Source organism: Corylus avellana, chromosome 9 (assembly GCF_965113065.1).
Source record: "Corylus avellana chromosome 9, dhCorAvel1.hap1.2, whole genome shotgun sequence".
In the NCBI taxonomy this organism is placed as follows: domain Eukaryota; kingdom Viridiplantae; phylum Streptophyta; class Magnoliopsida; order Fagales; family Betulaceae; genus Corylus; species Corylus avellana.
Window position 1 is genome coordinate 15,291,487 of NC_142498.1, and position 71,302 is coordinate 15,362,788.

Genomic DNA, 71,302 nt, shown 5'->3' on the forward strand with positions numbered 1-71,302 from the left:
TTGGGGTGGCCGAAACCACTCCCAAGCCCTTGTGGGTGGTCCGGCCACCCCCAAAACCCAAACATATATATATAGCTTTTGGCCTTTTAAGGGTGGCCGGACCACCCCCTGGCCATGGGAGCCACCCCTTTGATTTTTCCTTTTTATTTTTTTTTTTAGTTTCTTAATAGTTTTAGGTTTTAAATATTTTTATTTTTTAATTATTAATCTTTTAATATTTAATAAATTTTATATTAATCCGTTAAAAAAATATTTTTTTTATTGCCCAAAACGGACTACAGCATCATGCGATAGTTTTGAACTACTGCATGTAAGCCTGGTTTTATCGTTTTATACTGATGCCTCGGTATGACTCAAATTTGACACGGGAACTTGAGGGTTTTTTCTTTTTCTTTTTTTATTCTTAATAAAGGAAAGGCAAAGAAAAACAAAGAAACAAGGTGAAGGCAAAGTTGACTAAAAAAGTTACCCACTTAAGAATGTCTGGGGCAGAAAGAGAAAAAAGGAAATGGCAATGAGTGATAAAGAAAGGGAAGCGCAGCCCGGAAGTGTTGGGCGGGAGACCACATGAAGAGAGGAGGGGATGATGTGTTTTCTCTCTTTGCGTTGCTTCCTTTTTTTAACATCTAACACTCACTCCCACAATTTACTTTTATGTTTCTTTTGTCTTCTTCTCCACTCCCTTCCAACCATATCCAACCATTTCGGTTACTAGTCAACGTCATTCCCATCTGTATATCCCTCTTTACGGGTCTAGATTTTCAGCAATTTTACATTTTAGAATTTTTACGAGAATTACCTGTTCGAACAAGTTTAGATAACTTGTTTAATTTACCCATCAGACAAGCATGCAGTATTAAAATTTTTTCACATATACTGTTCACCTGTTTTGCTGATGGGACAGGTGTGCGGTATTAAAATTTTATCATATTTACTGTCTAAATTGTTAACGATATAGACGTACAGCAAATAACTGGAAATCCGAATCCCCACATTACCCCTACCTTCACACTCAAATTCGTTCCCTTCTCTCTCTATCTTATATGTGTCTCTCTTTCAGCACCCCTCATCATCATCACCCTCTCAATTGCCTCAGCACGCCTTCTCTCATCCTCTCTCTCTCTCTCTCACAAATAACCTAGTTACACACACCGCCATTAAAGGGCACCTAGGAAAATTGTCTCCGAATTAACTATAGTACTTGCCTTCTTTTCCTCGGGTGGCAAATGGGTCTTGAAATTTTAGAAGAGTTCCGGCCAGTTACGCCGATACGAACGATTTCAATAACTCGAAGCTCCGGCCATGCTACGGAGCTATCTGATCCGGAAGAAACAAAGGAAGTAGTGTTGGAAGATGATGTAGAGTGTCACACACCCAGGTCGCCGGTTCACACCTTGAAGTCTCCCTTAGTTTGCCCGCCGGCGCCCAAGAAACCTCGACCGGCGAGGAGAAAACTAAGCCCGCCTCCACAAAGGATTTTCCAAGTTCCCCACGATCTTGCGTCGGTATTTATGTCTCTCACCAAGCCTTCCAAGAAGATCAGAGCCAGTTAGAGGCAATATCCATGTAGTATATATATATATATATTCGTTTTCTGTATTGTTCTTTATATTTTTGAGGCCAGGATAACGAGTGTAAATTGTAAAAATTATCTCATGAAATTATTATCGTTAATTATATATATATTATATATATGTTTTGAGGGTATAGCTTTGGTTCCTCTTGGTTAATGTTGTTTTAGATTCTCGCAGGTTGTGCTTGGAACATGGTAGAAAGATTTTTGTGCTTTTTTTGTTTGCATACAAGAATAAGATCCAAAAAGTCTTTTATCTCATTTTCTCCCCTCTCATTTCAATTTCTAAGGATTCTTTCATGTGAAAGTATTCACTTTTCTACCTAATTTTTTTAAATTTTTGGCCAGACCTGATTAATTCTACTCAAGATATAACATGCAAGTTTCTTTTTAGGTTGTGAAATTTGGACATATCCTGGTTTGTCCTATAGAGTTAGATGGGGACCTGGGGAAGTAATTGGTCTATGCTCCATAGCCCTACTTTATTAGATGGGGGGACCTGGGGAAGATATTTGGTCCATAGCTTATCATTTATTAAACCAACGGCCTACTTCTCCTCTTGTGTGAATTCAGATGCTTTTTGAGTAAGTGAGATGTTTACTTCTAAAAACTTAAATCTCTAATATATATACAACTGTAACGCTCTTGAAATTAATTAACTAATTATTATCATTGTAACTTTCCCAAAGCTTATTTACTAAGGAAATAAGTCAAAGACTTACTAGCTAGGAATTGAAGCCCCAATCAAAGGGAAATGTTGACTTACTAGGAAGCCCTAATTATTAGGGGAGGGGAGGGATGTAATACTCTGGACACACATGTGGTAATTTACAACAAAAAAAAATCTAATAACACAAATAAAAAGAAGGAAAAATACTAATTCCTGAAAATGATATTTGTAAGCAAAGAAATTTATTAATTAAAAAAGCTTATTAACTTAAAAGGGGAAGCAATCTGTAGAACCCCTAAAATAAGTAAAGACTTAGAAAACGTTTAAAACTATCAATAGTAGTGAGGTGCACTGTTCAAACAACTCATGAAACATTCGAACGATGCCACGTCAGATCGTGGGAAACCTCTGTCCATCGTTCTAATGGTCCATATCAACAATCTTATCTAAATCTACTGTAATAACGGTACATGAACCGTTCGCATGGTAACTGGTTGCATGGAAAATAATATTGTCAAACACTTGGAAAACAAGAGAGCTTTACCATAAAAGCATTTAGAAACCCTAGTAGCCTCATTCTTTAGAGAGAGAGAAGAGGAAGAGAGGTGCCTTTGTTTCATGCTACTTAAGTTTACTTTTCGTTAATAAGGTGTTTAGCATGTTAGAAGTGTAGATCAAGCTAGAAAATGGGTCTTTCACTGAGAAAGTTTGTGACTTTCGAGCCACACAAAATTTTAGAGCAAGATAACTTGTTTTCTGGACTAATTATGGCAGTGGAATATCATGGACACTCAACTATTTTGTAGTCATTTGTTGTTAAAGAGTGGAAATGGATAAAAAAGTTAACAACTTTAATTAAGGATTTTGAGGTTAAAGTTGGGATTTTTATGGTCCACACAAACTCAAGGCTTGTAAAGTATGTGACTTTAAGACTCTATGACACATATATTGGAAAGAAGTAAGTTGTAAAATGTTTGGAGCTTTAACATAGAGACCTAAAAAATGGTTTCTGGACAATCACTAAGGCCGTGTTTGTTAAACCCCACCCCATTCCCCCACATTCTACCACACTATTCACTTCAGTTTTTTTTCAAAAAAAAAAATTCTTACTTTTATATCAAATCATTCACCTTTTATATCACATCATTTACTTTTTATTACTATTTAAATAAAAAAATCACTACAAAACAAAATTTTTCACTTTTCAATACCACTTTTTCATTTTCCCATATTAATCATTATTTTTTTATTTTCTACAAATGAACAGTGCCGTGGTGGGGGGTGTTGTTTAACAAACACCCCCTAATAGAATGGTACTGTTATAACAATTTCTTTGTGTCGATTGGTAGAGGTTAGAACATAAGATTTAGGGTTTTAAGAGATAACTAGGGTTTTGCTACTCAGGAACTTGACTAATGATAAAGTAAAAATGTAGATTAAGGAGCTAGATCTCTAGTAGAATTCATAATTGGAATTTGCGTGCTAGATAAGTAATCACCCATAAGAACACCTAAACAATTTATTTGCTAAGCATGATTATTTAGTGAGCACTTCATTAGCGTGCTTTTCTGCCTTTAACTGTTGTGCGATTTTTCAAATACAATACCTTAAATTGTTTGCTAAATATATTGTTCTTAGTTGACAAAGGTTATCGTGATATTTCTCTTAAATACAACTTGTCCATGAATGCATGTTTTTATCCATAATTTTGTCTCTGCCAACAACTTCTCAGAATATTTTGCTACACACAATTATACATTTGACTTTATTACCAATGCAAATTATGCTCATTGCATGAGCCAAGTTTCGTTGGCGATTTACTCACTACTAAGTCGTGGATTTACATGTTTTTCACTTGTAAAACAATATAGATAGAAGGTTAAAAGTATTCACAGGATTTCAGGATTTCGAGATTGCAGTGAGAGGTCTCATTTCAAGTGTATTGTTTATTGATGTAATTCTTGTAAATTGAGAGATAAGGGCAAATTACGAGGGACGATATATTATATAGAAGCTCTTGGAGTACAATGATAGAAGAAAAATTAAGGAAAAGCCAGAAAACACACACACACACACACTTATGATAGAATAATGCTACACACTCCCATTCTTTCGGAATAGGATCCTCTCCTGTCCATAATGGATTGGAGAATATCTAATTCATGGCTAGAATTTCTTCTTAGAAATTCTACAGTCACAAGTAGAACACCTGCTCCACTACAAAAAAAATAATATTTCAGATTAAAAAAAATAATAAATAAATTAATAAAAAAATAAAAGGTGGCTAGCCACCCCATCTTGGTCATAGGAGGTGGCCGGACCACCCCATTTTAGCTAGGGGTGGCTTGAGAGCCACCCCAATGGCCGGCCAGAGGTGGCCAGACCACCCCATGGCACTTGGGGGTGATCTGGCCACCCCCTAAACCCAAACTATATATATATATATATATATATGGTTTGGCCCTTGGGGTTTGGCTAGACCACCCCCAAGGGCCATGGGGTGGCTTCGGGCCTAGGCGGACCAAGCCACCCAAGGGCCAATCTAGGGTGGCCGAAGCCACCCCCAACCCCAACTTGGGTGGTTCGGCCACCTCCAATAGGTGGCGAGCCACTCCTTAATTTTTTATAATTTTTTTAAAAATATATAATATTTTATTATTTTTTTAATTAATGGGACATATGTTCTATTTATGGCTTCATGATCTCTTTAAAGAGATCCTGACCATTAACTAAATATTCTCCAGTCTATTTTAGACTGGAGAGGATCTTGTTCCCATTCTTTCACTCCCACTCTCACACGCTCTTAGATGGCTTCGTGGAAATTACCTCAATTCCAATAGTGAGAGTAGGTGCCAATCTAATTGTTCAACATAAAATCTTTGTAGGAACATACAAGGGTAGGTCGGTTTGAGAACTAGGAGCAAATGGTCATTGTTGTCTGCATCTTCTCCCAGTCTTGGACAATAGAGCTAATGGTTGCTGAATACGAAATTTGATTGGTAGACAACATGAATGAGATATGTCTATTGTGTTGGTGAAATTTTTGTGATTATCTGGTTGCCTCCTACCTCTTTAAAGCATGAAAGATTCACCACCAGTTAATCACTAAGTTGGGCAAGTTTTCAATGAGAAAACAATAATGATAGATTTTTTGGTGAGGAACAAATCATATAAAAACCTAAGTTATTACTAATGGATTAAACAAAGAGGGGTGTGGAATAATATAAAATCAATTTTATATTTCGATAGCAATCAAAAAATAAAATTAAAATTAAAAAACGTACAAATAGAACAAGTACACTTCCAAAACACATGTCATATCCAAGGCGCAAGGAAAGAAACGAGCTAAACAAAAGTAGTCATCGTGGAGAGAGAGAGAGAGAACATCCAGAGTATATTTCAGTTTGTAAAATAGATTTTGCTTAAACGTCAACTGTGATTACACTAATACATGTGAAAGCAATGAGTTGAGTTGAGTTATATATTTCTGTTTTTTTTTTTTTTTAGGGGGGGGGGGGGGGGGGGGGGGGGTGTTAATAATATCACTATTCACCAAAACAAAAAACGATAAAAATGTCTATCTACAGGTAAATGTAAAAATGATCTGTTTTTTTCCTTGGGTGTGCGAAAGGAAAACATAAAATTAGCTGCTTACACTGAACAGCGCTCTATTTTGGCGTACATATGTGGATAATCTTACGCAGACAGTGGTCTTGACTTGAAAATCATCTCAAAGATGGTAGAGCAAACCTCAGGAAGAAAGATGAGCATAACCGACTCAAGAAACTTCAGGTGACGCGAATTAGAAGCACGACCATGATGAAAATACATGTCATTATAAAGATCACTAGCCATTGGAAGCAAGTAGTCCTAGAACTCTCCGAGTATATCTTCATGGCCCGTACATTGGCGTGCCCTGTGCTTGCCAAGCTTTGCTCAACAGCCTTCTCAGTAGAATCAAGTATCTGCACTCAACCATAATTGAGTTATGTGAGACTACTTGCTTACCAGTTAAACACAAGGCATGAAAAAGACAAAAGTAAAAGCTATTTAACAATATTAAGAATCCAATCATTACTGATAAAATTACTAGGCTAAGAAAGTAATTTTCCACGACCTCACCTTCCATCCTATTTTTATGCCGGCAGGATGTTATATTTGAGTTTCATTAGTGGAAACAAAGGTGTTTAGGATGGTCTATATAGCTATTGTTTTAGTAGTGTTGTGCAGTGGTGGCAATTACTGTAGTGACTGTAAGTGAGTGGAGGCAATGGTTGAAGTTCTACCGAGGCCAAGGCAATAATATCCAATATTAATGGAGAGTACCATTCATAAGCTTGACATAGTTGTTTTGGAAATGGTGGAATTGATGGTTTTGGTTGCCATGATGCATGATCTAATGCAGCCATATTGTTAGCTTATGCATAGTGATGGCGATATGGCAGAATTGATGAAGTGAAATAGGTGTGAAGTTATGGGGGCAAGAAGTTAACCGAGGGGCATAAATACAGAGCAGAACAGTTGTGGTCATAAAAGTGATACTTTATGTAAACAAATTAAAAGTTTCAACAATAGTATGCACTGCAAATCACTATATGAGAGTTTAATTACTAGTGTGTAATAAATTGATTTCCTGGACAGTATTCTACATTACACCATCATTTCTTCTGAGTAATATAACATAACTATGAAGAGAAAAGGTATTCTTTCTTATCATAGTAATGGAGAAATGTCTTATACTTTTACTAGACCAATATTGAAAGTAGAACTTTAGCGTCAACCAACTTCTACAAGGATCACCATATCATCATGCTATAAACCTTTCATCAGAAATGTGATGTAATTATGGGGTGGCATTGGGGATGAGGTAAAACTACACTTAGTGAATTGGAAGAGGATTTGTACTCCGATAGAGTTAGGTGGGTTAGGAGTTCAAAACTTGACAATTGAGTTCTCTTGGGAAAATGGTTGTAGTTGTATGCTATAGAGAGAGAGGCTTTACGGAGATTGGTGATTGCAGCTATATATGAGAGTACAAGGGGTGGTTGGAGTTCAAAAGAGGTATTGGGAACTTTTGGAGTGGGCGTGTGGAAACATATTAGAAGGGGATGGGATAAGTTTTCCAATTTTGTTCACTTTGAGGTGGGGAGTGGGTCTGGTCCAAAGTTTTTGACATGACACTTGGTGTGGGGACAGCACATTGAAGCTATGCTATCCGGCTTTATTGAGTATTGCTCGGCATAAAGAAGCGTGGGTGGTGGATAACATGCACATTCAAGATGGAGTTATAATGTGGAACGCCATCTTTACGTGTTTAGTCCAGGATTGAGAGATGGAAATGATTCTATCCTTTTTCGAGAGGTTGTATTCTTCCTAGGTTCGACATGTGGAGGAGGACAGGTTGATTTGGAGTCTTTCCAAGAGGGTCAATTTGAAGTAAAGTTGTTCTATAAAGCGTTAAGGCTGGACATTTATTTCCATGGAAGAGTATATGGCGTGTAAAGGCTCCGTCGATGGTGGCTTTTTTTGTGTAGACAGCAGCCTTAGGGAAAATTTTGACACATGATAATTTGAGTAAAAGGAATATTGTGGTAGTTGAATGGTGCTGTATGTGTAAGAAGAATGGGGAGTCCATTGACCATCCTTTACTTCATTGTGAAGTCGCACGAGAATTATGAAGTAGCGTTCTTTCTCTGTTTGGGGTAGAGTGGGTTATGCCGAGACGGATGCTGGATTTATTGATTAGCTGGGGCGTTGTGCATGGAGGTGGTCCAGCCAAGGAACTTTGGAGGATGGTTCCGTTGTGTCTAATGTGGTGTATTTGGAATGAAAGGAATGCTCGGCATTTTGAAGACGTAGAGACCTCGACGTTCGAATTGAAGAAGCTTCTGCTTAACACAATATATATGTAGATCACGGCTCATCATAGCTTGCCTTTTTTCACTTATGCAGATTTTCAAAATTTATGTATTTCTTTTTCTTATTAGGGGTTCTCTTGTATACTTCTTGTGTACTAGGGTTGCGCCCCTCTGCGCTTTATTAATGATATGACATTACTTATCAAAAAAAAAAAATCATGATGAGAAGGGTACTTGTTGTGTGGTTTGATTCCTGAAGGAATAACTGCTATCCAAACCTCTGGTTGCTGAAGTCACTGGTAAAGTGTGCTTCAGACATGTACAAGATAGTAACTGAATTAATTCCAAGTAGGATCAAACCATTCGTGCATTAGAATCAGTGCTCTCAATCAATATGACCTCCAAACAGTGTGGTCATAACATAGTAATCACAAGAAAATGCTCAAATGCTTTTCTTGGGCAAGAAAACAAAAATGCTAAATTACTTAAAATGGAAGAAAAAGGAAGTGTTAATGTAGATTATTTTAGATAAGCTTATCTTATTGTGAAAGTGATCTTTATCTTTAGGTAGTCGTTAGATTGATTCATCTTGTGAATTGTTTTCTTTATTTTTTTCTACAATTTATAATAAAGAGAAATCTCAGTGAGCAGAGAACTTTGAACTCCCGCTATTTCTTTTCTCCAATTTTCTATTTTCAACGTAACATAGTATCAAAAGCTTACTAAACACTTTCTTAATCCTTAGTTCTTTCCCTATTCTCAGAATTTCTCTTCTACTGATTTTTCTTTACTGAGCCCCTAATAATTATCTGGTCATTCGTCCTCGTGAATATCTCTCTACGGAGTGTTTGACGCTCTCGGTTGACGAATCATGAAGTTCATGACGCGCACTGTCATCCCTATGGGGGTTAAAGTCGATATGTCTCGCTACTCTGGTTGTTAGTGTTGATATGTGTGGTGATTAGATCTCTCTATCCATAATGTCAATGTGTACTATGGTCATCAACTTTCAATGTACATCTGTGGCAACTTTTGATGTACACAATGACTTTAGTGGTAGAGTTGTAATAACATTATGTTTATAAAGTATGAATTTAATTAAATGCTCGGGTACATTGTGATTTGAGGTGAGTTTGTGGTTTCTAAAAGAAAATAAATATTTCATACTTTATATATCAGCTGCAAGTATTTCATTTATGTAGTAATGTCACGTGGGAATTCAGATAATTCTATTTACGGCTTGTATTTAAAGCCAGGGCGCTACAAGTGTGGTTAGCCTTTATCGAAAGACGCCTAGCATTTAAAAGGATCTCCAAGAAAGTGGATTATCATATAAAGCTAACAACGGCTTGCATGTTAAAGGATATACAAATGCAGATTGGCTGGTTCACCCTCAAATAGAAGGCTTACCATTGGATATTACATACTCTAGGGTAGTAATTTAGTAACGTGGAAAAGTATGAAACAAGTTGTCGCCAAGTCTGGTACGGAAACAGAATATCAAGCTTGTAATGACCCAAGGAAAACGTTAGCAACATCTGTGTTATTACTCCAAAATGACTAGTCAAGTAGCAATTAGAGCTCCCTAAAATCATTTGTAAAGGTCAATCTCACCTAGTAAGGAACTAATGTACAAATCTCTGTGGGCTATTCATTTCCCAATGTAGAATTGGGGTGTTACAATCTTCGTCCTTTCCTTTAAATCCCTAACATTCATCATGCCATGTCTCATGGCATGATGTTACTAGTTAGGTTGCTTTGATACCATTTTGTAACAACCCAAAGAAAGAGTTAGCCATATCTACGTATCACTCCAAAAGAACTAGTCAAATTGCAAATGGAGCTCTCTAAAATCACTTACAAAGCCCAATCTCACCTATTAAGGAATCAATGTAGGACTTAGCACTCATGAGTGCTCTGTGGGCTATTCATCTTCCCAATGTGGAATTGAGGTGTTACATATGTCCCACACATCCTGACAAGAAGATTACTTTGTAATCATGAAGCAATTGAGTACTCTACACTGCAGAAGGGTCACAGACCAGAGTGAACTTTTTTCAGTCTCTAATTTTCACATAGAATTGCATGACAAAGGCCTTGTTTGTTAAACAACATGGACAACAAGACACTGTTCATTCATTTTAAATAATAAAAAAATAATAATGATTGGTATAGAAAAGTAAAAAAGTAGTATTAAAAAGTGAAAAAATTTTGTTTTGTAGTGATTTTTTTATTTGAATAGTAATAAAAAGTAAATGATGTGATATAAAAAGTGAATAATGTTGAAGGGAGTGGTAGTGTGGAAAGCCATTAAGACATCAAGGAACCACCACCTACTTGTTATCTATTCTTTTACCGATAATTTACAGGTATTGTTAGAGGCAACAACAATTTGAGCCAACTGAAGAAAGATGTCACGACATCTTAGTGAAAAAACTTTTATCACAATGAATCCAAAAGTTATGTCTATGTACCCAGAAAGCTAGAGCTACAATTTATTCACCTTCTCTAATAAATTCCTATTACCAAAGATTAACCCTTCTCCACTCAATATTGTTATAAGCAAACAACGAAAATGACTATGGACGCCATCTTAACTCTCTCTGTTCCAAACTGAGAGTCCCACTTGTGAAATCCAACTTTTTGCAGTAACACACATTTAAAGCATGTTTGTTTAGAGAAAAAGTGATGAACTACCAAAACTGACCTTCGAAAGTTAAATTTTTTTTTATAAAGTTGTCTAATATTTCAAATTCTTCCTTCTAAAGGGTAATTTAAGAAACTAAAAAGCTTTTGACTTTTAAATGGGTCATAAATTTTGAGACACCATTAAATGGAATAAGGGACTCTCAATTGAGATGAAAGAAGTATGCCTTATTGACATAAATATGAGTTCCCTTCTCAACTGAGGCATAGCACGTCATATCTCCCAAAAATCTAGACATGCTAACAATGCATAAGATTACTTTAAAAAGTGAACAATTGTCGGGCTTCACATCAACTTGCAATTTAGTTTCTGGGGATATTAGTAACATTGCCCACGTTGTCCACACGTGAACAATGAATTACCAGCCCACCCCCTCCTACAGAACATGCAAGATCAATTCTTCCAAAATTCTCCTTAAACAAGTATATTATTTATAAAACTATGCATCTCATGTAGTTCAACTATAAATATTCAACGTGATGCAAGACTTTGACATAAAATATGGATTCTTACCTTTTCAGTGTTTTGCAGGGACTGGCTTATCATCAGACTATGCTCCTTAAGTTGCTGTGCCAACCCAACCATGTCATCAGTCAAGTCCTCTTGAAGGTTTCTGTGGCAGGAGAGAAATTAAAAAAGATATAAAACAGAAAAATATGTGGAATAATAGATATTACTGACATCAAATATTTTTCAGCTCTACTCCAAAGCATTTCTCAAATTTCATCAAGCAATAGTAGTAAATACCTTTACTAGTTATTTTACACAATCAACATGCAAAAAGAACCAACAACCTAATGACCAAGGAACATCCTAAAGCCGAATGCAATGATAACCGAATAAAGTAGTTAAGACTAATAGCAGATAGCTCAGTTCTGCAACCAAATTAGGGATAAATTCTTCCTTTAACTGTAATAAAGAAAACCAAAGGAAATACAACCAGATAAGCAACCCTTTTAACCAAAAAAAAAACACAGCTTTACATTTTCCACACTACTACATTATCCAAAATAGAACGAACTTAATGGATTATTTATTTACCATTTTCGCTTTCCTTAGCACAAGCGTTAAGCGATAATAATACCCAGATCTACCACATTTAATTCTCCAAAAGATAGATATTTTTATGAAAAATCTCTATAAAAATTTTTTTTTGATTCACATTCAAATCTGAGCATTTCTCCGGTTTTTCAAATTCAATTCAGACATCCATTGAACATTACTTTTCTTCCATATACACAGCAAAGCAGAAAATTAAAATTTAAAGAATATATTTTAACTAAGTAAGCCATGCGGTGGCTATCAAGGGTCGTTCTCCAGAGAGGAGAGTTAATTTCCCAAACAGGATGAGTTAATTTCCCCGAGAAACACTTGCTTCTTGATGGATGGCTCAGCCAGTGAACAGAGTTCCTAGGATAGCAAAAGGACAGAGTACAAGGGCGATATTTACACCTCCAGGTTCACAGCAGGTAACTTTGCACTAAGATAGAACTGGAAAGGGCACTTTTAATTTTATTATCAATATTTGAAGTAAAATTTCACTCAAAATTGAATTGAAGCTCATTGCCACTTAGGTTCAACCCTCAAATAGGTTGAAGGTCAATACCAGTCCTTGCAGTTGTAAAAGTTATCCAGTTTGGCACACAGTTCCCTAGCATTACAAAAATCTCAAGGGAAGTGAGCACTAAAACCACTAGCATAAGGATTTTCAGTTGACAACAATTTTCAAACCACAACAAATCACCCAATAATGTCCATAGTTTATGTTGTGCAGAAAGAATCTCTTTTAAACAAAAACAAAAAAGAGCATACTTGAAGCAAGGTAGCGAAGGCCAAAGGTGCCTCAAATAGGATTAGATATATATTAATATATACAATAAATAATATTCACGAACTTATCATCATAATCATCAACAAAAACTAAATATTTTCACTCTCTGGCCTTCTTTATTGCAAATAATAAAGTTTAGAACAGAGCATAAGCACATCTTGAACAAAATGAATAAAATAATGTAACCAGATTAACCTCTTAAAAAAAAATAAATTAAATTAAATTAAAGAAAAAATTGACTTGAGAGGACTTTGTCTAAAAGGCCAGATGTAGGTACAGTACAAGAGCGTCTTTCTTAGAGCTTATATTTTGACCTAGGTCTAAAGTCTTCATTTTCCAAGCACTATATGCATATAGTTTTTCTTTTTGGGAAATTCAAATATACTTTAATGAGAAAATCCTATTTTATAGATTGAGGGTAGTTATAGTTAATCAGAGACAAGAGTCGTTAGTTTAATGAGGTACACTTCTAGTGGCTGCAACCTTGGTAAAGTCGCTCACTAGGCGCAAAAGGCAAGCATCTCACTAAAGTCTCCTTGACTGAATCCATAAAATGGTGCCATGCTTGCCCAAGCGCCTAGGTAAACTCAGCATTCACTTTGTGAGAGAGTCGAACAATAATATAAAAACATTGCATTTTTTGACACTCCTCAGGCAAAACCAGAACCATGTAATGACCTTTAACATCTACATAATTGCATAACAAGAAAAATTTACAAATGTACCTGTGCTTTTCAATGTGTGCTTGTGCTTCAGCATCGAGTTTGATAGGTGTCGATGAAGCAGGTTCAGTACTGTCAGGAATTCTTCTATCCTGACTGTTTGATGCAGGCCTGGTCAATGAACCATACGTCTAAAGTTAACAAACCATGACACAGAAAAGAGCCAAGGAGCTAGCCGTGAATAGCTAACCAAATCATATTAATTCCAACTATAACAGATTCACATACGCAAATCTTTTTCTTAGTCCAGGAGTAGGGAGAACATGATTTTCTGCTCCTGTTTTAGAAGGGCTTTCATTTATGGCAGTCTTTGCAAAGGGCTCCTCAGATACTGGTGTATCATGCTTAGTAATCTGTAAAAAGTTTAAGTGGTTACAGTATAAGAATCCTCCATGTGTAACATGTATATTTGTCTTAGGAACAAAGAAGCAAGTCTGGTCAAAGTATAAGGGGGTGTAAAGTATAATTTCCTCTATATATTATATATATGTTTGATTCTTTATCCAAGTCTGGTCAAGCAAACAACATTTTGGAAGAGATATACAAGACTACCTCAAGAAGGATAAAGAAACAAAGATAGAGAGACAGATTGACCAACCACCTAGATGCAAACTTAATCAAATAATACCGATCAGCCATGATTTCACACCAGTTAAAAGAAATGGATAGCAGCAAATACAAGAAAATACTTGGTCCAGGGCCCACTAGGTTCATTTGAATTGAAAACTTAAGCCCGGTATTAACATATATGAATCTAATTATAATGTTCGAAGGAAAAATAAAAAATAACAACAATTTGCCTCATTATTTGTCATAGAAATCTCAGATTTACAAATCCAATCTGTTGTTAGCAAAATTAATTCAAGTCACAAGAAAAGTTTCATCTAAACTCACAACAAATAAATGAGACCTACAAAAAAAATTAGTAATTAAACAATAACCTCTGGAGACTTCCATAATCTTAGGTACCTATGGAAACCAACTCGTAGCTTGCTAAATAATATGCACGCACCAGTGGAGCAGCTAATTTGGAAGCGATTGATTCAATCTTCTCCGAATAATCATTCAACATAGCCTTTGAAACCCTGTACAAACATGTTCAAGAGATATTCACATTACAAATAAAAGAACCCTAAGCTCTATAAAATCAACAGTAGAACGCCTGAACCAGCACATCCAAATAATCAAAGTGAAGATAACTACCAATTCAAAGTCAGTCCAAAACAATGCTTATCAAACAAGTGTTTTGTTTGGATCTAGGACAATTAACAATGAAGAATCAACCATTATGAAAAGGAAGACAAGTCAACACAAGATAGAAGTGTTAAAATCTTATGAAGGAGCATTTTTTATTAAAGAAATGATTGCATTAAGCATCTTTTTAAAGCTAATAAGTCAAAGAATGTATCATTGGAAGTCTAAAGAGCAACCAGCAGCATTAACTTCATTTAAAATATAAACAAATAAAAAATATATATGCATATTTGATCTTTCAAGTAATATTTATTCCTTATTTTACTGCAGGAAAAACAATGACACAAAAAAATACTCAAATTTCTTGCTAACTTCAAAATCCTTAATGAAACACCTTAAACAAGAAGTTCAAAGCTAGTTCATATCTCCTTAAAAGCTTAGGATTCTTATATTCTAAGACCTCTCACTCTCAGCAATCTTGCTCTTGACCCCTGACATATTAGGTGTTCAAGTACATGTCACTGCATCACTGGCAGAAGACTTCATAGTCCAAAACTGACCTGATACAGAATAAATTTACTCATTGGATGGTCTGCAAAATGTCAACATTTTATGCCATTGGACAAGTCCCAACCAAAATCCTTCAATATCAATATTATATTAGTTCATAATATACAGGATATTAAAAGTATAATGATATCTTATACACAATATTAGCATATTTAACATCATTATCATCATTTCACACTAAATGGAAAATCTATTCTCTAACTTTTATTGCAAGAACAGAGTATAAACTCAGATTATGAACTAATGTCTACATTGTTTAATTCATTTTCTTAATATGAGTTTATACTCTATTGGTTTAGATTAGCATTGAAGAGGCATATCAACTAGCTCTCCGGATTGAGCAACAGAAGCAGCGCACCCAAGCATGCTGGATTACACCGAATTGGGGAACCCTCAAAGCCGAATTATCCCTACCCTTCCCACATGATCTGTTTTCAATGATTCTTTCAAGTTTTTGAGAATTATTTCTCAATAAATCTGAGAAAAACTTCCCCTTTGTGTTTTTCCTAATTCCTATGTTAAAATCAATCTTTTGGATTTCTCCTACTTCACGGCCAGATTTTGCTTAGGTGTGATTTCTAACAAGCCTTGTAATTGATATTTAGTTGGTTATTATAAGAACCATAACAGAAACTTACTAAAGCATGAATAATGGAAATAAAGTTTAATGTTTGAGTTTCCTATGCATGCTACCAGGACCAAGGAAAACGCTTCAGATATGATTTCTTCTCTTAAATGACATTGATATGGTTTATAGAGCATCATTGCCTGATTGTTTGACATTATCACAACATATTGCATGACTAGTTGAGTGTGTTGCATTGCGGAGTAAAGGCCAAAAAACAAGATTGGGTTGCTGTAGAAAATTCTACAGCACTGCAATCACCAAAAAAGGTGGTTATCGGGCCTTTTTCCAAAAAGATGCTTTGCAACAAAGTGACAGTAGAATAAACCCTCTTTGACTTGCCCTTCTAATGGTCCAAACCATGCAACCATTAGACACATGTAGGGTTTACAGCGGAGTAATCTTTGCTGACACGTTGCTGGAATTATAGCATACACACATAAATACATTAGTTGAACCTTGAGGCCTTAAAGCCTATCTTGTTGGCCAAAGACAAGACCTGTCTAGGGGATCTTAAGGTGACTTAAAACCCTATAAGGCCTAGATGTAAGGGCTGTTAGGACTTACACACTAAAGAGAATGAGAATAAGCTCACTTTGCATGATCCATGGATAATAATATCCACACACATGCATAGGATAATCATTTAAGAAAGTAATCAAACTTGAAATACAAACATAAGTGTCTTAAAGAGGAGAAATCAGATCTGCCGCTTAGTGTGGAAGCAATGTTCTGCCGCTTAGTGTAGAAGCAATGTTTAGGAAGATCAAACAATGGAAAAGAATAAACGAAGTACGAAACCGTTAACAGACAATAATCGTTCGTAACTGTTTGCTTAGGTTGCTAAGTGAAGTATGTTGAATTCCTGAAGCTAAGGAACAAGGTAAGTAGATATGATCGTACTTCGCTTTCTTCAAAATGTCAATGCAATATTTTTCTTAAAATTGTTTTCAAGGTATATGATATAATGTTAGCCTTTATTTGGTAGCCCCTTTTATGCATCCAAAACTATATGTTTGGAAAGGGGTTTAAATGTAAATGACTTAATGAGCATGCTTCCACTATGCAATGAATATGTTATCATGCTTGAAGAAAGGTAAATAAAAAGAAAGAGGAAAGAAAAAGGAAAACAATTGTATGAATGCATGAAATGTTTTAAATTGTTTTCTTGGCCATATAAAGTGATGTGCAATGGTACCCAAGCTACTGAGTAGGGATAGCCATCTTGTATGGTGTGCCGGGAATGGCTTACTCGAGTGCACCATTGTTTATCGAGTGATGTCCATATCCAAGGCATGGCTCCACTTGTGGCCATGGGAGCGGAGTTGAGATCCTTGTGATCGCCAACCCTTACACACAAGGTGTAACGACCCAGGAAAAGTATTAGCCACATTTCTTGTCACTCCAAAATGACTAGTCAAGTTGCAATTGAAACTCCCTAAAATCGCTTATAAAAGCTTTTACAATTCACCCACTCTATGTGGGCTATGCATCTTACCAATATAGGACTACGGTGTTACAATCCCCCCTCCTAAATCCCTGACATCCTCGTTAAGGCCATGTCATGCAGTGTTCAAGTACCACATGGTGTTATTTGTAACGACCCGAGGAAAAACCTATCCACATCTACGCTATCACTCCAAAAGAACTAGTCAATTTTGAGCTCTCTAAAATCACTTATAAGAGCATTCCTAGTAGCTTTTCATTGATTTTCCCTACATTTAGGAAACAAAACTACTTTTTGCTTCCCTATTCAAAAACACGCCACAATAGATTCCCTTAACATTTCCCTATATCATTAAAATAATATTTTTACTTTTATTTTTTTTCCTTATTCTAAAAACATTTTTCTTTTCTTTCCATCTCTCTCATCTCCGTCTTCTTTCTCTCTCGACATATCGCTCCCTGACTTCTTCACTCTCCCTTTCCTCACCTATTTCTCCATCTGATGAAGCTTCTTTCCTTTTTAGTTTTTTTGGGTCTCACAGACCTTGGCCTCCAAAAGAACAAGTTCACCGGAACCTTGTTGCATAACTCACTGAAACCAAATTATTTTTGAATGCCAGTAGTGGTTGGATGTCCCCAGTCCCACGAACCATCATTTCAGCAAATTTCAATGCCATTGAATACCATTGAATCCCATCGAGTGCCAGCAGTGCCGAGTCAGAGTGCTACCACCACACGACGAAAGCCCTAGCTGCAAAATTCTTAAGAAGCCCTCAAGTCAGGTGCGAGAGAGAGAGAGAGGGGTGCAATTGAGCATTTTTGCTATTCGTTTGGTGAGGTGCGAGAGAGAGAGAGAGAGAGAGAGAGAGACGTGAGACATGAGAGGAGAGAGGAGAGAGAGAGTGGCGCTTTTTTAGGATTATAGTAATCTGTTGGATCACTACAGTGCAACCCAATACATTGGGTTGCACTGTGGCGATCCTAATGTCTAAAGGAGATTTAGGGAGTCTGTTGTGAGTAGCTTTTTGTGATTTTTTTGACATTTTCCCTAAACTTAGGGAAAAGAACCACATATAGGGAGTCTGCTATGAATGCTCTAAAGTCCAATTTCACTTAGAGCACGTTTTGGGATTGCGATTTCGCAAGAATAATCTGTGTTTTTAAAAGATATCGCAAAATGTAAGACATTTGGCATTTGGAATTGCAATAATCTGCCGATTGGTGGTCTTCGGGGACGAGGGGGAGTGCAGCGGTTTGGAAGAAGGTGCTTACTTGTTTCTTGTGGTGTTTATGGAGGGAAAGAAACAATAGATGCTTTGAGGATTTGGAGGGGACTTTGGAAGACATCTTCGCTTCTTGCTTTCATACTTTGTATCTTTAGACCATTGCGCATGTCTTTCCGGTGTCGATTAGTTATAATGATTTTCTTGCTCGATTTTCTATTTCTAGTTAAGTGATCCTGTTGTATACTCCCAGTGTACTCCGGGCGCCTTTACGCTTTTCAATAAAACTTTTTATTACTTATCAAAAAAAAAATTTTTAAGTACTTAATTTAAAATAGGGGGAAAAAAAAAAAAAAACTAAAAACTGTGATTTTTATAAGCAGGCTAGGGGTGCTTATTTGCAAAACCACGAATTTAAACCAAAATCACGATTTCGCATAACAAATATTTGATAAAAAAAAATACTTTTTAACATACCAAACGCCTTTACGATTTTAAAAAGTAGCGATTTCAAAAACACAATTTTTAAAATTACACTTATTGAAACCGCAATCCCAAAAGAACCCTTAGTAAGGAACCAATGTGGGACTTGTGATTTAATATCCATAAGTATCTTTATAATCTACATGTCATTTCAATATGGGCTAATCATCTTCTCAATGTAAGATTGGGGTGTTACACCGCGTAATTGTGTGTCGGCCACTCAAAAGATTAAAGGAAAAATAAGGTTTATGACATGTGAATGATGACTTATACTTTTTCATGTTCTTGAAATAAAGGTGGTTTCCAATTTCATTTAATGTATGTTGTATTTACTGATCGAGTATTCGACTCAACCTTTCTTTTTATACTTTAAAACAACTTATGTGATGTCATGGATGGTTCGATATGCCATGAAAACTAAAGTCGGAAGCCTTCACCTAGAAGAGGATTTGAATAAGTGCATGCAGCACAATAGTTTGTTTTTTGTTCCAGCGTGATTTTTATGTTGAGACTAAGGGTTTAGAGGTTAAGTTTTAATGGGGTGGATTGTAATAACAGTTTTACGATGGTTTAAATTTAAATTGTTATGAGACATTTGGTTTGCTTTCATTTGATTTTCAGTTTATGGAATTCTTATATCCTTATGTTTCTAACTCAAAAAGTGATGTGTAATATCGTCTTCCTATGGGAAAGGGGTGTTACATGCAAGGTCTTCATTTTTGTGACCTCTCCTTCCAATGCTTCTACCTGGAAAACACTCCATCTGATTGACCAACCAACCACCAAAACCAACCACCAAAATTCTAACGATTAAAGCCTACCTCAATATTTGCAACCCAATTCACCATGGAAAAAGGAAACTCCTATTTAAGCTTTTTATTTTTCAGACAAGGCTTCAGGCACCAACGCAGACCACATTTCATTCAGTTCAAACACTGCTGCATGTCTCCAAGGACCAAGACCACTTATCCATGGCTGGCATCACCAACCTCAACAACCAACTTTTACATGGGTCAAAAAAATTTCCAAAAGTACACATAAATACTGATTAAAAAAGTCCATAGCAAGTCATAATTTACCAGGCTTTACACAGCTGAATGGCCATTTACTCTATAAGAGAGAGAGAGAGAGAGAGAGAGAGAGAGAGAGGTACATGACGCGAAGTTACAGAAGAATTAATCTTCTAAATATCCATAACGGCCACAATATTGCAAAGAGGTTGCAATCCCAACTTCAAATACACCCTAAAGAAAGATGTTTCAACTCCATCAAGTTGACAGCTCAATGACCATTTACTTTGAGAGAGATGTGCAAGTTGATGAGATCACATCATTCACCTAGTTAGGCCTCTCTAGTCAACAACTCAAAACACCCAAAATCTGGCTATTGATATGTTTTTTGATAAGTAATTCAATCTCATTAAAGGCGCAAAAGGACGCAACCTAAATTCACAGGAAATATACAAGAGAGACCCCTAATTAAGGAGAAAAATAGGCTGGCTGCTGATATATCAAAACAAATTCTCCAAATTACACATATAGTTTAACATCACATTTCCCTTCAAACATACCATTTCAAAAAGACAGACATTTTGATCAACTTTATCAAAACTCTAGAGTTAGTTTTGATAAAGTGAGTACATATACCAGTACATCAATATTACAAGGAACTAAGAGTAGAAGCAAAGAAAGAAAAAGGGGACAAAAATGAGCTTACTGACCTTGGTAAGCCTTCAGGAGTCCTCTCTTCAGCCAGTTGTTCTAATTGTTCTCGTAATGTAGCAACATACTGCAAAGTCACATGATTCATATCATCCATAAATAGTATTCACCATAATTAGAACTCCAAGGTCCAAAGAAGATCTCAGAAACTTTACAGCCCAAAGAAAAAGAAATATAACCAGATTAAAACTTCATCTCAGAGATCTTTAGACATACATGCACAAGTTTTGCCTGCTTTTGCTGCTGAGGTGCAGCTGCAAGCAACCTCCTCAAGTTCACTTCCGTTTTACTGATTCTCATCACTGAATACTAAAGCATTGAACAAACATAAACATAAATAAGTAAATAAATAAATCCGAATTTTCAACAATCATACATACCCAAGTTGGATACTAGCTTAGCATTGCAGTAACCATATCTCTAGATTTTGCGAGCCTTCAAATATTCTACCCAAATTTACTGATTCACATTGCAAATCCAGGAGCATTGAAAAAACGTAATAATATATATCCACTTCAAAAGTCAGACAAGAACCAAACCAAAAACTAGCTAGCAATGCAGTCGCTTTTGTCTATGATCTTGTCACTAGAAGCAGAGTAATTCTACACGGTGCACTGGAGTCCCTCCATGCTGACGTGGCGTGGCCCACGTCAGGCCTTTTTTTAAAAAAAAAAATTAAAAATTTCAGATTTCTGTTTAACACAAAAGAGAATATTCATTCTCCCAAAAAAAATTTCCCCCCAAATTTTTTCCTCCTCCCTCCATCTCAATCGCCTCCCTCCCCCAACCAACCGCTGCCAACCAGCTACCCACAAGCACCATCAACAACTAGCTACCACGGCCACCAAGTTCCTCCATCTCCGGCCACAAGGTACCCCACTATCTCTAGCTCCGACGACCAATCTCCATCGACATCCACCGTACCGCCACGACAACCCATCATCTCTTCCCACCATACAGATCCGACGACCCATCACCACCGCCGACAAGTCGAGACATCAAAAGAGGTAAGATTATCTCTGTTTTTTTCTTTTTTTCTTTTTTCGTTTTGATTTCTTCTCCTCTGGTATTGTCACACAGATCTGGTTTTTTTAGTTATTTTTGGATTCGAATATGAGTTTGATTGTTCTAAAACTGGCTGGGTCTGAATCTCAGATGTTTTTGTGGGTTGAATCTGGCTTTGGCCATTTTTTCACACTTTAGTTGAAGTTGCTTATTTTACTTGTCTAATTCTTGTCTGGGATGCTTATTAAATCTCAGAATCCTGTTCTGGATTCTGTTCGATTTCATCTTTATGCATTCAAGGAGCAATGTGTGAAAAGATTAAATGGCTTCAACGGAACACATGTTGCAATCAAGACTAGCTTTATGCCACGGTACATATTCAATCCCCAATACAAAACAACCATAGACCACCACATCTATTACAATAAAAAACTAACAATATGAGAAAATCATCAAATACATCAGCTACACAGGCAAGAACATGTAAAATAACAACAAAGAACAAAAAAATTCTAAAATTCAAAACGGAAAATAAACCAAACAGAAAATCAGATTGTCTCCTATACCATCTCCCAGCAAAAAATATGTACTCCAAACTAAACAAAACCAAGAAACCCAAACCACCATCTGTAGAAAAAAAACAGAAACCCAAAAGCAAAAAATACAAGCAAACCATCAACCACATCAGCAACACAAACAAAAAAACAACAACCACAAATCCAAAAGCCCTACAGGGGAAACAATAGCCAAACAGAAAGTCGAAAAACAAAAATCTTCTATCAGAGGAAAAAAAAAAAAAGCGTACCCCTTTTTGGTGGTCGGGCTCGTTGGTGATGGTTCCTCGGGTCGTCGGTCGGAAGCGGGCGTGTGCTGAAGGGAGGAGAGGGAGAGAGGACCACGGTGGGAGAGGGAGGAGCTCGTGGGTTGCTCCGGGATGACTCGACGACGGTGGGAGGGGGACGAGGTCGTTTTCCGTGCTTCTGGTTGCAGCTGGGTGTCTCGGCGGCGGCGCTTCTGATTGCCGGTAGGTGGCGGCCGGTAAGGAGGGAGAAGATGGAGATGGGGGAAGGGATTTGAGGGATTAGGAATTTTGAAATGCTGGAAATCTGAACTTTTTAATTTTCTCTCTTTAAAAAAAAAAAATCTAATAAAAACACCATATTTTGCTCATAAAAATTTATTTGACAAAATGCTACATTATATTTTTTTTGTTTTGTCTTTTCAAAAATGTTAAAGCCATAACTATTTTGCCAACTTTTACCTTATTTTTTAATTTAAAAAATAAAAAAAAAGTTTCTAAAGCAATAATGTATTTTTAAAAAAACAAAAACTTATTTTGCTTCAGAAACTTTTTCCTTATTTTTTAATTTTAAAAATAACAAAATAAAAAAATAAAAATTGTATTTTTATTTTTTTTTAAAATACCAATTAAAAGAAGGACCAAAATAAAAATTATTGTTTCATAAAATTTTTTAATTTTGTTATTTTTTTAAATTAAAAAAATAGGAAAAAAGTTGGCCTAAAGCTGAGGCTGTATCATTCCTCTTGTCTTTTTCTCTCTACTAAAAATATGATGTGGCATCTTGCCACTTGAACTTTTATGATCAAACTATAGAATTTTTACTAAATTATAACATTTCTTAAAAAAAAAAACAAAAAAGCCTAATATAGTGTGGCTGACTGTGCCACACCATGTCAGCATGAAGGGATGCTGGAGAGACTCGAAGATATGTTAGAATATAATTAAAACTCTATATTTTGCTCATAAAAGTTAGTGTGGCAAGATAACATATCATTTTCTTTTTGTTTTGTCTTTTTCCCTAAAAAAATGATGTGGCATATTGCCATATAGTCTTTTATAGACAAAATATGAAATTTTTATTAAATTCTAGCATTTCTTGGAAGGACTCTCGTGTTAATTACTATCCCAAAGAATTCGGATTAAATACCTACTCCAATCGAATTGGGGTAAGAAACATAATTCACATCCAATTAAACCTCATGCACTTTAAGTTAATTTGAAGTAGGAGACTTAATTTAGGTCTAACTCAATTAAGGGTTTACAAATTAACAGTCTACCGATTACCGTACACCAACTACAATCGAGCCAAAATTAATTGCCAACTGGCTTATGTCGAGTGATAATCGGTATATAATTTTTATACCGACGTCAGCTCAATTAATCGGTATAGATATATATATATATATTTTTTTTGGGTTAACTGAACTAACTGAATCAAATTTGCAAAACAAATCGACATCGTTTTGACCTTAAAAAAAATATTAATTGGAACAATTTTTTTCAATTATTTGAAATCAAAACTACTCGTTTTAGGCTTATTTATACGTCTCTTTCGGCCCTAACTCTCTCTCTCTCTCACACCTGCCTCTGTCTCTCGTCTCCCGCTGCGTCGCCGTCTCTCTACTATCTCTCTCTCGCTTTCTCGCTGCAAACGGCAAGCCCGTCTTGTCTCTCTCTCGTCTCTCGTCGTGTCCGGTGGCTTCCTCTTTTCAGGTATAGATTTTTCGAGTTACTTCATTTTCTTTGATTTTGATTTTTTGAACTAATTGAGGGTTTCAAACTTTTGATTCTTTGATTTTGCTTTAATTTTCGAGTTAGTTTATATTATTAGGAATACCTAGGAATGAGAATGGTGTGTTGATACTTAGTTTATATTCTTTGAAAACGTGACGTCTTTTTAATGGGGATGGAGTTTTCGGCAATTTTGGCAGTTAATTCAAGAAACAACCAATGTTTTTGGAGAAATAGTGACCATAACTCTTAACCAACTTGGACAGAGTTCACAGATTGACACCAAATTGGTGAGAAACAAATTCTTCTTTACTTTTAGTTAACCTGATCTTTCTTGTTGAGATAATCTTCAATTTTGGAGCCATCAAATGTATTAAAACAAATTAACCTAAAGTATAAAAGACTAGTTACAGACTACCAGGAGATTGCCATTAAAGTTTTTGGGGGTGGGGAGAAGAAGGTTGGATTATGAGGGCTGAAAACCATTTTGTTCAGCATTATCTTGCCTTCATAATGTTGACAGCAAAAAAGCACATGGTCACAAAATAAGTTGCAGAGAACTTGAGCTTTGTTTGGTTTTTATGTAAAAGGAGCACTTCAAAGCAATTTCTGTTCTTTTCTATACTTACATGGTGTGTTGATGATGATGACATATACATACTCAATTTACTAATACAGCATATGTATGGTGGATTGTTATTGTGTTAATGTAAGTTTGGGCCCATTTAAAATTTGTTTTGGTTCAATATAAAAAAAAAAAAAAAAAAAAAAAAAAACATGTTCAACAATATGTGATTTTAGTCACACAAAAAAACAAAATTGGCTCATTTAAAATTAGCATTGGCCCAATTAAAAAGCCAATGTTAATTAACTGACCGAAATTAACCGAATTATATTTTTGACCAAGAAATTCAAAATTAATTGTTATTGAAATACAAACGGATAATTTTGGTTAAAAATTCAAAAATATCCACCCCTATCAACCTCTGTGCCTATAAATAGGCCATACACCAGATACCAAATTCAGACTAAAATCTTGTGTATTATGCATACACCATTCCTCAGATATACTGACTTAGGCATCGGAGTAAGACCCGTCAGCACACCCAGCGAGCTCATTTGCTTATTTTTATTGTTTTGCAGCCATCGTGGGAGAAGTTGAGAATAATTGTAGGTGATTTGGAGAGAAGTTGCACGTACAATGTCGTACATGGCTGAAGAGATGGCATGGAGGGAGAGGGTAGACAAAATTTTATTGGGTACCGGTTCGCCTTTCACCAGACGGGTAAGAGACGTCCAGGTACCCGAGAATTTCGAAGTCCCTCAGATCTCAAGTTTTGCTGGAATTGGAGATCCTGCCTATCACTGGAGGGATTTTCGAGACCATATGGATTTTTACGGGACTCCCGGTGAAGTGGCATGTCGTGCCTTCCCTCTTACTCTTTCTGGGTATGCCCGGGGATTGGTTCAATAAGCTGCCCCTAAATTCCATCGACAATTTTGAGGCTTTAGGCAGAATGTTCTTGACAGAGTTTTTGCCTTGGCGGACACGAAAGAGGCCCTGGGTATACTTGTTGGCCATAAAGCAACGCCATGATGAAACTCTTAAGGAGTTCATAGCCAGGTTCAACCTGGAGAAGATGGCAGTGGAAATTCCAACCAATGATACTGTCTTTGCTGCCCTCTACAGTGGCATTTCACCCGAGGGTCCCCTGATGACAAAGTTAGGCTGGAAACAACCGAGTACCCTTCAGGGTCTCATGGACATAGTGGAAGAGTTCATCAACGAGGAGGAGATTGAGGAGATTTTGAAGGCTATGGCCAGTTCAAGGAGACATCGGGAGAAGGATGAGGAGATTTTGAAGGCTATGGCCAGTTCGAGGAGACATTGGGAGAAGAGGAAAAGAAGAGGATAGAAGCTGCCAAGAAAGAAAGAAGTTCAAAGATAAAGATATATACTGTGAATTTCATAAAGTAGCAAGTCACTATACCGAGGGTTGCATATTGAAAAGTTCATCAAGAATGGTAAGCTGGTTCGATTTCTAGGAGAGCAGAGGGTGACGTGGTTTGAAATTTACTGTTACTGTCCTTTTATTCTGAACGACTTTAAATTTTTTGAACTTTACTGTCACTTACTTTGTAAACGACATTATTTGGCTAGTCTTTTTATGTCGTTTGAAGCATTACTTTTATAAATAACTTCGTTGAAAAAATAAAGGACATTAAATTTGACGTCCTCTAGAAAGCCAAAGGACGTCATACATAAATGAACCAGTGTCGTTTATTCTTCGATGATGATGCAGAAAACGTCCTTGATTTTGAACCCTAAAGCATACTCCTAAGCGCATTATAGACAGTTGTTTGGAAGCATCTGCCGACAGCTAGCTTTGTTTTTGTGTCCAGCACATGTTAATCTACTTTAATAATAAAGAGCATCTAGGTTTTGCTTATATAAGGTTTAGATTGTGTAGATTAGATTAATATTATATTAAGTTAGTGAGTGTAATAATTGTATGGAATTATGATCAATAAGTTGGTTGTAGGAATGGTCATTGATTAGATTAGTCTTTTATTAAGTTAGTGGTCTATGCACGTTTATTAGATAGATAGATAGATAGATAGATAGTGGACAAATTACTAATAGTCCTATATATAGAGTTACTTTCACATGACTTATGAGATTCTTTTTTATTATAAAACTCTCCACTCGTTCCATCTTTCATTTGAATTTCAGAGATTGAGGGAGAGAGAAAGAGAAACATTGAAAAAGAGATAGAGAGTTGTAGAGTAGGTTTGAACTTGATATTTGATAGATGGAGACAGAGAAAGAGTCAGAGATGGAGTTTGAGAGTGAGATGTGATCAAGAAAGAGAGGGAGTTGAAGTTTATGATGAATTCGTTAAATTTAGTTGAAGTTTATGTTAAGTTGTTATTAATTATATAATGGTTAAAACAGAATGGTAGAATATTTGTCAAGATGATTAATTTGCTATTAAAAGACTGCTCATAGCTGCAGTCTAGAGGTAAGTGGATATGATCATAATTATGATTTCTTGCAAATGTAAATGTTATATTTTCTTATAATTGTTACAATGTTAGCCTTTCTTGATAGGCCCTTTCAACTTATCCAAAATGATATGATTTTGGTATGGAAATGACTTTTTATGTAAATGCTTCCGCTATGTTATAAAAATGTTATAATGAAAAAGAAAAAACAAGAAAAGGAAAGAACAGAATGAAAAGGAAAGGAAAGAATGAAGGAATGAATGGAAGAATGAAAGAATGAATGGAAATGAATATATGAATGTATGAATGTTTAAAGATATTTAATGGCCTTATGATGACAGAGCGATGGTACCAAAGCTAAAGGAGCGGAGGCAACCATCATGTATGATCCGCCAAGAATGGCTCACTCGAGTGCACCATAGTTTATCGAGTGATGTTCATATCCTTGACGTGGTTCCACATGTGGCCACATAATTGGAACCGGGATCCTAGTGATCGCCAACCCATGCACACAGGGCGTAAATGTGTGTTGGCCACAATGATATTGAACTAACAATTAACGATTCATGAATGATGTTATGCTATTATAGTTTGATGAAAACATGTTCTCTGGTGTTGTTTAGTAGATATTGATGATGTATTTTTGGAACTAAATAATATTTTCCAATTTTACTTACGGTATGATGTATCTACTTACTGGTATTCGACTCACACTTGCTTTCTTCATAATTTTTCTAAAAACAACCTAGATGAAGACATTGATGAATGCTAGAGGCCAAGGAAACTAGAGCCAAAAGATAATTCTAGAAGAGGAAAGGAATAAAGTTTAAGTTTTATTAGATGCGTTATAATTATTTTTATGAGACTCTGGTATTATGGATTATTTGTTTATGGAATTCTTATAACCTCATGAGAAATGCGTAATATCTCCTTAGGAAGGGGGTGTTACACACACATAGTTAATGAAGAATAAATTGAATATCAGTCGGATGATTCAAACATTGCTTTCAATGATTGGAACATACCCAAAATTCCTAATAAAGAAATTATAGGAAAAAAATGGCCAACGTCAACATTTAAAAGTGAAAACGTTTATGCCCTTAACAAAGAGCATGAAACATGCCAGTAATTTAGTCTAGAGGCAATTAGGAAACACATGAGAGATGGTCGTAACTACATCCATATCAAGTACTTAGTTCAAATTGCAGTAAAACCCTTCATAAGAAAGGGTTTTAAAGCCTCAGTCTTGTTATGTTTACGACAAAAACGATTCACTCATTTTAGTGATCCACACATGTTAAAAGCTTTAACATTGAACATCAAAACTTCGTATCGGAGTTCAACCTTTAGCTTTGATCTACAGAATCTACTATAAATGTATTGGAACAAACATGAACTTCCAATCCGATTGATTGATGATTTGTAGGACATACAAGGAATGATAAAGAATTTTACTTTGATCAACCTTGTCTTTGATAGGTTTGACTTGAATTGACTCAGTATTGATTTGTAGGTCATTTTGCAAATAATTGCAAACAGCAGATCCAGGAATTCATTTTACCAGGGGTGTCAATAAAATAATAAAATATAATGATAAAATAATTTTTTTTTTTTTTTTGTTCTCTTTATATATTATATTTTTATTATAATATGGTAAATACAATCAAAAATAGAAATTATACCACAATATATGTATCACAAAAAGCATATTTATCTGACTTCATAAATATATGCTAAATTCATATATTAGTTACCATATATGCACTAGTATAAAAGTAAAGGAAAATACAAAATACAAAGTGCCTAAAATTGTATTTTACGCGGTCTTAGAGAAATAAAATCATCAAGTATCAAATCTAAATCGAAGTTTTTAGCAATTTCCCTTTCAATGTAAACAAGTAAACTATCTCCAAGAAACTCATCTTCTATTTTGTTACTAAGTCTTGTTTTAACAATTTTTATTGCTGAAAATGCTCGTTCGGTAGTTGCTATAGACACTGGAAGAGTCAAAATAAGACGAACCAATCTATCAATAGAATAATATGTATCTGATTTTCCTGTCTCTATCAATTCTCGACATAATTCCGCAATGGAAGACAATTTTTGTAGTTTCGGATGATTAAGCATATTAGCTTCAAAATGCTTCAACTGAAATCTCAAAATAATTTTTTCCTGTTCAGAAAAATCAAGAGAATAGTACTTCTTTGCAAGACTACATATATCATCAATATTAAATAATTTATAAGCATCATTTGGATCCAAAGCTAAACTAAATGTCAAGAGTTTCATTGCCCTTTCACCAAATCTACAATCAAGCTATTGCAATTGAAAGTCTATAGCAGCATTGAATACATCAAAATGATAATGATGTTCCACCGTAATGTGATCCCGTTGAAGACGACCTTGGCCTTTAACATAACGAGCACCCAAATTCGAAATGTCTATTTCAAATTTCTTGGAGAAAGAGACTACTTTCTCAAGAAAATTATCCCAATCTTCATTTCTCAATTTTAGGAGGAGTGCTTTTGTATTAGAAACTAATTGCATAGCATTCAAGATGTCTTGAGATTTTTGTTGCAAATGTTGACAAAGACAATCAATGATACACATGATTTCCCTCATCAAATGTAAAATGAATATGAATTTGAATGATGCAATCATTTCATAAGCAGTATCAGCATCCCCACGTTGAGAGTAAGTGGATCCTTCCTTTATAATCTTTTCAAGCACTAAACAAACAGGATTAAACAGCCTTAGTAAGCTACAAATAGAATAAAAATGAGAACCCCAACGAGAATCACCAGCTCGTTTCAAAATGCCAATTTGGTTAGCTCCTTTTCCAGTTTCAAGTTCATCAATAGCTATCAAATATGCGATATCTGCTTCTTGAGCATCTTGCAAATCACGATGGCGTTTACATGAAGCACTAACCACATTGTTAATGAAATTCAAATTTGAGAAGAAATCATGAACAACAATTACCTCTTGAGATGCAGCAACTAATGCTAATTGTAATCGATGTGCAAAACAATGAACATAGTATGCACAAGAACATTCATTAAGAAAAAATGCTTGCAATCCTTTTCATTCACCACGCATATTGCTAGCACCATCATACCCTTGTCCACGAATTTGAATATCAAGACAATTTTGAGAAAGAACATCAGATATTTTATCCTTTAAAGTCAATGCCGATGTATCTTTAACTTGGACAATATCAAAGAAGCGTTCTTGTATAAAACCATCTTAGTTAACAAATCTCAAAACAATAGCCATTTGTTCTATCTTAGACTCATCTCGTACCTCATCAACAATAATGCAAAATTTTGAATCACCAATTTCTTCACGAATTGCATCTCGCACCCTTTTTGCCAAGACATGTAAAATATCTTTTTGGACTCGAGTGAAGTATATTTTGCATTTTGTGGAGCATTTTCTAAAACAACCTTAGCAACATCGTCGTTGAAATTGGACACAAGTTTTATAAATTCAAGAAAATTACCACGATTTTTAGAATCGGGACCTTCATCGTGACCTCTATAAGGACATCCTTGATATGCTAAATACCGAATAAATTCGATTGAAGTCTTCAATCGCAATCGATTGTTCAATTTTTCTTCCGAAGTTTGCTTATCTATCACCTATCACCTTATCAATATGTTGAGATTGATTCTTCAAATTGTCACAACACTTAACAGCATTATTATGAGGTGAACATGACCCATTTCCCATGTGGACCAAAAAAGAACAATGCGTACCATCATTAACTTTCTCTTAATTACGAAATCCTTCAATAGTAAATGCACTACCTCCAAACCGCCCCGTTGGCTTTTTAGCAAAAAGAAAGTAGGGTGAACAATAAGCAACATTTTTGTCCTCAGAATATTCTAACCAATCTAACATCTTATACCAAGATGATTGAAATCTTCGGCGGTTTTTTTTAATTCCCGAAAATGGATATCCAAAACTACTAGAAGGAATGAACCTATTCGGACCGACTTTAAAATAAGCACATCTAATTTCATCCCGTTAATTAACAGGATATTCTCATATTTGAGGTCGTAACTTGGGATCATGTTGTAAAGTAGAAATGTCAAATGGCTCAACTACTTGAGATTTAATTCTTGGCATCTTAGAAGGATGTTGCTTAAGAGATAAAGTTTGAGGATTGGATGTCGAGGAAGACATTTTAGAATTTGAATCAACATCTTTTTTCTTAAAAAATGCATCAATTGTTTTTGGCTTGCCCATAATGTAATCTAAGAATTTTCAAAAACCTTGAAAATTATTTATCTATTAGTTTTAATTCTCATAGTAAACAATTCATGTCTAATGAAACATACTCTAAGTCTCTAATGATATTATAATAAAATTATTAGCATATTCCGATAACTATTAGCCTAAAATGAATTAATAAAAAGAACAAACCTGAGATTGACAATAATCTTCTGAAACTCGTTGATGCTTGACAAAATCCCAAAATATATAAAACACACCTTACAAAAAAAATAACAATATTGTTTTTATTAGAATAAGATAAACAAAATGATGAAAATAAGAGATATATCACAATTAAAAAGCTCCATAAATTTCAGTCAATCATATTAGAGTTTGCAAATTGCCCAATTAAAGGAGAAATACGCATCTACAATGGGAGCGCCGCACTACAATTTACAAAATGAATAAATAAACAATAAAGTTCTTGAATAGGGGAAAGAAAAAAACAAGCAGGATTTTGAATCTTGGACCATTTTTGGTTATGAGTTATGAGTTATGACAAATTTGACTGTGTACAAAGAACAAGCACAATGAAGGCTGTGGGGCCGTGGGTCTTGTGCAGAGCCACTGTAGCAACAAACAAGCTAAAAAATAATCTATTCTTCCACATTCTTCATTCTTTCTCACTTTTCTAAGCAATACCAACCAAATATATTTATATCCCCTAGGAACCGAATATATTTATAAACAATAAAGCAAGTTAAGCAACCGTTAAGAGGAGATACTCATAGAGTCAGTCACTCTCCGACTCTCGGTCTCAGATCTGGACAGCCAGGACTGGTTATTTTCGCGAAACAAAAGTGGGGCTGATTCAAGTTTTGTCGCCAATAGATGTTTGTTGGGTCGAAGAAAGCCGAGGGTGGCATCGTGGCAGTGAAAATGCCGATGGTGCGGCTGAGCAAGTCAAGTTTGATGGGAGTGCTGCACAGTCCACGGTTATTACAATGCAAGAGCAGAGGATTTGTGTTTGATTTAGGAGGGAATAATAATCCCCACACTTCAACGGAATTGGATTTCTCCAAGCTGGTGATTAGTTTCAACGGCAAGTCTGAAAACAAAACGCTTGAGCCACAGGACATGTTGGAGTCTGGAAGAGGGTTAGGGATTTAGGGTAAGATTATTTTTTTTATTTTTTTTTTTTCTTTTGTTTAGTGTATTGCTGTGCTGGTGCTTGCACATTGAGACTTGAGATTTTTTTTTTTTTTTTTTTTAAAGGCGGTAAAAATATTTTGCAGGGGCGGTAATGATATTGAAATTTTTTACCAAGGGCACCCTCAAACTTTTGACTTAAAATTACTTTCTTTCTTTTTTTTACTGGGGGCGCTCGCCCCTGGGTCACCCCCTATCTCTCTGCCACTGATTGCAAAGTAAAAAATAATATCAAATAGTTAAATACATCCAATGAAGAGCAAGAACAATTAATAAATGTTTTGGAGTTAAAAGATACTGACTCTAGTGAATGTGAAGACAACATCCCAGTAACAAGATCATCTAGCAATTCTTTATATGATAGTGAAAATTTTGAAAATTCTAGTTCACCTAACATAAACTTTGGTTGTAAAGATAGTTGTTGTAAAACAGTCAATGTTCTAACTAAATAAGAAGAACAGAAAGAATTGTTAATTGATTTAATTAGTAAAATTAAAAATCCTGAGTTAAAATCCCAATACTTAAAAGGTTAAGTGATCTTTTAACAAAAGGGGAAACAAGTAGAACTCCTAAGCCAAAAATTAGTCCTAGTTCAACCTTACAAAGATTTGACAAACCTAAAAAATAAGTAACAATACAAGATTTGCAACATGAAGTAAATCAGATAAATCTAGTCAAGAATCTCAAAAAGAAAACTTTGATAGTGTTGTTATTTATTATTTGAAGAAAACTCTAATATATATAATTTTATTGAATTCACATTTTAAGATGGCTATCAAAAGCGATATAGATTCCTCAAAGGTCGAAAGCCTTAACATAATTAATTTTAGAATGTGAAAATGACACATCTCTTATGTTATGACGCATAAGAGAACATTGTACACCTTAACAACAAGCAAACCTGAAAATAGAGGACTAAAAAGATGATGAGGTCATCAAGAGAAATGAAAAATGGATGGTAGACAATTTGTATCGCCCCGTGGAAATCAATTAACTGGTAATTGACTCTATGGTTCGTCTCACAGCCATATCCTCTAAACTCAAGGATCTTAACCTCTCCTAAACGAGAGAATACAGTAGAAGACTTTAACTACAGGAATAAGAAAGCAATAACTAAATACCATAATCAAGATAACCAAAGTAAAGATAAAACATCATCACATAAATATATCTCCAAATGTTTCTGGTTAATAAACTCATCATCAAAATAAGTTACAAACCATATAAGAATTTCTTGGAAATAAGATAATCAAATCAACTCATAATCTTAAGTAAAGCCAACATAATGACGATCTCAATCATCTCTGCCCATATGGTCCCTCCATCGTCCCATATGGACTTCAGCCATACTAGGTCCATATCTTCAAAGATGACCTGAATCAGGTCCTGTGCAACCACCATTATGCGGTTTGAAGGCATCCTCCTCTACGCTAGCTAAACCGCGCAATTATATACAATGGAGGAGAAAAATAAAATGGGTTAAGTTCAAAGACTTAGTGAGTAATAATGCACACTATACCTATGCCATTAAGTGATAAACTTCGTTTAGTAAAGTATGCAATATTTTAGGTATGACAATTATTCACGAATGCAATATATATGTAATGTTATAATCATGAAAATCAGTGATAGTTCAATAATATGGTCTACCTGAAATATTACTCATTCTCAGCAGGGTTGGCGCTATCCCGAGGAACTTGTAATACAATACCAGTGCCCCGGATATTGTACGCTACTGTCTATAACACTAGCCGCCCGATCGAGTCCGACCTTGGGTGGCCCACACTACTAGTGATGTACACCCTGTAGTGATCAACCATTAGGCATGGCTACTACAGTCACGATTAACCATTGGATCTAAGGCCTATATAACACATATATTTGACCATAAAGTTAACATGTATAGTAAGCTCATAGCTGTTATCCAGCACGTATAGATGTACCATGTCATACGATGTAATTAGTCTTGTTCGTATTTTACATGCATGCTTTTGCAAGTCTCATTATCATTATCTTATTAAGTAGCACGTTTTCACAAATGATAGAGTTCATTATGTAGCAAAATGTATTTCATGAGAGTTGTAAATATGAATGTTTGGAACACAAAATAGTCGTGCAATGTGGGAAAAGAAATGATAAGCATTATGTGAGTTAAAACTCACCTGGGTCGTACAAATCCTTCGAAAATTCCTCCAAATGGTCAGGGTTCTCCAAACCTGTAGAAAACTAAGCATTAATCCTAAGTCCAACTAAAACGAACCTAGAACAGTAAAATATGGGCTTTAGAATGTGGGGCCAAGACGGTGCTCCCTGGGACGTCTCTGGGCAAGCGCTCAGCCCTAGGGCGAGTGTTTGGCCAGAGAGGCTCATGTAGAACCTCATTTGGTCCAATGTCCTCCGAAGCCTCCTCAACTGGTCCTAAGGTTACGAAAAGGGTTTCTAACATATCATAACCAAAACAACGTCTCCATATAACAAGATTAAGTCTAATGGAAATGAAAAGCTTATAATAAGATTAAATCTTAAACTTCTAGATTCTAACAACTAACCTACTATAAAACAAGAAACTAGCATAACAACCTAGTAAAATCACCAAAGACAAGTAGTGGTTACCTCATGCACAACAAGTCCTCCAAGAAAACCTCATCCTTCTCTAAGAACACTTACAAAACCTCATAAACTCTCAAGAATCAAACAAGCACGGTTTCTCTAAGGCTAAAAAGGCAGAATGGGTTGCAAAAGGCGTGGGAAGGGGTATTTATAGGGTAGAAAAAGATGTGAGCTCTGCATGAGCAGTTCTGAAAAGGGGCGAGCACTCGGTGCTATACTGTCGAGCGTTCGTGTACTGTTTATCTAGTGGTTTTTAGGTTGCAGGTCATATGCTCGAGCAAAAACCATTGGTCAACAAAAAGTCAACGAGTGCTCTCGTGTGGCCCCCCACGCAAGCGTTCGGCTAGAAAGTTCAAAATTCTAAAAATGCCCTTCAAGCTGTCCCTAGTGACCCAAAGCCCAATTGACCCTCTAACCAACCTGTTTTAAGCCTAGTTAATTATTTTGGGTCACTACACAACTTGATGGCAAGGGCCACTCTTCTCCACAGCATGAAAGATAACATCGTCCATCTTTTTGAAGGACACGAGATAGGTAGGGATATGATGGAAGCACTAGAGAGAAAGTATGGTCCTAGGTCTTGCACAGTTGCACACACATATAACTGTTATTGGACAAGTATAACAGTGCATGTATGAGTGAGGAAGACTAAGTAGATGAGTTTATAAATTAGATAGAACTTATTGCAAAAGAACTTGCATCTCTTAGAGACAAAATTCTCGTAACCACCATACTGAACGATTTTCCTATGTTATGGGAACATGTGATGACTTCATTAGTACATAGTGGGAAAAAAACTCTCCATGGTTTCCCTACCAATATTACTCGTGTTGGAAGAGGAAATGATTAAAATAAAAAGGAAGAAGGCATCCAACAAGTTAATGATGACTCAAAACACCGCTCAGACTCCACCTACTCCAACATTTAAAAGCAAGCCCAAATAATCTGAAATTAATTCTAAAGATTTTAATACGTAAATCATGTACTAGGGGAAAAATGACGAGTAAGTCTTTTTCAAAACATTGAAAATAATTAAATTTATTGGAAATAATTCACTATGATATATGTGGACCTTTAAGAACTAAAACACATCGAGGAATTGAATACTTTATTACTTTTACTTACGATTATTCAAGATATAGACACATATATCTTATTGAAAATAAATATGATAAATTAGAGGTAGAAAATCAATTAAGAATGTCTATTAAAAACTTGAATAATGACAACGGAGGTGAATATGAAGCCATGGATTCTTTCAGCAAGCAAAATGGAATAAGACATTTATACACGATGCCTTAGAAGTCTCAAAAGGAGAAACAAAACTTTAATAGATAAGATAAGATACATGATAGCATATGCTGAGTTACCCATGCATTTTTTAGGAGAGACTTTATTCACTATAGCATATTTTTTTAACATAATTAAGACTAAATCTAAACCCCTCACACCCTATGAATGTTGGCGAGGCTTAAAACCAGATGTTGAAAATCTCAAAATATGGGGATGTAAGGCACATGTACTTATTCCAAAGCCTTTAAGGGATCAATTGAGGAGTAAAACTTGAGAATACAGATTTATAGGATATGTAAAGAATGATAGTGGATACATATTTTACCATTTAGACAATGATTAATAGAAAGTATGGACGCTATGTTCCTAGAAAACAGCAACCCAATTACACTTGTGGATGATATCAAGCTTTTACAAGATGAAGATCTTCGGTGTCTAATGCCAAAAGATGTTTTGTTAGAAGATGAACAAGAGACAAATCTTCAGAAAAGTGGGAGCAAAAGAAAATCCAATGATCTACCACGCATAGTAACACCCCAAAATCTGGCCTTGACCAGTCTGGTAGGGTTACTAGCAAATTTCCCAACATAACTAACTCGTAGTTAGTAGAGAAATCGTTCATCTAAACATTATCAGAGTTAATGCATAGAAATGTGAAATAAATCTGAGAGAAACTAATAACCATAAAGTCAAGTATGTACTATCCTCGAAATGTAAACGCGGAGCAACTAATAATAACCTGATCAAACTATATAACATGAAAATTGCTAGTCTTACATAAATCTTTAGTGGCAACCTTGCCACATTTCTGTTTCTAAGGATAGGTTTCCTACAAGATGTAATAACCGCGTAAGTCTAACGACTTAGTAAGTAAACCCAACAGTTGGGTACCACATGAGCCAATTTATAGAATTAAACATGCAATTTGATAAAGATTTGTAAGAGGTGTTGCCCCTGTTATATAATTAAACGTGCGCCAGTCATGAAATAATCATTGGATCCAAGGCCCATATAATACATTCACACACAGTTTGACCATAGAATCAAATCTATATAGTAAGCTCATGGCCATTATACCGTATGTACCGATGTACCATGTCATACAATGCATCTTCTTAACCAATTATTAAAGCAGTTACCAAGTTGTACAAAATATTATCATGCTCATATCATACGCATGCTCAATCAGCTGGCATATCGTACGTTTTTAAGAAAAGTGGTCGTAAGTGTTTACTTACCTCGTGTGCTCGCTTGAGTCCTCCGACATCATAAATCCCTGCTATAGTGAAATATAAATCCCTGCTAAGCAGTATTGGAGAACTTCTTCGAATGACATAATAAGTTTGTACCTAGCGAAATGGGTCATCAAAATCCTAGACTCACGTGTTTAGAGTCAGTGAGTGTACGTCCTGCTCCTTGGGCAAACGCTCGGCCTCAAAGGCGTACGTTCGACTAAAGAGTGGGAATTCTCAGTCAAAAGCTCCAAACTTGACCTCATGCTTCTAGGGTGTGGTAAATCTCATCCTAGTTTCCTAACGGACACATGCAAGGTACACATCATGCAACTCAAAGCAATGAAAGGCGGGTTTAAAGCTCTTTAAAACATTTTTGGTCTTTGTAAGGAAATAGGTAAAAGAACTTATCAAAGCATCTTGAAAACTTGTATGAACACAAAATAAGAAGTATAGCTTAAATGCTAGAGGTTTGGACAAGAAGTTACCTTAGAAGATGGCAAAGCACCAAGATCTCCTCCTTCTCTCTCAAAGTTACTCTTCACACTATGATTAGGGCTTTCTGAGGTTAGGGGAGGCTGAGGGTCAAAGGGTAGGGTTTACAAAGAGGCTTGGGGCGTGCTTTACTCTAAAAAGGTGGAGAATGGGTTAAAATTCCTTTTTAGAGCATCAGCGAATGTTCGAGTACTATTACACATTGGATAAAAGGGTTCAAGCGTATGTTTGGGGTATTGCCCAATGGTTCAAAGACTGGTCAACGAGCGCTTGTGGTGGTCCCCCTAGCGTACACTCGCACTATAGGTCAGGTGCGTACGTTCGGGTGGTCCCCTAGCATACGTTCGGTCAGTGAAGGGTGGTTTTGGGTTTTGCTTAAAAAAGGCTCAAGGAGTTAGGCTACTTATAAAGGGTTTAGGGTGTTTGGTTTATAAAACCTTGTTTTATGAAAACATTAGCCACTTCACAGTAAATCATTAACCTTTTAAAACAAGTGTTTTTGTCGGGGTATTACACGCATAGATATAAATAATCAAAACAATGGGAGTAAAATACAAAGGCGACTGTCAAACATACTTAGGGATCATTATGTGCTAAGTGCAAATGATGTAAATTTACAAGATGATCTAGTGAACTTCAAAGAAGTTGTAGCCAATCACGATGCTAATAAATTGATTGAATCTATGAATGAGGAGTTGAAAATCAATATAAAAAAAAATGACGTATGGGAGCTCACAAATCTACCAAGTCAAAGAAAAGCAATTGGGTTACTGCATAGACGGAAGTTTTCGTGGACACCAGAATGAACGATTCTATTCACTTTTGTTTAATAGGAGACGTAATTGGTCAGATCAAAGATCGACAACGTCGATGAGGTGCAACTATTACAGTTTACATAAATGTAAAGTTCACCAAAAGGCATTATGTTAAGATTGAATAATATCTATACTCTAAAAGTGCAAAAGACGCTAATAAAGCGTATCAAGAAAAACCTCAGGAATAATGGCTCTAGTGGAAGTACTTGATCAAAAGTTTGGTTCAAGTCGACACATAGCTTTGTGTACGGTTTAAGTCATCAATTGTGGAATAGGTGGAAACTATGTTTCCAACCATAGAGAATTGATGTCATTCATTTGAAAAATAGCGAAATGAAGTCACTCGTAGTACGCTATCAGTAAGAAAGCATATGGCAAAGGATACAGTCAGATAAGATGACAAAAGCGTGCGTAAATGAAGCCATGGCATGATCTAGCATCGATTTGTAAGTTTTATGGATGAAAGTTGGCATGGGGCCAAAAATTGTAAACATGCTAAACTCAAGTTTATTACTAAGTGTTATAGTGTGATCAAGTGGGAGATGATGATATACGAATGATCACACCACAACAAATGTAGTCATCCCCACAACAAAATATTCCCATGGAGGTTACTAAAAAGTGAAATAGTATAACACTTGGTGAAGGGTTATATTACTTGCACCAGGGAGTTAGAAACTATTGTACGTTCAATTTTTAGCAATATTCTCTGCCTTATTTCTCTTTGTCCTCCGTAGGATATTCATCCTAATGGGAGACTTCTAAAAGATCATACTTTACTGCTTAAATAATTTACACTTCTAGTCTCTAGATCTATTGGCTTTCTGACGATCCCTCCCTTATTTTGCATGTGTAGGTTAGAAAACGTCTTAAAATTATCGTATATGTTTCTTGCATCAACAATTTTTTTTTTTTTTTTTTTGTAATTAATAAAGAGGAGGAGAGAAGGTTACGTGGAGCCTTTGGTGTCATTGGACATTTAGCAAACAACCATAAGACTAGGTCAATAGCAAGTAAAATAATAGGATTAAAATTTATTCAATTTGACAAACCTTGTAAAATATACAAAATTAATTTTAACTTACTAATTTTTTATCTTAAAATAACATAGAATACTTCATAGAAAAACTTTTATTCGGGCGCCATTGTTGACGTGTGGAGGTTTGGACTTTTGGCCAGCACGCAGAAAAGGAAAAATAAGGTTTGAATTTTGGTTGAATCAACGTAAGAAACCCACGAGAAATACTAAATATGATAATTCTATCCCATATTTATCGAATAAGTAGTTGAAGTGACACTCTTAATTAATTTTTACATTAATTATTGTTAGATAAAAAAAATAAAAATAATAATAGTTAATTTGAAATGCAACGTCATTGAATAAACTACTATAAAACTGCAGGAAACGGAACCAATTTAGGAGGGGTAAAATGATCAAAAAAAAAAAAAAAATTGAACCATTTTACCCCTTCAATACACTAGCAGTTTGGACCATTTTACTTATTTTAAGAGCGTAGGATTGCGTTTGAGAAATAGAGCTTTTAAATCAAAAAGAACTTTTGGGAAAAAGTTTCATATTTAAGCTTTTGTTAAAATCGTGTTTTGGCAATTTTTAGGCTTTTTGGACTATTAAAAACGCTTTTAATTTTTTTACCAAATGAGTACTTCTTTTTTTAAATGGGCTTTTTAAGTATTAAAAGCACTTTTAAGACCCTCAAACACAATTCCAAAAAGACTCTAAATATAGTAGCGTGATTATTTTCAAATAGTAAATCAATCAGCTGAGAATCACGCCTTATGAAGTGAAAGTTGGTAGTTCAAATTTCTTTTTCCCATTTTCTTTCTCTTATATATATATATATATAAAAGCGGGATCTCTCTAAATTTTTGGTCCATTTTACCACTCCTAAATATATCGACAAAATTCTCTCAATTTTATTTAAAATTAAGTGATTTTTTTTTTTTTTTTTGACATGTCTACACAAGAAAATGAGAAGAGGAGATTCGACCTAGTGACCTCTACTTCATGAGATATGGTTTACACCCAATTGAGCTATCCTTGTTATTTATTTTCATTGTTACTCGTATCATTGTTTACTAAATAACATTTACTAAAACATGACCAAAAAAAAAAAAAATGTTAATCTTATCTTATATTATCCACTAAAGCTGACGTAATCTCAGGCGGACGGAAGTGGGCGCACGCGCCACAAATTGCACGCGGCAAGAGGAAGAAAACTCTTTCCTCTACCTTGAACTTCAATCAAAAAGAATATCTTCCCCATTGGAGAGAGTATTCCCTCTACGCTTCTACCTTCAACTTCAACTCCAGGAAAACTACAGACCACCTTATTCAACAATCGCTGCTGTCGTCCCAATTCTTCAACCCTATCCAATAAAACCTTTAACCTGTGCGTGAATCAAACAGCTTGCAGGGAGATCGAAGGAAGGACGAGATGGCGTATGTGGACCACGCGTTCTCGATAACGGACGAGGACATAATGATGGAGACGTCTTACGCGGTGAACAACAGGCCTCCCATCAAGGAGATCGCTCTCGCCGTCTCGCTCCTCGTCTTCGGTGCCGTCGGCATCATCGTCGGCCTCCTCATGGCCGTCAACCACGTTGCCGGCGACCGTGCTCATGGTAATATAGTGCTTCTTTTTGTTTTATTTTTTGCATATTGTTCCTGCTATTCCTTTAGGCAATTGAGTGTACCCTGATCCGGGGGTAGGGTTTCTTTTCCTCTTTTTTTCTTTGGTGGGTGAAATAGGGTTTTAGATTGTGGTTCTGCTTCGTTCGTTTGATGCGAAATTAGTGGACAATGGAAATGATAAAATAAGAAAACTGGGAAATTGGCCGCTCAATTTTGAGCTTAAAGCCCGCTAATTTGGGTTTGATGAGAATTAATTACTGGAAATGATATTAAATAAAAGGAAGAAAAGAAAAACAAAACTTTTTTGAGGCGAAACAGATCCCAAAGCGAAGTAATGCTTTTTGTGGAATTTCTTGTGAAATTTTGATCTGTTGACTGTTGGGCTTCTGAAAATGAGGGGATATTAGTGCAGCATAAGACTAAGTTCCATTTGGGTTTGCGATTTCAAGATGTGTGATTTTTAAAAATTTAGTTAAGAACTCGGTAAAATCGTAGTCTAGCCTTTAAAATCCACCACCTTGCCCATGATTTGAAAACACAAAATTTTCTATGTTTTCAAATTGCAATTTTTTAAAAAATGCATTTTCAAACGATACATTTTCTGCAATTTGTTTAAAATTGCAGTTTCAGTATGTGAAATCACAATGACAAACAACTGAACTAAGAGTAGTGTCTTTTTTGTTTGTGGCTTTTGGCTCTCAGACTGATTTTGTTTCGTTGATGATTGATTAGGGATCTTCTTTGCAATACTGGGTTCGATCTTGTTCATTCCAGGCTTTTACTATACACGAATTGCATACTATGCTTATAAGGGATACAAAGGCTTTTCTTTCTCCAACATACCTCCTGTATAATGCACGATTTACCAATATTTCAAGCTGGCCTCCCACTCCTGTACAGATCTTCCTGAGTTCTACTTTTAGTTGATGATGTGTATTAGCTGCTAATAGTTCTGAACAGTTTTGAGCTTTTTACTGCAATATGGTGGAATTGTGTTTTTCCATTGACCTATTGGCGATCTTGTGACCTATGAAATGTTATGTATATGTTATATTTTGTACTTGTACCGGTTGTTGTCTCTTTAATCTAGCACGTTTCTCTGCTTGCATGCAGTTTCCTTTTATTCGTTGGCTTATTGGAAAAAGCAGAACAGGAAAATTTGTATCACCTTAAGTTGATTGATTATTTTCTGGTTTAGCTTGAGCTGTACGTTTTGCTAGAAGAATAGTCAGAGAAATTCTTTTTACGTACAAGCATCTAGACTGTTTTTAAATATCCCAACAATGGATATGGTTAACCAATGTTCTTTATTTATGGGTCTGGGTTTCTTATCTATCGAGTTAAAGAAGAAGAATAATTGTATGTTGGATAGCTTGATTGAGATCTTTGGTAAACCAATGTTCTTTTTTTAGGAATTCTGTTTGGTCTCCATTGTTATACAGGATCCTTCACATGGGTGTTTGTTTATGTGAAGCATCTTTATGAATTGTGATCATAGTACTGTTTTAATTAGAGGTTAACAGGAGGAGAATACTTGGTGGCAGGTTTGGGCTCCTCCAAATCTAAAGATTGTAGTAATAAACTGCTCCTCCATGCAGTTTCTTCGATGCCGCATTTTCTGTTGTGTTGTTGTGGTTGGTTTGAATAACAACTATGGGAAATGCACCTTGGAGATGGGTTCCTCAGCTATATCTGTTCTTGGTTTGTTCTTGAGCTTTTGGAATGCCTTTTATGGTAAGTGTAGACTAGGTGATCGACCTTGGCCTGCTTGAGTTTGAACCCTCTTGTTGCCAAATTTGTTGTTTCCAAGAAAATTAGGCTACCTTATCTATTTTGTGGTTAGGCTTTGACCCTTTTAAATGAACATTACGCCTCAACAATATCATGGTAGTGTCATTCCCTGGACAAAGATTGTAGAAAGTGGGTGAGAGATGATGCAGGGTCACCGACCATTCTTTTTGTTTTTGGTTTTTCAGAGGATGGGGGAATGGAAGTGATGAGAATTTTTAGAGAGAAGGCAGTAAGATATAGAGGCTCGTTTGGCAAATAGATTTATGTTTTTGTTTCTAAAAGCTATTTTCGAGAACAAAACAGAAAATCATTTTCTGTCGGTTTTTCATTAAAAAAGCGTTTAATAGAAAATTGTTTAACGTTTCTACATGTATTTTTGTTTTCAATTTTGTGTGTTTTTTTCACCTGTTGGTACGTGATTTCCACAAATTACTCTCCTAGCAGGCCACGGATCATTGAAAGAAATATATGTGATATAATAACCTTAGCAGCAACATCAAATGAGGCGTGGGCTATGGCCCAACAAACAACAATACAAAAGGGCCTCCTCTGTCCTATTTTGGTTAAGATCCTTTAGAGTTTCTAGGATAATCTATTTGGCTGAATATTTGAAATACCAATCATTACTTTAGAATTAAATAATAAAGACTTTGTCGTCTTAACATTTATCACATTTAATAACTCAATATTTTTTATATTCATCATTTTACTATTTATGACTAATAAAAATACTAGACTCTCAAGTGACAAAAACTTTCATGTTAGAGACTATAAAGTAAATGAATAAAAAGAAAATGCCGAGACGAAAAAAAAAAAAAAAAAAACCATCTGCTAAGGTGGCAAAAATCAATCGGATGTAGCAATAGATAAAATTAAAATGAAGACGAGTTCTAAGGGTTAATGTCATAGGTTACGAGGGGTAATGTGTTGGCATCTATATATACCACATTGGTTGAGATATAGAGATCTAAGTTGTCAATTGCCATAATAGAATGTGATGTTTTGAAAATTGTACATAATTTGTAGCAGAAATTGGTATGACCAAATAATTGATGATGAAAAAACTATGTTGAATAATTTTCAATTATGGTATGTGAGATATATTAATAGGAAAGCCAATAAAGTAGCTCATTGCTTAGCAAATATAGCTCTTCGCCAATTCTTGCAACAAGTTTAGTATTTATTCAAAATATTGTACTTAATCAGCAAGATGATTTTCTTGATTTTAGTGGAAGTATGAAAGATTTACTTAAAAAAGAAAAAGAAAAAAAAATTATGTCGGTGTGTCAAGATTGATTTTGATATTTTAACGCACCGAACCCAACACGTGCCGGGTAGTAGTAGTTCTAACTTCCAAAACGTCTAGCAGGCAAGGAGGCATCCAAATCATACCCTCTTGATAAAAGTCAACTACCCTAACAAGTGGAGTAGACCATTCTTGATAAAAGTGCACTCCATCTGTTCCATGAACAGTGATAGCGAGCTATTCATAAAAGAAGAAGAAGAAGAAGACAGGTTAGTTAGAGAGCAGGAAATGGACATGACAAGGTGGTTTTTGTCCGGGTTAGAGGAAAGCAAGCCGTACTTGTTCCTGAGCTTCAACAAACTCCGCCTGGCAGTATTCATGATTTTGGTTGAATCAGTTACCTCAACTGGCATTAGTGCTCTTGTCATTGTTGTCTACGAGCATGTCATCGCCACCATTGTCTTGTCCCTTCTCGCTTTCTTCCTCGACAAGTGAGTGCTTTCATTTTCTTTCCTCCCGGTTTGGGAGGAGAAAGAGAGACAATGGGAGATTTATGTTAATTTGATCCATTTCCAAATTTTAATAAGCATTGAGTTGTCTTTGGTGGCAGGAACAGGAGGCCACCTTTCTCCTTGAAGATAATATGCTATGCATTCCTTTTGGGATTCTTGCAGTTAAGTGCATGCAAAGCCTTTTCTTTTTGTAGAAACAATTTGTTAAATTCTTATCAACTTATACGTTGTTTTCTAGGATTACACTTTGTCAGATGCTATTGACAATTTCCCTGCAATTTATAGCATCGACCTATCAAAGCATTGGGCTAAACATGATCCCCTCCATAGTATTTATAATGGCCCTCATCTTCCGCCAAGAAAATCTCAGATTTTGGAACATCATCGGACAGGCGAAGATATGGGGTCTACTCCTCTCGGCTGCCGGAGCATTGGCTGTAGTGTTGTGGAAGGGGCCAGTAGTTCTAACCTCTACGTTGGTTAACATCAAAGGAACAAGTGATAGTGTCCTTGGCAGCGTCATGATCATTGTTGGGCTGCTTGCGTCAAGCTTTTGGAATATTTTAGTGGTAACAAAAACATCTCTGCAACTTCATCTCACTACAAGAAAAATGGTTTTTAGCGACGACTTTATGTCCCAATAGCGACGGACAACTAGTAAAGTCGTTGCCGATAGAATTAAAAACTGTCGCTAAAAATACTTTACATAAAAAAAAAAAACTTCTTGTCGCTATTGCAAAGTTATCAACGATGACAATTTGATGTCGTTGATGATGATATGTACATCAATGATGACTATACAAAGTCGTCGCTGATTTTTATCTTGGGCCAAACATTGTTTAGTTGTTAACGTAGTCATGATATAATTTTTGCACGGTCGTGTACTTCAGTTCTACCTAGCAGAACTATCCTTAACCGCGATGATGAGCTTATTTGGCACAATCCAAACTGCCATAGTCTCTGCATTTGTGATATCATCGTCGTCTTGGAAACTAAAGTGGGAAGGAGGGCTTGTCTTGGTCACCATATTACTTGGGGTAAGCCAATATATATATATATACACGTTAGGGTTGGTATCTAATTAAAAGCCAACTATGAATTTCACGTTATTTAATAATTTTTTTTTAAAAAAAAATTAAATAATCATGATATTTAGTTGAGCTAATTATAATTCATGAGATGATCAATTGAAGTCCTCTAACTGAATTGCGTGTAATTTAGGTGTATCAAGGGATTTGGATATCTCCTTAAAGTAAGTCTAGGTTTAGTAATTTCAGGGAATAGTTTACTGAAATTTATACTCTTAAAAATTCAATTATTTGATAAAAGTGTTCTAGATGATCATGAAATTAAATTAATTAAATACTAGGATTAAAGATGTAGTTAGAAACGATTGACAGTGAACAATAATTTCTTATTCTATCTATGGATATCTCATAAATGAGTTTACTTGTAAGATTTATTACGATAAAGAGGTCTTTTGTAATCATACAAAACCTAGACGGTAATTTAAATTGAGTAATGCTACTCTTCACACTAATTTCATATCAACTAGCGTGGCTTGTTATAAGTAATTTTCTTTTTTATTTTATTGTATTTAAGTAGCTGACTTGAAGAGTCACGTTAGCCGGTATGAACTGAATGTAATAAATGCGTGTGAAGTGTAGCATTACTCATTACAATTTATGGTGGAAAAAATTGTGGTTAGTGAGACTTGAGAAGAGGTTATGAGATAAAGAAAACTCCAAGTAGGGTAGCTCTCACCATTTTTTTTTTCTTTATAAAATGAGAAAGAGAGAAAAATAAAAAGAGAGCACACCCTAGTAAATAGCAAAAAGGATCAAAGTTGTTTAAGGGGAAATTTTACTTAACCCCTTAAACTGTCATCACTTTTGCAATGAATTCCCTAAAGTTCAATTTTTCTCAATTTAGTGTATCTATCTTTTAATTGTTTGCAATCTCACCATTCTGTTAACTTTTTCCAAAATACCCCCATTTTTTTTAGGGAAAAAAAAGTGCAAAGATTAAGGCGGTAGTTTGAATTTAACAGTATTTGCAAAAATACTCATACTTCAATCTTTGCAAAAAAAAAAAAAAAAAATCTAAAAAAAAAAGGATGGGGTATTTTGAAAATTTTGTTGGAATTTAACATAAAATCTTAACGGATGGGGGACATTAAAAAAAAATTAAAAATTTGATACATTAAATTGAGAGATTTTGAACTTTATGGGAGACATTGCAAAAGGGGTGACAATTTAGGAGGGTAAGTAAAGTTTTCCCTTGTTTTGATAAGTAGAAAGAGTAGTTGTTGACCCTTGACCGGGAGGAATTCTTAAACCTAACAAGCTTAACGTAAAAATGAGGTGACTTTTAAAATTACCATTTGATCAAAATCTAATGATAATCAATCACAAGTCCAATAGTGATTTTAAGAGCCACATCATTCTTAAAGTAACACAAAAGGGACTTCTAGTATTACTCACATTTTCATGTACTAAATAACTAGTTTTGGGTGAATTGCAAGGAGTTATGGTGACAGGGTTATCTTATTATGTGATGACATGGGCCATTAAGAAGAAGGGTGTTGTGTTCGAAGTAGCATTTAACCCAGTTCTTGTCGTTTTCTCGTTTCTTCTACAAACATTTTTACTGGGAAATTCTGCACATTTGGGCAGGTATGTCTGTTTAAGTAATTATATAAAGAGAATTAGAGTCCTCTCAAATGTGATGTGGCTATAAGGAATTGATCCATTTCTTTTTCTCTGGCTGTAAGGAATGGATTTATCTAAAAATTTGAGTTGACTAAGAAATGAAGGTGTAGAATTTTTTGGTTTAAATTTATTTTGCTTTTTTCCTTGTTGTGTAGCATCATAGGAGGAGTTTTTGTTATATTGGGCCTTTACCTAATTCTATGGGCAAAAGCCAATGATATGGAGGAGGAAAGGACTGTGGCGGATGATTCCGCTTACTCTCTCCTTAGTTCAACCATGAAAGTGGAAGGCAAGAGTTCAACAATGCTACCTACCCAAAAAAGAGTTCAACAATGATAAGGATAGAAATTTTTTATGATAAATGGTTTGTTTAACTTAAATTAAGAAATTTGTTAGAATTTATTTACATTTGAAAACTTATTCAAATCACTCGTAAAGCTTTATATATATGTAGCCTCTACAGGCTTTTACCTATGGACGTAAGTCATTGGCCTAACCACAAAATATTTGTCTCTCTTTTCTACCTTCATCTCTTTACTTTATTATGAAATTCTATTTAGTATCAGCATTCTTCTTCCACCCAATACTCAATTGCGACCTTTTATCGAACACCTTAGCTGCAACCCCTTTCTTTTTTCACACAAAAATCACACCCACCTCTATTCTGCGACAAATACCAACCAAAACCCAAAGCAAAGCACTACCAAATCAATCCAAAGGCACCGAACAATCCGTCTCTCATTTGCCATATGATCATATGATGGAAACCCACTCGGTTAAGGGTTGGAACTTCTCCGCTTAGAATAGGAGAAACACCACAATACTTTACTTAGGGTACGAGAACACCACAATACTTCACTTAGGGCGGCAGAAACCACATATTTCACAAATAACTTTGTTGCTTCTCATTAACAACCAAATGATCTTTAAATAGAAACACGGTAATAAGATGACACCTAAATTGATAATAACCCATAATTAATCCTAATCCTAATTTCAAATAACCTAATCCTAATGAGTCAGATCATATATACAATATAGAACTAATCCAAATGCACCACCCAATCTCTCTGATGTTTTTCATATGTTTCTGTTAAACTCCTGCTCACCCAAATGCAAACTCTCGAACCCCTAACCTCACCCACATCGTCAGTGTGAGTGTGTGACTTGCTCTATGCGGATCTCTTTGTGTTATGTTATGTAACCCTTTGAAATATTGAAAGAGTATATATATATTACGTGTTAAGCTATTGGCCTTGGGGAATATGGGGTCATATTCCAATATTTTGATGTCAATGGATGGACAATATGGTCTGACATGATTGTTCGAGGGTGAATTAAAGTTATAAACATACTTTCTCTTGTTAATGGACTTTTTCTTTTGTGTGCTTGATAGAAAGATTTTACAAAAGCTACATAAGACAAAGCGGAAGCAATTGAAAGAAAAAAATCAATGTAATGTTTCAAAGTATTTTGCATACTCAGGAATCACGGTTTACAACAGTTTTTTCAATAGTCCATATTTAATTTCAATTTTTCTATGAGAACGAGTAATATTAAATTTGTACAGTTGAAAAACTACAGAATATGTTCCGTAGTTTTCACTCACAAATGGGTTCTTCGTTGAGCATGGCTAGACCAGCTCATGTCCTTCTCACAATGGTTAAAAAACCCCCATAGGGGATCAATCACTGAATCTGTATTTAGGAATGTTCACAGCAGATGCCTACTTTAAACATGCCAAGTCCAGCTTAGTGATCTGTAGGCATGGATCGCTCACAGATGGGGCCTATCTTACATGGCAAAGTCCAGGTTTTTTTTTTTTTTTTTTCCCCACAATGGTAAAGCAATCCAATCCCATCACACCAGATATAAGGATTCTGAGAGTTTGACACAATTTTAGGCGAGTGCCATCAGACCAGGATTTTTCAAGGATCATACTCTTTAAGTGTGCTTTCTAAATTTTTTAGTGATTGAAAACCACTAAAATTGAAAACTAGCGCACATAATTTCAAGATAGACAAGAGAATCAAAATGATCAAAATAACAGAAACACATAAAGCAATCCAGCTTTAACGAATAACATATGATGAACAAAAGCTACAAGAAGTCATCCGTTAAAGCCATTACCGTACCCCTTCATGTAAAGAGATAATGGAAGCACCACATTTGAATTTACTCTGCAATAAAGAGTCTGTCTCTCATTATCAGTGATTTGGTTCAGAGTTCCTGTTCATCCTCCACGTCTATGCCAAGAAGTTTAGCCAACTCTCCACTTTCATATGCTTCAATAGTATCTGGAATCAATATGCCAATGAGTTTCAAACTAGGATTTGTATGACACCTTTTCTTTTGAATGTTAGGCATACTGCCCAATTGATGACACAAAGTTGTGTCAAGCCCTGCCCAACAATTGATTGGATACCCAATAATTCGCTCTTATTTAACTTATGAAGCTACAGAATTGCAAGGATGTTATGTTTTTGCTTAGAAGGTTTAAAGAGTTACTATTTTTTAGGTAGTTATCATTTTTTTAGGTACTATCAATAGCTGCTATCTATGATACTTATGCATGCAGCAAACACCCAACAGATGTAGTTATGATATATTTATAATTTTAAATTCACAACAGCGCATACACGGCTGAGTCCCCATGATGCACCTGCTGAGAAGGGTTTAGTTGCCATTCTTTCATGTAATTTTCAGTTTTGCCAATCAAGGCTATATGTGGGGTCACATGCAACTGAGTCTAATTCCTAGTTAGTATTGAAGTTTGTGTTATTAAGAGTCCATGGCTTTCTATTAGTCGTGGATGTGGTTTCTTAGACTCTTTTAAGTTTAGGTTTATTAGCTAGCTTTTATTTGGGTAAAGTCAATTCTCATTTATCTTTCATATTATTGGAAGATTTTTACTAGCCAGGAAGTCTATTTGAATCTATAAACATTCTCAATTGTGCTCAAACCTCATGTTTGTGTGAAAACATGAAACTCAATGCCCACATCCACTGATTATAGGTGTTCTAGTGATCTCCCGTTAAAATCATATATCAATTTTACAAGTAAAGGCACTATAAATTTGTTTCCAAAGGAAGATGAACTTACCATCTGAGCCTCCAATGTGCTTTTCATTTATGAACACCTGGGGCACAGTACGCCTCCCAACAATATCACTTAGGGCATCCTGAATGTCCGAGCCATCCTCTGCAAGATACAGGGCCAACATATATCAATAACATCCATCATACCCAAACCATGTGCATACATAGGCGCACACGCTACTTCACAGAGCTTTCGTCTAGTGGAAGCTGCTAGAAAAGGCCATGCTAGCTTCCAACTCAGCTTATAAGAATCCGAGTTAGAGCAATTACATTATATACGCAGTCAAGAAAGCTGAATTTTTAATCCTACAAACTGGAACTTAATATGTAAGATTGAGCAATGCATATTCATATAACTCAGCAGAAAGTTCTCCAGTCCATTCAACAGCCATTGCTTTTACTTGTTACTTTACAATATCAGTTACTAATAAATCAAGATCCTTGAATATTATCCTTATTATGCCACCTATGAAAATTCAGTAAGGAATTTGTGAACATACCTCTCTGATCGAGTTCAACAACATGTGGTACTTGTTTTAACTCTTTGAAAACATTTTTGGCCTTTCTACAGTAACTGCATCAACAAATGGGGAGAATAAAAGACCACAGACAGAAAAAAGTGAGCAAATAATTCATAAAATATTATTGAAATATTTCATAGGCTTCAAATGTAACTTGCTCACTGAAAAAAGAAAGAACAACTTGAAATTTTCCCCTGGGTGCTTGTTACTTGAGATTTAGACTTTCTTGTGACATTAAGAAAGTCTAAATCTCAAGTAACAAACACCCAGGGGAAAATTTCAGCAGCTTACAATTATTGCCTGAAATCTGTCTTTTACATAGCATCTCGTCTTAATTGGCCCTCTAGCGATGAAAATTTAACTACCAAATGACCAGAAGCCCTTAATCCAAAAATGTTTAAACAAAAGCAAGCAGAGGTTGTCATAAGAAACCAATTTATGGGATCAGATTCGAAAACCCATAAAATCAAAGTGGACTGATTCAACCTTTTTATGTGATGCTCAGATTACCCATCTCAGATTCACAAAAGAACTTGAGAAGCTATAATGGCAATACATCAAAACTAGCCCAGCCGTTGCATTCAATTGGAAGAATTAAAGAGATATTGTATAAGCAAGCAAATAAGGAAGGAATTGGGAGAAACTGAATTCTATAAAATGACAACATTGGTTCCAATAAAATCAAATAGATCCAAGATCTTCAAATTGCAGTGAAAAATCAAGAAGATGGATGGAGGAGAGAGAAGAGAGTACGGGCAATAGGATTTGGAAAAGATGACGATCTTGTGGGAAGAGATGGTCTTCTTGACGAAGGCAGAAGCAGCCTCAGGCGTCGATGATGATACCCAAGAGAGGGATGCAGCTATTGTTATTACTAACAATGGTAGTATTATCGTTCTCGCCGCCATGGAAGCACAGTAACTCTCTGTCTCTCTCTCTCTCTCAACACTTGGAAAAGAAATCTACGCAATGGTGAACAAAAGAAGCTTTCGCCTTCGACGGAGGATATATTCTTAGAAAGTGGAAAAATGGAGATGACATCATTCAAAATGAAACGACATTGTATTGATCTGCCAAAGCGACGCCATTTTAGATGACATCATTCAAGATGACGTCATTGCATTTGAGTATAAGTTTTGAAGTTTCTCTTTTCTCTAAGACAGTTTTTTTTTTTTGGGTTTGACGAGTTTCCTTTAATCTACCCTGTAAAAGTGACACTTTTTTTTTTTTTTTTTTAATGTGCGAGATGCACATATTTTTTTAATAGTAGGAATAAAATTAAAATAAATTTTATTAAAAACTTATGTGCATCTCACAAATTATAAAAAAAAAAGACATATGTCACTTTTATAGACTAGGTTGAAAGAAACTCCTCCAATCCAATTTGGAAGAAAACTTTGTCCTCTCTCAAAACCTAACCCTCAGTCTCTATTATAATGACGTGAGATTTAATTGTTAATTATTGGCAGTTTTTCCAAATTAATTAACTTAATTAATTAGGAAAAACTACCCTCTAAATTAGAGTGACTAAAATAGTGAAAAGCGAAGAAAAATAATAATAATAATAATAATAATAATTTAAGCTGCAATTAATACTTTAAAAACATCTCTTTAACAATTACATCCAAAAAATCCATAAAATACCAAAACTACAATCAAATTGCTTATGGTTCTCGCTTCACATCCAATCCTGATAAAAGACTCTAAGCTCCAATTTGATATAGAACCTACTACATATCAAAACATTGAGTTGTTTCACATATGCATAATGGTAGCAACTGCATATGTGTAATGCCCCTAAATCTGACATTGACCAGTCTGATAAGGTTATTAGCAATTACTCCAATAGAGTTAACTGGTAGCTAACTGAGGAACCGCCCCTCCAAGCATAATCAGCGTAAATGCATAAGAAGGTGAAATAAATCTAAGTAATCTAATAACCATAAAGGAAGCATACATTATCCTCGAACATAGACATGGAGCAACTAATAAAAATACAAATAACCTGGTCAAACCTGATAAAAACATGAATATCTTTATCTTAAATAAATCCGTAGTTGCAACCTCGCAACTCCCCTCTTCCTAGAAAGAGGTTTCCTACAAGATGTAATAACCGCATAAGTCTAAAGACTTAGTAAGTAAACCTTACAGTTAAGTATAACATGAGCCAATTATTATTAAGTAGAAGTAAACGTCCATTTTGGCAAATGTTTGAAAATGTGTTGTCTATGTTAATAAACCATAAGATATTGTTTCGCTGACGGCAACCATCTAAAACTTTTAATGCATAAAACTAATGTTTAATTAGGTCATAACTATCATGTATGGTCTATCCGAAATATTACCCCTTATCAGCAGGGTTGGTGCTATCTCGAAGGACTTGTAATACAATGTTGATGCCCCAACCATTATACGCTACTGTTCATAACACTAGCAGCCCGATCGAGTTCGACCTCGGATGGCCCACGCTACTAATAATGTACGTTATGTAGTGATACGCCACTTAAGGTTGAGCTGGTCACGAAATAACCATTGGATCTAAGGCTCATATATCACATCCATACACATTTAACCATAGAATCAAGTTTATATAATAAGCTCATAGCCATTATACCACACGTACCGATGTACCATGTCATACAATGCATCTTATCAACCAATTATTAAGACAGTTACCAAGTTATGCAAAAATAGGCATGTTCATATTATGCGTGTGCTCAATCAGTTAACATATCACACGTTAGATAATGGGTTAGAATTATTTTTTAGAGTGGTAGCGAACATTCGATACTGATGGGGCAAACGTTCGGGTAGTATTACACAATGGCTCAAAGGGTTTAGGCATATGTTTGGGTATTAGCCAGTGGTTTAAATATTGGTCAACGAATGATTGGGGTGGTCCTTTAGGAAACGCTTGTACTAAGGTTAGGAGCGAACATTCGGGTGGTCCCCTGGTGAACGTTCAGGCAGAAAGATTTGTTTTGGTTTATTTCAGGAAGATCTCAAAGAAATGGGTCAATCATAGGAGGGTCACGTAATTTTGTTATAAAACCCTTAAAGAAAAATATGCGATGTGTTCTTTGACAAAAAATTTGTTGGTTAAGCGATACAGTAGAAATGGCTTGAAGGTTCCCCAAAGCTTCAACATTTAGGCCCAAATTGTTAGGTAAACTCACTGGCCTAGAAATATATAGATACCTTAAATTTCAGCTTCCATATCCATTTTGGCAAACAAGCCAAACAAGTACCTCTCATGTTAAGCGTTTCAAAATTCGTCAAGTTGCCAATGGAAGCAGGAATTTATACCACTTGAGAAGATCTAATCCTAAATTACCTCAACAAGATCAACATTCCTATATCAATGTGAATGGAGGAGGTGCTTACTTCCTCAAAACTAAGCACTTGAACCAACTTGAAGTGTTTGAAAACTCGTTTCCAGTGCTTTGACCAAAGCTACATTCACCAAAGCCAAAGAACATGCACATTTTGAAGAAATGCACTTAAGAATACTGCCCTAAAAGGAAAGTCTACGAGAATTGTTAGTAGACGGATGGTCAATATATCCAAATACCTTAAGAAACATCTTTTCTTTGCACTCGGATATGTAGATGTCTCGCACAAGATTGGAAATATGACATGTCTTTATTCTTGTGTCTGTGCTCCTGCTAACCACTTGGATCAGGTTTTGATCAATAATTGCATCCAAGTAATTGAATCCCTCAGCTATCCAAAGTTTGACTAGTCTCTATAAGAGAATTTTAGTCTTTTGGATACACACCAATATGCAGAAAATATAATTTCAGTTCCAGTGCAAGTGGATGTAGCTCAATGCCAAGATGTCTTTGTAAATTTTTGTGTTCTCAATATCAAAGTTACCCTTTACATAATCAACCAATTGATGGCATATTAGGCATGTCTTCTCTCTTTTATTTTACTTTTTTTTTTTCTTCCAAAAGTCTATCTAATGCCACAATGGAAAGTGGTAAGCCACCACAAGCTTCTACCATTTATGTTCCCATAGATTCTAATTCGATAGGGTATGTTCAACTTTCGAACGTCTTCTTACGTAAGAGTTCCCAGCTTTCATCTTGGTTAAGAAATGGGAGAAGGCAAGGGTTAGAGCTTGTACTTGAAGTCACTCTTTTAATGCGGCTCGTGATCAACATTCTGCTTCCATTAGAGTATTCGGGAAAAGCAAGTTTGACCTGATTCTAGACATCTGTAAACTACTAGGAACCGACACCCTTGCAAATATTTGAACAACTGCTTGACTAGGTACCTTTTTTGTTTTTTTATTCCTTTGTACTCATGCCTTCAAACTCCTTTATAAACTTGTCTCAATCTAATATTGACATATGAGATGTTTGTTGGGTCATAGATCAACCCATTAAATGCCCAGAAATCCTTGGGCCTAGTCTAAGCATGAAAAGGTCCAAGCCCAGTAAGGATTCGAGCAACCAGACCCAAGACCCCGAGATCCAAGACCTACAGGTCCGAGACCTTCAGATCCGAGACCCATGACATCCGAGACCCTTCAAGCCAAGACCGTTAAGTCCGAGACTAACTCAGGACACACAGGTCTCGGTAGCAAGGATAACTTGGATATCTTGGGAGATACAACTGTTAAATAGATAAGTGATCTTATCCATACAAAAGCTATCACATCTATATAAAATACAAATATTCAAATTAAGCGATACATGTAACCACCAAATCCTACGATCTTAATCCCCTAAGATCTCGGTAAGGATAACCACTCAAATCCCTCGTTAGTAACTGCATCATAGAAACTCAAGGAAGAGTAAGTCATTGGTTAGGGGACTTCCATTACTTCATGCCTATAAAAGACGAATCATTTCTTCATATTTGGGTAAGTGCAACTTTGGCTCTTAAACTTTCCTTTGTTGCTTATACTCTCTCTCTAAAATTCTGACTTAGGCATCAGAGTGTCCCTGTTGGCTCACCCCCAGTCTCTTCGATCTTTCTATTTTTATTTGTTGTGCAGTCAAATCTCTTGAGTGTTAGTCGACTCGGACTCGACAGGTATGCCACGTCACTAGCAGGAAAACTGCGCTTCAACAGTTTGGCGCCGTCTGTGGGAACTCGATTTTCATCAATTTTTACCATCCATTAATCCAACATGGTGACCACCTGTTCTACTACAGGCGCCTCCGGCGCACCAGCTCCCAATCTAGCTGAGTTCATGAAGTAGATGACTAAATCTATGAAGGCCCTGAAGAAGTAGAATGAAGACCTCGCTACAAGGCTCACGGTTACTGAAGGCCACAATAGTCGGAGGGACCAAGAGCGCGAGGAAAGGCGGGCAAAGAAGCGTGAAGATAGGCGTGCAGAGATCCACAGGGGAAAGCCGATCACCGATTTGCATCGTGAAGAGGATGCGAGTTCAGTTCAAGCCAGCCATCATATGACTGTCCAGAATGAGGAACGTCGCGAGCAGGAGAACCCAGAGAGGTCTCAGCATATTAAGCCTCGACGGGAGCAATCTCACCAAGACGACCATCATGATGGGCGAAATGAGGGCCAAATTAATGCTGACATGGAAGATCTCAAAAAGAAATATGAAGAGCTAACTCGCAAGTTGGCTATCAAGGAGGAGAAAAGCCCTGCTGGAGAGCTTATGGACAACACCAATTTGCCCTTCACTGATCGAGTGTTGGGCTTCCCCTTGCCTGAAAACTTCAAGATGCCTCGTGTCAAAGAGTTTGACTGTAATGGTGACCCTTTTGAACATATGGAAAGCATCTGCACTCATTTTTCCGTTCATAGAACTCCGGATGAAATCGCATGCTGAATATTTTCCCTCACCTTGGTAGGAGTTGCCAAGGATTGGTTCGCCAGATTGCCCGCCAAGTCAGTAGATAGTTTCAAACAACTCAGGTGCCTTTTCTTAAGCCAATTCTTGGCAACCCGAAAAAGGAAGAAGCACTTAGCATGTTTACTATCCCTTCGTCAGGGAAAGCAAGAGAGCCTAGAGGATTTCATGCTCAAATTTAATAGAGAGAAGCTGTTGGTGGAGAGCCCAAATGATCAAATGGTACTATCTACATTATGGCACGGAGTCAGGCCAAATGAGCCTCTAATGGCCGCAGTATCAAAGAATTCGACGGAAATAACTCTTCGCCAGTTCATCAATAAGACGGAGGAGTACATCAATTAGGAGGAGATGATTGCGGCTCTAATGAAAGGTCAGGAGGAGGAAGACCGAGCAAAGAAGGATAGTAAGATGGAACTACCTGCAACGTCCATTCCAAAAGAAGGAGAACTCCAAAAGAAAGTGGGTAAGAAGGTTGTACCATCCTTCCCGAAGATAGAACCCCGGCGACGCGAAGATCAAAGGTTCACGCCCTTGAATGCCGATGTCAATGAAGTGTTCATGGAGATTAGAAGGGACCCAGATTTCAGGTGGCCGAATAAGTTACGGGGTGATCCAAGGAAGTGAGATCGAACAAAGTTCTGTGAGTATCATAACGATTATGAGCATTTGACGGAAGATTGTTTAACCCTGCGACAGGAAATCGAAACCTTCATCAAAAATGGAAGGCTTGTGAGATTCCTTGCAGGAGAGAGGAATCAAGATGAGGTTCACCAACAGCCTCTCTAGTTGGATGCGAACCTAGACACAGGAGGACGAGAGCCAAGATGTGATCGTGACAATGATCCAAGAGAGGATCCGATAGCACCTTGGGACCAAGGAGTAGTAGGTGAAATTCACACTATTTCCGGAGGAATAGCTAGTGGAGGACAATCCAATTAGGCCAGAAAGGCTTACGCGAGGAAAACGCAGACTGAAGAGATCCTCTCAGTGCCAAGACCTTCTAAGGTTGCAAGGAAAGACTCAATGATCCTTTCTTTCTCCGAAGAAGATGCCAGGGGGTAATGCAGCCACATGATGATCCACTAGTAGTAACAGTGATGGTGACCAACCATATGATCCATCGAATTTTGGTGGATAATGGAAGTTTGGCCGATGTCCTGTATTGGCCGATTTTTAAGCAAATGGATATTGATCGTGATAGCATTAAACCATTTGGTTCTCCTTTGGTCGGATTTGTGGGGGAGCAAGTCCAACCGATTGGCCTTATTTCACTCCCAGTAACAGCAAGGACAACACCGAAGCAGAAGACTGTAATGGTAGATTTCTTGGTCATTTACTGATAAGCGCCGAATGTTGCACATTCAAGCCCCTTAATTTGCATATATTAATTCTTTAGCGTTGTTATTTGTTTGATTTTGTTTTGTTTTTGTGTTTTCAGGTTATAAATAAAGATGCAATTAATTCCATTGATTTTGAGCTTAAAAGCACACTTTGAGATGATTAAGCGTAGCCAATCATAACAGAGGACTTATATGTTGTGGTTAAGTTTAATCAAATAAAGGAAGGGATTAATTCATAATTTCTCAAATTGGAGTCAAAATCGGATTGGATTCAAATTTGGATTCTGCATACGTCTCGGTATTTTGGCCATAACTTTCAGCTCAAATATCCGATTGAGGTGATTCAAGCGGTGTTGGAAAGCTAACTCAAGTTTCTAAAAATAATTGTGAAATAGTATTTTCCTAATTCGAAGTGTCACAATGCCAAAATCGTCCCGCAAGATAGGAACATAATTTTGGGCGAATCCTATTCCGATTTGGACTTAGGTTTTCTTTATCCTAATTGGACTTGGACTTAAATCTCCGAAATTTCTAGGATTACTAGGGCTTCTAGGACTCTACTAAGCCCTATAAATAGGCCTCTAAGCATTGAGAAAAAACACACCGCCTCTTAGAGCTAAAATTTCAGTAAATTGTCTGTGGAGCCTAGAAGATCATGAGCAGCTAAACCCAAATTGTGCGGTATTGATGTAATCCTTTCCGAGCACAATGATTTGATTGTATTTAATTTCTAGTTTTTCTATTTATGCATGTTGATTGTATAACTATGAGGATTGCTACAATTGATTTTTGCTCTTCATATTAAATGCAATTGTTCTTTAATTCTAATTCAATATTAGTAAAATTATTATCTTGTCTTAAAAATTATTTTACTATTATTGAACTCAAATCATTCTTATTTTCTGTGATTATAAGAATGATGGTTATACAATGGTTCCTAATTGTCATGTAATCAATAGGGTTAGATAGACCATACCTAGGAAAGACGGATCGTACTACACCTTAGTTTAGTGTAATTTAGGTAGACGATCCGTGCCGACCAAAGATGGGTTATGCAATTCCATTGATTGCATGAATTTATTTTCATATGTTTTCTTGTTTAATAACATGCATATAAAGAATTGCTAGAATTAAATATGGTTAACCATTGGTGTGCGGATCGTGGTGAAATCAATACCCTACTCTCTCTCTCTCTCTCTCTCTCTCTCTCTCTCATATATTTACTTCCTTTATTTCTGTTTATTTTATGCACTTTAAATTCACACAAACAAATCACTCTCTTTTAATTAAGTTAACTTTGATCTTTTAATTTTGATAATTAAACCCCTACAATCCTTGAGGTTCGACACCCTCAATATAGCCCTATCCTACAGGATTCGTACTATTGCGAGTAGTAATTTTTATTATTGATGTTTTTGGACACAAAAATACCAACCCAGTGCCTACAATGCCATCATCGGTCGTCCTGCTTTGTATAAGTTGAAGGCTATAACTTCAACTTACCACTAGATGATGAAGTTCTTGACATAAGAAGGAGTCAGAGAAGTAAGGGGAGATCAAACTCAAGCGAGAAGATGTTACAATTCATCTCTCAAGAAGGCCTCGGACCCGACTCCTATTGTAATTGGTACAGTAGGTGGTAAAGGCAAGAATGAGCCAAAGGGTGAGCCAGCTGAGCCACTAGAAGGTGTGGTGGTTGGTGAAGGCAGAATTTTGAAGATTGGGACACAAATCAGTCCTAGGATCCAAGACGATCTCGTCACCTTCCTTCGACAGAACCTGGAAGTTTTCACGTGGACTCATGATGATATGTCAGGAATCAGTCCTGAAGACATTCTCCACCAACTCAATATGGATTCAAGTATGAAGCCGGTGAAACAAAAGAGAAGAAAGTTCGCTCATGAGCGGAATATGGCTACAGCTGAATAAGTAGAAAAGCTGCTCAAAGCTCGGTTCATTGAGGAAGTCTATTATCCTGATTGGTTAGCCAATGTAGTATTGGTTAAAAAGTTCAATGGGAAGTGGAGGATGTGCGTGGATTTCACTGACCTCAACAAAGCTTGTCCAAAAGACAGCTTTCCATTACCCTGCATCGATGCGTTGGTTGACTTGATAGCTGAGTATGGCTTACTTAGCTTCATGGACGTTTTCTCTGGCTATAACCAGATATATATGCATCCAAAAGATCGTGAGAAAACTACATTCATAACTGACCGAGGCCTGTACTGTTACAAAGTCATGCCCTTGGGTTTGAAGAATGTAGGGCAACATACCAAAAGCTGGTTAACAAAATGTTCCGAGACCAGATCGGACGAAATATGGAGGTATACGTTGATGACATGCTAGTCAAGAGTGTGCTGCCGCAAAACCATGCACTCAACTTGCAAGAGATGTTTGCAACCTTGAAGAGGTATGGAATGAAGTTGAATCCCTCAAAATGTGCATTCAGAGTCTCATTGGGGAAATTCCTCGACTATATGGTGTCGAGCCAAGGAATAGAAGCCAACCCCAAGAACATACAAGTTGTCTTAGATATGCAGTCTCCAAAGAATCTAAAACAACTCCAGCAATTGACAGGAAGGATCGCGGCGCTAAATCAGTTCATTTCACGATCAACCGATAAGTGTCTTCCATTTTTTTAAATCTTGCGAAAGGCTTTTGAATGGACTGATGAATGTGAAGAAGCCTTTGGATAGCTAAAGAAGTATCTGATGAGTTCACCTTTGCTAAGCCAGACAATGCCTGGAGAAGTGTTGTATCTGTACTTAGCTGTATCTCCAACAACTGTCAATGTCGCATTAATTCGAGAAGAAGAAGGAATTCAAAGGCTAGTGTACTTCATTAGCAAAGCTTTAAGGGGAGCCGAAGAAAGATATCCTCAGATGAAGAAACTGGCTTTCACTTTGATTACAGCATCCAGAAAACTCCAGCCTTACTTTCTAGCTCATAATATAAGGATGTTGCCCTCCTTTGAAGAAAGTGTTAAGAAAGCTAGATCTATCAGGAAAATTAGCTAACTAGGCAATTGAGCTGGGAGAATTTGACATTGAGTTTCTCCCTCGGAATTCTCTCAAAGGTCAAATGCTGGCTGATTTTCTGGCAGATTTCACTAATTTGCCTGATGTCACTGGCTGGCCGAGTGATGAGACGTGGGTAATTTATGTAGATGGGTTGTCTACGAAGAAGCACAGATGAGCTGGAATAGTGATGATTACTCCCGATGGGGAAGAGTTATGCAGTTCTTTGAACTTAAAATTCAAAACTACAAATAACGAGACCGAGTATAAGGTAGTTCTGGCAGGACTCGGTTTAGCTTGTGAAATGGGAGCCGAATTCGTGGAAGTACGAAGTGATTCCCAAGTCATCGTTGGACATATTCGAAGTGAATTTGAAGTCAAGGGAGAAAATATGAAGTTATTCTTATCTAAAGTGCAGGAGATGCAGAGTTTGTTTAAGAAGTTCAGCATTGTAAAAATTTTAAGGCCAGAGAATGAAAGAGTAGATAGATTGGCTCGAACAGCTTCGACATTAGATGGGGAGACTGAAGACGAGATGCCTATCCAAATTCTTCCACAGTCATCCATTACCGAGACGATGTCGGTCTCGGCAACCGAGACCTTACCCAATTGGCAGCTGGAAATCGTGGAATACCTAGAAAAATGAGTCCTTCCTCCAAATTGAAAGTTGACTATTCAATTGAAGATAAGAGCTGCAAGGTTTACAATGGTAAATGGAATTCTTTACAAAGGGGGTTTCATGTTACCACTCCTCAAATGTGTTTCAAGAGAAAAAAGAAATTATATCCTTAGAAAGATCCATGAAGAGATCTGCGGAAGCCATTCTGGAGCTAGAATACTAGCGCACAAAGTTGTCTGAGCGGGTTTCTATTGGCCCAACATGAATCGGGACTCAACAGAATTAGTCAGAGATTGTGACAAGTGCCAGCGATTCGCTAATGTCACTCACCAACCCCCTGAAGACCTGAGTGCAATCTTTTCACCTTGGCCTTTCTCACAATGGGGGGTACACGTAGTGGGACCATTGCCTCGTAGCAAAGGAGGTGTGCGGTTTGCAGTTGTCGCTGTGGATTATTTCACATGGGCGGAGGTTGAAGCCTTAGTGAATATCACAGCTAATGGGATATAACGGTTTTTGTGGAAGAACGTCATATGCTGGTACGGCATTCCCCATGCATTCGTCACAGATAATGGCAAGCAGTTCGACTGCGACTCATTCCGAGACTGGTGTGCCCAGCTCCGTATAAAGAACTACTACTCATCTCCAAGGCATCCTCAGGCTAACGGGCAAGAAGAGGCCACCAACACCAATAAAACGATCTTCAAAATCTTGAAGAAAAAACTTGATGATCGCAAAGGAGATTGGGCAGAAGATCTTCCAGAATTTTTCTGGGCATACCGGACAACCAAAAGAAGTCGAACCGAGGAGACACCATATGCCTTGGCATTCGGAATCGAGGCAATCATACCAGCCCAGGTAGGCTCGGATAGCTATCGTGTAGAGACCTTTCAGCCCAAGACCAATAACGAGGGCTTACAGCTACACCTGGACTTGTTACAAGAGAAACGAGATCAAGCTCAAGTGACTATGTCAGCATACTAGGCAAGAGTAGCTCGGTATTTTAATAGAAATGTCAAGCCTCGGAGCTTCAAATTTGGAGATATGGTCCTACGTAGAGTCATGTTGGCAACCAAGGACCCAGTTGAGGGACAGCTGGCTCCTAATTGGGAAGGACCCTACAGGGTAATTGAGTGCAAAAAGGCAGGAGCGTACCACTTAGAAGATTCCAAAGGTAAGGCTCTTGCGAGAACATGGAATGCTGAGCACCTTAAAAAGTATTATGTCTAAAATGCTGTAATATGTGGTTTCTTCTTCATTCATTATTTTCATTTCAATGAATAAAGTATCTTGGAGTTAAGCAGCATCCAAAGTTCATGAGTACAACTAAAAATGTTTTACTAATATAAGTCTCAGAAAGTACAGTTGAAGAGGCTTTTCCGAGTCCTAAAGAGATGTAGCCGAAAGAAGCTTTCTCTAAACTTAACATAACCCAGAGTTCAAAAACCTAAGAGATCCCCTGAGACCTAAATCGGAGGAACATAACTATGGTTAAATCTGGGGTTAAGTCAAAAACCTAAATGATTCCCTGAGACCTAACTCAGAGGAACATAACTATGGTTAAATTTGGGGTTAAGTCAAAAACCTAAGAGATTTTTCGAGATCCAACTCGGAGAAGTATAACTATGGCTAAATCTAAAACCTAAAAGCTTTCCCGAGACCAAACTCAGAGAAACATAATTATGGGTTCTTTCAAACTACCTTAACCAGAAAGCAAATATCAAAGAGTTATGATTCCGAGACCTGATGTTAGACTTACGATATTTTTTCAAACAGTTAAACACAAAAAATATATACATAAACTCATTTCATTAAGAGAATTGAGATATATACAACAATCCTTGAAGGATTATACATCATCCCTCTTTGGGGGCAAAAGTACGAGCAGCATCGAGGGCCTCGGCAGTGTCGACCTTGGTAGATTCTGTGTTACCCGGGACAGTCTCAGTACCTTGGCACTGTTGATCCGAGAAGGGATCATAGAAAAATTCTTTTATGCCTGCTGCATCGGGCATTTGCTTTTGGCCAAGGTTACCCAACTGCGCCATAGCTGCATTTGAACAAGAAATGTCCTCAATCTTCACCTTGTTAAGATCTATTGTTCGTGTCGAATCTTTAGCCCAGGCTCGGAAGGTTTCGAAGCCCAGTATAAGCTCGTCGGCTCAGGCAAAATTTCGAACCCATGAAGCAAAGGACAACTAGCGCAGATAGTTGGCAGCTCGGGTTTAGGCTTCCTTCAGCTGAGCCCTTACTTGGACGTGCTTGCCTTTGAAGAATTTGAGTTTCTCCTCGGCAACCACCTTGGCTTTAGTCGCCTTCACCACTAAGGCTTTTTGACCCGAGACCTTATCCTGAGCCAATTTCAGCTGATCTGAGACCCCCGCGTGAGTTTCTTCCAGTTGACTCAGGTCCTCCTTAATGATAGAGTTGTCCTTCTGAAGTCGGTTTACTTTAGCTTGAAGGCCTTCAATTTCAATGGACAGCTCATTGGCCTTAGATTCAGCTCTTGCCCTAGCTACGGCGGTCTCGAAGGCCTCAGCTTGCATTATAGACTACTGTCGACCCGAGACTAGCAACTCCTAATCTTGCCTAGCTATCGTCTGTTTCAACCTGGCATTCTCGGCTTCCAGTTCAGCGACCTTGTCTTTGAAGCTGTTTGTCTCGGTGGCCGAGTCCTTGGCCACCTTCCGAAAGTAGCAGTACAAGACCAACAACTTCATGATGCTCTACAATAAAAATTTGATCAGCATATATATATATAAAAGAGAGAGGAGGAGAAAGATAATATACTTACAAAGAGTTGGAAGAAAATCATCTGCTCAGTCATGCTTTGAGCAGATGTATCACGTTCCATTGTTAGGCTCTCATGGGGAATTAAATCCACAAAGGCTTGGAAAGGGTTGCCCTTTAGATCGCCACTGAACTTTGCCAGGGGCCCGCCGACAGTCCAATTCACCCTTGAGGCCTTATTAACAAGTTGGAAGAAGACGATGCCTCAGCGGTAGAAGCCTTCTCGGTAGCAGAGGCCTTCTCGACAGCAGAAGCCTTCTCGGCATGGGAAGGTGTCGTCAATCGAGCCCTTGCAGGTTTCGAAGTTTGAACTATGGGCTCATCCTCAGAAATAGAAGATAAAGGCCGAGGCTCTAACCCTTCCTCCGCTGCTACAGTATGCCCCTTGGCCCTTTCACGCACAACCCTTACGGAGCTCTCTGAGTGTTCCTCTAGCTCTATCTCAGCCAAGATGTGTGGATGTTTGAGCCTAAGGGTTGGAATGATGCAGACTCGATGGGAATTATGGTCCCAGTGATAGCACCAGCCGAGACTAAGGGAGTAGCATTCAACGGCCGCGCTGGGACGGGCTCATTCGTAAGGAAGGCCTCGACTTCTGCCGCAGGTTTCACCACAGGCTTAGGACCAGTCCTCCTCCTGGCAGCCAAGAAGCTGGCAAACTGATCCTGTACCTTTGCTTCTGCCGCCTTCATTAGTTTCCTCTTTTTTAGTTAAGGAGCCTCGGGCTCATCTACCAACTGCAAATCCCTGGCTACTCGAAGAGGACGAGTGCTGGGTTTCTTGGCTTGGGTGTCCATCTTTAGGGGCCCCGAGGTTCGAAGTTGTGGAGTCGCAGGTTGGACCGGTCCCCCACTTATTTTTAAAGGCCCACCTGTACGAAGCAGAATATTCTTCAATTTTGGCATCTCAACCATCCTGCCCTTGCCTTTATCGAGAATGGGCTTTCGGGGGGTAGCCCTACGAGTGTTTGCAGCTGGAGGGTCTAAAGCAACAAGCTTTGGGTCCTGGACGACCATGGAAGCAAGTCTTTTCTTTGGTTCGCCAGTACCTCCCTCAAGGGTTTCGAAGCCTTTTCCCTCCGATGCCGTCTTAATCAGTCTAGTGTAGCTCATCAGACTCTCATGTTCCTGAGCCCACGCCAAAACTTTGTTCACACGGTGCTGCTCATCGTTGTCAAGGATTGGTTCTTTAGACGCATTCCCTGTAGGAACGCATGTTTCTTAAGGCACCCTCGGGCCTTTAGCAACTTCAGTAGGATAGAACTCCCACTGACCCGTAGCAAAAAAGTATTTACTTTTCCAGCCATGGCTGCTGGAGTATTTGCCATCTATGTGGATGAACTTCCCCCGTTAAGCTTGGAAGTTGTACATGCCTTCACACTTCGGGTTCTTCTGGAGCCGATAAACCCATAAAAACTCTCATACAGAGAGATACTGCCTTGGTCAGAGGCAAGCATAGAGCAACCTCCATGCGTTGGGTACGATCTGATGTAGAGCCAAGTTCACCTGGCACAACAACTCTCGTACTACCCGTGGGAAGGAAAATCGGAAACTGGCACGAAACATGGTCTCGTATAGGCAAACTTTGTGCGCATCAGCACGCACAATAGCACCCATCCCCTCGCCGTCAAACCAAAGCTTCACTGACTTGGGAAAAAAATACTCTTCCCGGATTCTGGCCTTATCAACCTTGGTTAATTCTAGCTGCCAGCAAGCTGGATAAGATTGCCACCAAGACCGTCTGAGCTGATCCTTCCTCGCCAAACATAGTGATGTAAAAAGGAAATTAAAGAAAGAAAGCTCTCGGAGAATGAAGGAAATGCAAAAAGCTATAGCTCTTACCAGAAGATAGAGGAAGTGAAGGGAAAAAAAGAAGAAGTCACCGTTTATAAAGGCTCGCCTCAGTAACACGCGCATTAAATGCGCCGAGAAGGGCGCGCCTCTGTAGCCGACACGTGGAGCTACTCGAGTACCTAACTTAATGAATCGACAGGGTCTCGGGAATACTAACCGACGCCTCCTCAAAACTTGAAATTCAAATTTTCCCGCCAAATTTTGAAATTCAAAATTAGTCCACCCAAAATTTGAAATTCAAATTTCAAAAATTTTCCCGCCTCAATCGTCCGAGACGGGATATTTTCATACAAAGATGAGCCACAGAAGATAGACCTATTCCTTCAAACATGAAATTTCCATAATTGTACAGACATGGAAATTAGGGGTAACTGTTGGGTCATAAATCAACCCATTAAATGCCCGGCAATCCTCAAGCCCAGTCTAAGCATGAAAAGATCCAAGCCCAGTAAGGATTCGGGCAACTAGACCCAAGACCCCAAGATCTGAGACCTCAGATCCGAGACCCATGAGATCCGAGACCCTTCAAGCCAAGACGGTTAAGTCCGAGACTAACTCAAGACACACAAGTCTCGATAGCAAGGATAACTCGGATATCTTGGGAGATATAGCTGTTAAATAAATAAATGATCTTATCCATACAAAAGCTATCACATCTATCTAAAGTACAAATATTCAAATTAAGTGATACATGTAACCCCCAAATCCTACGATCTTAATCCCCTAAGATCTCGGTAAGGATAACCACTCAAATCCCTCATTAGTAACTGCATTGCAGAAACTCAGGGAAGAGTAAGTCATTGGTTGGGGGACTTCCACTACTTCATGCCTATAAAAGACAGATCATTTTTTCATATTTGGGTAAGCGCAACTTTGACTCTTAAGCTTTCCTTTGTTGCTTATACTCTCTCTCAAGTTCTGACTTAAGCATTGGAGTGTCTCTGCCGGCTCACCCCCGGTCTCTTCGATCCTTCTCTTTTTCTTTGTTGTGCAGTCAAATCTCTTGAGTGTTAGTCGACTTGGACTTGGCAGGTGTGCCACATCACCAGCAGGAAAACTGTGCTTCAACAATGTTAAAATTTCCAACAATAGCTGTTTACCTTCGAAAGATTGAGAGACATAGCCTCATGCGCAACACTCAAAATGACTATGGACATAATCAATATTATAGTTTCTAAGCAAGGGTGGTCTTCCCCAACCCACCCATGCCGATAATTGAAATGACATGATGGTCTGAATCCCCTTCAATAAGCTGCTTCATCAATGTTGCTGAGTGATCAAAAAATCCCACCACGTCTTCTAACTCGACTTTCCATCCTACGTCTGTGCAGTGCTTCCTCAAGATATAGCGTTGCTGGAACTACATTTGCTTAAGCTCTTATGGTGCGGTATGTTTCCTAATTACCCAAATCTTTTTTCGATATTTTTGCTGATGCGTTTTATCTTCTTTCCTACCTTGTGGAGCATTGTTGGGTAGTCAATGTTGATAGTCTTCAACATCTAGTTACTCCTCTATATTCTACTCTTCTAATGATGAATCTTTCAATAGTATTCTCAGTCTGGAAAGCCAACCCCCGATTTGCCGAGCTACTTCCTTCACTATTCCATCGTTTTATCTTCCCTCGAAATTCTCTAGGAATGTATTTATTAGTTTTAGTTCCCTTTGAAGTAAGTTCACTCCATCCTTCAATTCATCAAGGAGATCCTTTTCTTCATCGAGTAGTCGAAGCAAATATTGTACGAGTAAATTAACAGCACCTGATGTATGATGACATTTATCTATATTTTCGGTGAAAACGAAAAATAAGAAAAATATCAAAAAATAATATTTGAGCAACGTCGTTTGATCAAAATTTACCAGTTCTAAAACAATGGAAGTACAAAATGAAAGATTTGTCACGATTCGAGCTGATTGTCAATCACATTTAATTTTCTATATTATATTAAGATTTTATTTTATTTGATTAAGATCTTATTTATTTTATTAGGACATTATTTCATTTCCTTGCTATGATTATATTTGCTTTAATTATTTTACTTTCTTTTTTAGGATTATGTTTACTATTGCTATTTGGATTATGTTTATTTTCTCTACTAGTATTTATCTTCTATATGTATAACTAGGTTTGTAATCTAAAACATACACTTATTCAAATTATTATAGTGAAAAATACTGTAGATGCTATTAATTTCGTTGAAAAAGTAGAGTTGTCGTTAAAGAAAAAATATGTGTTGCCACAATCACTGATTCCAACTATCGCATCAGTGAAAGAATATCAACCACCTCCTTCATCACAAGCACAACTCATCACGATCACCACAAAAATAAAACATCAATACTGAGTCATTTGAAGATAATGATGAAGTTGAAGATGACATCCAAAAAGAAATAGTTGAAGAAAGTTTTATGGAATGAGACGAAAAGGAAAATTCGTGTACTGGTGCTATCTACGCAAATTTCTCCGACTACCTTTTTTCTGAGGAGCTGAGCGTGCCATGTCCCAAAGAAAACTTGAGGACGAGTTTGTTTTTTCAAGTGGGGCTGTTTGATGAAGGACGACATTTATCTATAATTTCGGTGAAAAGGAAAATAAGAAAAATGTTAAAAAATAATATAGGAGCAACGCCTTTTGATTAGAATTTTACCCTTTCTCATACAATGAAAGTACAAAAGAAATGAATTGTCACGATTTGAGCTAATTGTCAATTATATTTAATTTTCTATTTTATATGATTAAGGTCTTATTTATTTTATTAGGACTTTATTTCCTTTCTTTATTATGATTATATTTGCTTTAATTATTTTCCTTTCATTTTAAGGATTATGTTTACTATTGCTAGTAGGATTTACTTTTTCTACATGTATTTTCCTTATATATATGATGTCTTCTTTAACAGACATTTTGTTGATTAAGCGATACAGTAGAAATGGCTTGAAGGTTCCCCAATGCTTCAACATTTAGGTCCAAATTGTTAGGTAAACTCACTGGCCTAGATATACATAGATACCTTAAATTTCAGCTTCCATATCCCTTTTGGCAAACAAGCCAAACAAGTACCTTTCATGTTAAGCGTTTCAAAATTCGTCAGGTCGCCAATGGAAGCAGGAATTTATGCCACTTGAGAAGATCTAATCCTAAATTACCTCAATAAGACCAACTTTCCTATCTCATTGTGAATGGAGGATATGCTTACTTCCTCAAAACTAAGCACTCAAACCAACTTGAAGTGTTTGAACACTCGTTTCCAGTGCTTTGACCAAAGCTACATTCACCAAAGCCAAAGAACAACAGAGAACATGCACATTTTGAAGACATGCACATAAGAATACCACCCTAGAAGGAAAGTCTACGAGAATTGTTAGTAGATGAACGGTTAATATATCCAAATACCTTAAGAAACATCTCTTCTTTGCACTCGGATATGCAGATGTCTCGCACAAGATTGGAAATACAACATGTCTTTATTCCTGTGTCTGTGCTCCTGCTAACCACTTGGATCAAGTTTTGATCAATAAGTGCATCCAAGTAATTGAATTCAGCAATGTGCACCATCTTTCTATCTTGGGTTGAGGTATGAATCCCTAAGCTATTCAAAGTTTGATTAGTCTCTATAAGGGAATCTCAGTCTTTTGGATACACACCAATATGCAAAAAATATAATTTCAATTCCTAGTGCAAGTGGATGTAGCTCAATGCCAAGATGTCTTTGTAAATTTTTGTGTTCTGGGTATCAGAGTTACCCTTTACATAATCAACCAATTGATGGCATATTAGGCATGTCTTCTCTTTTTTATTTTACTTTTTATTTTTTATTTTTTGCCAAAAGTCTCCCTAATGCCACAATGGAAAGTGGTAAGCCACCACGAGCTTTTGCCATTTGTCTTCCCATATATTCTAATTCAAGAGGGTATCTAATGTAAGAGTTCCCAACTTTCACCTTGGTTAAGAAATGGGGGAAGACAAGGGGTAGAGCTTGCACTTGAAGCCACTCTTTTAATGCGGCTAGTGATCAAAATTCTGCTTCCGTTTGAGTCTTTGGGAAAAGCAAGTTTGGCCTTATTCCAGACGTTTGTAAACTACTAGGTACCTCCACCCTTGCAAGTGTTCGAACAACTGCTTGACTAGGTACTTTTTTTTTTTAAAAAAAAAATTACTATGTACTCATGCCTTCGAGCTCCTTTGTCAACTTGTCTCTATCTAATATTGACATGTGAGATGTTAAAATTTTCAGCAGTAGTTGTTTAGCTTTGAAAGATTGAGAGACATAGCCT

At 36.8% G+C, this 71,302-nt stretch overlaps 6 protein-coding genes, 1 long non-coding RNA gene and 1 pseudogene across 8 annotated transcripts; 5 read left to right on the forward strand and 3 right to left on the reverse strand.

Moving 5' to 3' along the window:
* Window positions 1-5,926: 5,926 nt before the first annotated feature.
* LOC132189748 (uncharacterized) lies at window positions 5,927-22,708 on the reverse strand. 2 transcript variants are annotated; one of them, XM_059604529.2, is made up of 8 exons: window positions 22,434-22,708; window positions 20,840-20,932; window positions 20,623-20,690; window positions 14,374-14,446; window positions 13,590-13,714; window positions 13,365-13,472; window positions 11,322-11,421; window positions 5,927-6,208 (listed from the first exon to the last, which is right to left on the reverse strand). In XM_059604529.2, the coding sequence occupies exons 2-8, from the start codon at window positions 20,921-20,923 to the stop codon at window positions 6,032-6,034; spliced, it is 735 nt and encodes a 244-aa protein (XP_059460512.1). In that variant the 5' UTR covers window positions 20,924-20,932; window positions 22,434-22,708; the 3' UTR covers window positions 5,927-6,031. The 2 variants fall into 2 exon arrangements, with proteins under 2 accessions (XP_059460512.1, XP_088366618.1); XM_088510492.1 differs by lacking the exon at window positions 22,434-22,708 and having other exon boundaries at window positions 13,365-13,457; window positions 20,840-20,941.
* On the forward strand, window positions 6,559-8,230 carry LOC148583852 (uncharacterized; annotated as a pseudogene).
* Window positions 22,709-24,003: 1,295 nt separating the features above from the next.
* LOC132190396 (uncharacterized) lies at window positions 24,004-26,360 on the forward strand. The gene is made up of 2 exons (XR_015909135.1): window positions 24,004-24,143; window positions 25,305-26,360. It is a non-coding gene; the product is annotated as an uncharacterized LOC132190396 (long non-coding RNA).
* Window positions 26,361-29,483: 3,123 nt separating this feature from the next.
* Window positions 29,484-33,995, reverse strand: LOC148583853 (uncharacterized). The gene is made up of 4 exons (XM_088510795.1): window positions 33,885-33,995; window positions 33,496-33,684; window positions 30,260-30,344; window positions 29,484-30,172 (listed from the first exon to the last, which is right to left on the reverse strand). Exons 1-4 carry the CDS (start codon window positions 33,993-33,995, stop codon window positions 29,484-29,486), a joined length of 1,074 nt encoding a protein of 357 aa, XP_088366921.1.
* Window positions 33,996-41,286: 7,291 nt separating this feature from the next.
* On the forward strand, window positions 41,287-42,824 carry LOC132189958 (uncharacterized). Its single transcript, XM_059604816.2, has 2 exons — window positions 41,287-41,685; window positions 42,428-42,824. Exons 1-2 carry the CDS (start codon window positions 41,496-41,498, stop codon window positions 42,547-42,549), a joined length of 312 nt encoding a protein of 103 aa, XP_059460799.2. The 5' UTR covers window positions 41,287-41,495; the 3' UTR covers window positions 42,550-42,824.
* Window positions 42,825-45,020: 2,196 nt separating this feature from the next.
* Window positions 45,021-48,366, forward strand: LOC132190955 (WAT1-related protein At5g64700-like). The gene is made up of 7 exons (XM_088510695.1): window positions 45,021-45,223; window positions 45,343-45,405; window positions 45,483-45,812; window positions 46,119-46,281; window position 46,313; window positions 47,769-47,919; window positions 48,111-48,366. The coding sequence occupies exons 1-7, from the start codon at window positions 45,021-45,023 to the stop codon at window positions 48,289-48,291; spliced, it is 1,092 nt and encodes a 363-aa protein (XP_088366821.1). The 3' UTR covers window positions 48,292-48,366.
* A 1,608-nt stretch (window positions 48,367-49,974) lies between these two features.
* LOC132190137 (Glutaredoxin family protein) lies at window positions 49,975-52,565 on the reverse strand. Its single transcript, XM_059605036.2, has 4 exons — window positions 52,328-52,565; window positions 51,554-51,627; window positions 51,058-51,156; window positions 49,975-50,252 (listed from the first exon to the last, which is right to left on the reverse strand). Exons 1-4 carry the CDS (start codon window positions 52,480-52,482, stop codon window positions 50,176-50,178), a joined length of 405 nt encoding a protein of 134 aa, XP_059461019.2. The 5' UTR covers window positions 52,483-52,565; the 3' UTR covers window positions 49,975-50,175.
* Window positions 52,566-62,409: 9,844 nt separating this feature from the next.
* LOC148583854 (uncharacterized) lies at window positions 62,410-63,370 on the forward strand. Its single transcript, XM_088510796.1, has 2 exons — window positions 62,410-62,476; window positions 62,955-63,370. The coding sequence occupies exons 1-2, from the start codon at window positions 62,410-62,412 to the stop codon at window positions 63,368-63,370; spliced, it is 483 nt and encodes a 160-aa protein (XP_088366922.1).
* Window positions 63,371-71,302: the final 7,932 nt, after the last annotated feature.

Coding starts and splice junctions, on each gene's coding strand:
- LOC132190955 (XM_088510695.1), top strand. CDS start 45,021: ATGGACATGACAAGGTGGTTTTTGTCCGGGTTAGAGGAAAGCAAGCCG. Junction 45,224..45,342: donor CTCGCTTTCTTCCTCGACAA/GTGAGTGCTTTC, acceptor CTTTGGTGGCAG/GAACAGGAGGCCACCTTTCT. Junction 45,406..45,482: donor TTCCTTTTGGGATTCTTGCA/GTTAAGTGCATG, acceptor GTTGTTTTCTAG/GATTACACTTTGTCAGATGC.
- LOC132189958 (XM_059604816.2), top strand. CDS start 41,496: ATGGCGTATGTGGACCACGCGTTCTCGATAACGGACGAGGACATAATG. Junction 41,686..42,427: donor TGCCGGCGACCGTGCTCATG/GTAATATAGTGC, acceptor ATGATTGATTAG/GGATCTTCTTTGCAATACTG.
- LOC148583853 (XM_088510795.1), bottom strand. CDS start 33,995: ATGGTGGTTGCACAGGACCTGATTCAGGTCATCTTTGAAGATATGGAC. Junction 33,685..33,884: donor GGGCAGAGATGATTGAGATC/GTCATTATGTTG, acceptor TTATTCCTGTAG/TTAAAGTCTTCTACTGTATT. Junction 30,173..30,259: donor TGGTGCTAGCAATATGCGTG/GTGAATGAAAAG, acceptor GATTACAATTAG/CATTAGTTGCTGCATCTCAA.
- LOC148583854 (XM_088510796.1), top strand. CDS start 62,410: ATGAGTCCTTCCTCCAAATTGAAAGTTGACTATTCAATTGAAGATAAG. Junction 62,477..62,954: donor GAGCTGCAAGGTTTACAATG/GTAAATGGAATT, acceptor CATTCGTCACAG/ATAATGGCAAGCAGTTCGAC.
- LOC132189748 (XM_059604529.2), bottom strand. CDS start 20,923: ATGAGAATCAGTAAAACGGAAGTGAACTTGAGGAGGTTGCTTGCAGCT. Junction 14,447..20,622: donor ACTCCTGAAGGCTTACCAAG/GTCAGTAAGCTC, acceptor ATGTTTGTACAG/GGTTTCAAAGGCTATGTTGA. Junction 11,422..13,364: donor GCACACATTGAAAAGCACAG/GTACATTTGTAA, acceptor CTCCTGCCACAG/AAACCTTCAAGAGGACTTGA.
- LOC132190137 (XM_059605036.2), bottom strand. CDS start 52,482: ATGGCGGCGAGAACGATAATACTACCATTGTTAGTAATAACAATAGCT. Junction 51,628..52,327: donor TTTTCCAAATCCTATTGCCC/GTACTCTCTTCT, acceptor TTGTTGATGCAG/TTACTGTAGAAAGGCCAAAA. Junction 50,253..51,057: donor GCACATTGGAGGCTCAGATG/GTAAGTTCATCT, acceptor TATTGATTCCAG/ATACTATTGAAGCATATGAA.